This window comes from Mobula hypostoma, chromosome 11, assembly GCF_963921235.1.
Source record: "Mobula hypostoma chromosome 11, sMobHyp1.1, whole genome shotgun sequence".
Classification (NCBI taxonomy): Eukaryota; Metazoa; Chordata; class Chondrichthyes; order Myliobatiformes; family Myliobatidae; genus Mobula; species Mobula hypostoma.
Genome location: NC_086107.1, coordinates 46,238,611 through 46,299,558, shown reverse-complemented (window position 1 = coordinate 46,299,558; position 60,948 = coordinate 46,238,611). Strand labels below are relative to the sequence as shown.

The 60,948-nt window shown below is 42.6% G+C and overlaps 1 protein-coding gene across 1 annotated transcript; it reads right to left on the bottom strand.

Moving 5' to 3' along the window:
• Positions 1-1,494: 1,494 nt before the first annotated feature.
• LOC134353697 (natural cytotoxicity triggering receptor 3 ligand 1-like) lies at positions 1,495-25,855 on the bottom strand. The gene is made up of 5 exons (XM_063061960.1): positions 25,679-25,855; positions 22,196-22,534; positions 12,853-13,173; positions 5,997-6,089; positions 1,495-1,915 (listed from the first exon to the last, which is right to left on the bottom strand). The coding sequence occupies exons 1-5, from the start codon at positions 25,725-25,727 to the stop codon at positions 1,896-1,898; spliced, it is 822 nt and encodes a 273-aa protein (XP_062918030.1). The 5' UTR covers positions 25,728-25,855; the 3' UTR covers positions 1,495-1,895.
• Between the last annotated feature and the right edge of the window lie 35,093 nt (positions 25,856-60,948).

The following is a 60,948-nucleotide window of genomic DNA, read 5'->3' as shown; positions in this document are numbered from 1 at the left end:
ATACCACTCAAGACTGATTTGCTCATTTGGCTACAGAATTTGTGGGGCTGATACCATTAAATTTATCTTGAAATCCAGAACATTGCTGACAGAGATGCCATTTCTGTATAAATAAAGGACCGTTAGAACTTTTGCTTGATCCTTGTTTTGATGCAACTTAGAACATTCCTAAGAAAAAAAATCCTGGATGTAAATCCTGAACTGCAAAAAGATTGTCAATAGTTTAGGTAGAAGACATTTTGAAGTGAGTGCACATGTTTGAAAAACATGCTCTTATAATTCCCAAAGTTTAGAACTCTGCTGTCTACTGTGTGAATAAATTGATTTTATTTCTATTTTTTGTTATCTTTAGGCAAGATAAAATAAACATATAAAGAGAAAGATATGGGACTGAAGATAGTATGTGTTCAAATAAAATTTATTATCAAGTTACATATATGTCGCTATTATAGAATCAATGAAAGACCATTCCCAACAGGATGGACAACCATGTGCAAAAGACAACAAACTGTGCAAATTCAAAAGAAAAAAGTAATAATAATAATAATATATAAATACTGTGAGCAATAAATATCGATGACATGATGTGAAGAGTTTCATAGCTACAGTTGATGGGGCAAGTGAAGTTGAGTGAAGTTATCCTCTCTGGTTCAAGAGCCTGATGATGAGGGGTAATAACTGTTCCTCAGCCTTGGTAGTGAGTCCTAAGGCTCCTGCACCTTCTTCCTGATGGCAGCATTAGACAAAGAAATGATAGCAACTGTGCTGCCATGTACTGTGCTAATGCAGACTGGGGTAGGTAGAGCTGAAATGAACAGAGGTATGTGTTTTAAGTGAGCAATGAAAATAAGAATTGGGTGAAAATGACAACTTCCAGCATAAGCTACGGAGAAGGGGCTGAGGTATGTCTGTGGAACAAGATGGCAGAGGAGGTGTTGGAAGCAGATACAATCACGTTGTCTAAAAAGAATTTGGAAGATACACGGATAAGAAAGGAACAGCAAAAATATGGGCCCAATGCTGGAAAAAGGTATTAATGTAAATAGGCCTCTACGTTGGTCTGGGCACATCGTTCTGTGCTGCAAACTTTGTAACTCTAAGAGCCTTCAGTTCCCTCCCTATAGGTACAACTGGCGTGGGTTAAAGGGCCGGTTTCTGTGTTGTTTGACTCTAATGTTGCTATGTCTCTATGCCAGTGGTCTCCAACCTCCGGGCCACGGACTGATACATCGCCGCGAAGAATGCAGCGGTGCAGCGGTAGTCAGAACGCACCCAGCACATCTTTAAGAAAAAAGCCCAAATAAGCAAGCTAATTAATTAGTTGCCAACCGGCACGTAAATGTCGGCCGAGAGTAGAGGCGATTGCCGATTGTGTTGCCTCTGATCTGGGCCAACATTTACTTGCCGGGTGGCACCTAATTAATTAGCTTGTTTATTTTGGCTTTTTTCTTAAAGATGTGCTGGGTGCGTTCCGACTACCACTATACTACTGCATTCTTCACAGCAATGTATTGGTCCACGGCCCGGAAGTTGGGGACCATTGCTCTATGCTGGGAAAGGGGATAAATAGTCCCTGTGTTATATCAAATCAGAGATATAAAGTTTCAAAATATTTTATTATCATATTTAGCAAGAGGGAGTGCCAAAATATGCCAATCAATCCTTGATCTCCTTCAGGAAATAAAGAAAATCCCAAAAATTTGTACTAGCGACATCTTCTCTTGCTCTTCTTAAACTTAAGATAGTTTTCTTGATTAATGTGATAAATACGATTCATTCCCAATCAAGAAGACTCTAAAGTTATATATCATTTCAAAAGCAATGACTAATTGTTTGGATAAGGATTTGTCTTTGAATTAGAACTGAGGCATTCTCCTTCAAAGCAGAAGTTAATTTTACTTGACTGATGAATCACCTAGGATGTAGAAGAGAAAGGAAAATTAAGATGCATTGTTAACCTGGATTGCCTTCTCATGCAGTTTGCTTAGGAAATAATTCTACTTTACTGACAGACAATGTATTAGCCAAAAATGTTTGGCTTTCCACGTCATTACATGAAGAGACTGTAAATGACAAAAATGAAATATTATATATTTTATAATGTAATGAATTATGTTTAATATATCTTACATAACCTATAGAAAATTAAACTTAGTATATCCTGTCATCATTCTATTCAAAATATTATTTGTATCGATAGTATCTAATAAGATGTCAGTGTTAACTATAACACATTAATATTTTCAGAATACATTCCATTTAACATGACAACCTGTAAAATTAAGAAACTAAGACATGTTTTCCACCTGTATGCAGGCAAGGTTTGTTTCTTTGTGCTGGGATTCACAAGAGGTAAACTGAGTGCAAATTGTTGCCAGTATTAAAGTCATTGGTGCTGACGGTAAAACAGGCTTTGTTTTAAAAGGGACCTGTTACAGGGAATCCTTGGTGCTCATTTCATACGGATGAAAAACCCTCGGTAATTAGTTCAATAATACAAAACTGCAGTCTGGGATAATAGTAAATCATGTCCATGGAAGGTGGAAAAGCAAAAGCAAAAGCTGAAGGGAAATCTTAAGCTAATTTCGCGGACCCCTATGAATGAAGACTCCAGGGTGAGTTAATTTAACCTGATTCACTGCTGCACTGAGTAATGTCTCTGTGAAGCTCGGAGCCTTTCCTCTCACCACAACTACCATTACCTAACATTGTGTCATTGGGAAGCTTCATCAGGAGATCTGTTGGGAATCACAGAGCACTGCTGATGAAGTTAGCTGTGATCCACAAAATGATAGTTTATTTTCCTGTCAATTTGTAAACAAATGCATGAAGTGCATCCTTGGCTGTATTTTTGCCCTGCTTACCTGCTTATCTCTGGCTGCCCCTCTCCAATTGCTTCCTTTCTCTTGATATTTCATCATTTCTATCATTGCACTGACAATCAAAATGTGGCACACCTCAAGATTGCGTGCTTAGCCCACTTCTCTACTCTCTCTGCACCCACGACTGTGGTCAGGCACAGCTCAAACACCAGCTATAAATTTGCCAATGACAACTACTGTTGGCAGAATCTCAGAGGGTGATGAGGAGATGTACAGGAGTGAGGTAGATCAGCAGTTTGAGGGGTGTCACAACCACAACCTTGCATTCAACGTCAGTAATTTGTGGATATATTTCATTAGGAGTTTGAGAAGATTTGCTATGTCACCAAAGACTAGCAATTTTCTAAGATATACTGTGGAGAGCATTCTAACAAGTTATATCACCATCAGGTACGGACAAGCATCTGCACAAGTTCAGAAAAAGCCACAGAAAATTGCAAACTCAGACAGCTCCATCATGGGCACTGGCCTCTCCAGCACTGAGAACGTCTTCAAAAGGCGATGCCTCAAAATGCTACATCCATCATGAAGGACCCCCATCACCGAGCACATGCAAGTATTACTTGATCCTCATTGCTACTGTCAAGGCAGGGGGGAGGGTACAGGAGCCTGAAGATGCAAACAATGTTTTAGGAACAGCTTCTACCCTTTTGCCATCAGATTTCTGAATGAACAATGAACCCAATTATACTACCGCACTATTTTTTTCACTCTTTTTTTTACACTACTTATTTACAGTGCCTATAAAAAGTATTCACCAACCACCACACCCCCGGAAGTTTTCATATTTATTGTTTTACAACTTTGAATCACAGTGGACTTAATCTGGCTTTTCTGACACAGAAAAAGACCCTTTTGTGTCAAAGTGAATGTTTATGCATTCAATTATTTTGTGTTTTAGGTGAAAACAAAGTGATCTAAATTAATTATAAGTATAAAACACAAAATAATTGATTGCATAAATATTCACCCCATTTGATATGACACACGTAATCATCACTGGTGCAGCCAATTTGTTTAAGAAGCCGCATTATTAGTTAAATGGAGATTACCGTGTGTAGTCAAGGTGTTTCAATTGATTGTAGTAAAAATACACCAATATCTGGAAGGTCCAACTACTGGTGAGTCAGCATCCTGGCAAAAAAATGCCCCAAGAAAAGAAAAGAACATCTCAAGCAACACCATGGAAAGGTTATTGAAAAGCACAAGTCAGGAGATGGTTACAAGAAAATTTCTCATCAAGAAATGGTAAGAATTTGGCACAGCTATAAATCAGCCTAGAGCAGGCTGTCCTCAAAACTGAATGACCATGCAAGAAGGGCTTGAGTGAGGAACGCCATCAAGAGACCTATGACAACTTTGAAGGAGTTACAAGCTTCAGTGGCTGAGATGGGAGAGACTGTGCATACAACAACTGTTACCCGGGTGCTTCACCAGTCGCAGCTTTATGGAAGAGAGCCAAAGAAAAAGCCACTGTTGAAAAAAACACATGAAATCTCAGCTAGACTTTGCCAGAAGGCACGTGGGAGACTCTGAAGTCAGCTGGAAGAAGGTTCTATGGTCTGATGAAAACAAAATTGAGCTTTCTGGCCATTAGACTAAATGCTACATTTGGCATAAGCCAAACACTGCACTTCATTAAAAACACACCATCCCTACCACGAAGCATGGTGGTGGCTGCCTCATGCTGTGGGGATGCTTCACAACTGGAAGGCTTGTGGAGGTAGAGGGTAAAATGAACGCAACAAAATACAGGGAAATCCTGGAGGAAAACCAGATGAGGTCTGGAAGAATTTGGGAGAAGATTTGTTTTCCAGCAAGACAACAGTCTCAAGCATAAAGCCAAAGCTACATAGGAATTGCTTAAAAACAACAAAGTTAATGTCCTGGACTGGCAAGTCAGAGTCCAGACCTCAATCCAATTGAGAATTTGTGTCTCGACTTGAAAAGGGCTGTTCACTCACAATCCCCTTGCACTCTGACAGAGCTTGAGCAGTTTTGTAAAGAAGAATGGGGAAAATTGCAGTGTCCAGATGTGCAAATCTGATAGAGACCTATCCACACAGACTCAAGGCTGCAATTGCTGCCAAAGGTGCATCTACTAAATACTGACTTGAAGGGGCTGAATACTTATACAATTAATTATTTTATGTTTTATATTTGTAATTAATTTAGATCATGTTGTAGAGATCTTTTTCATACAGTATTGACAAGTAAGAGTGCTTTTCTGTTGATCAGTGTCAAAAAAAGCCGAACTAAATCCACTATGATTCAATGTTGTAAAACAATAAAGCATGAAAATTTCCAGGGTGGGGGTGAATATTTCTTAAAGGCACTGTAATTTAATTTTTATATCTATTTTCCTATTGCAATTTATAGTTTTTTTTAAAAATTATGTGTTGCAATGTACTGCTGCTGGAAAACAACAGATTTCATGACATATGCCAGTGATATTAAACCTGATTCTGACAATTGTCTCCTCCACTATACCCTTACCCATCAACATCCAAGGATCCTGAACCATCCATTCACTCTCTGTGCTCATATTTTTCATCCAGGTGGCACAGCCCGCAGGTACTCGTGTTCTTCTTGTCTGTCTCACTCACTATTCTAACTTACCTGCTTGGAATTGCCAGGATATTAGCCAATTTATGGAGAGATCAGAGACTCAGTATTCTTCTGCAAGTAGCTTATTCCTATTACCAGAATCTTCTCCATCACTTAAAAGGCTGAGTTAAGACTGTTGTGAATAACAACACTCAACAAATTAAACACAATCTTAATACAAAGCAGGCTACTGTAATTACAGTAAGTGTTATCAAAAATTGTATTGGTACTTGCTATTTCAGTGCCACCTTGTAATCACACAAACTCTAACTCGGCTCCACTCTGCTCAACTGTCCCACATTTAAAATAGCTCTTCCATCATCATTGGGTAAAAGTCCTAAAGCACCTTATCAACAGCATTGTCATCATCACAAGAAAAGTGGCCTCTCAGAGACACAAAGTGATGGACAATGTACGTTTGACTTCATGCCAATACCCATATTCCTAGAAGGAATAAAGAAGATAGTAGCAGATATGCTCATGTACTGTGAGAAAAAAAGACCTTACCTCTTAATTTAACTACGTATCTTATAAATGATGCCGATACTACTGCCAAAATACAAATAATACTTGCAACAATAACGTAATGATTCCTGGGTTCTGTAAATATTAAGAATAGAAAAAGCATTAACTAATATTTGATCATTTGAAGCAATGCATTGGCTTAACTTGTCAGGATGATCCTTTGTATTTAACACAGTACTTATACAGATTTGATACTATTAAGAACAATGGAACTACCATGAAATCTGGAGAAGAAACAAAGAGACTCAAAGCTAAAAATGAGCATGAAATATAAACAGATAAAATATTATTTCAGACTTTAACATTGAAAGAACTGAGTGTGGTGTCTTTCCTAAACAAAGATTTTTAAATTCTATAGGCATAGATGGGATGGAATTCTTAGAAATGAAAAAGTAATGATGTCTCACCATCAGCCAAGAGCTGAAAATAACATAACGTGAAGAAAATAATTAATGTGTTGATCATCTCCTTTCACACACACATAATTCACCCACAGATTGGAAGGCAAGAGCAAGCCTCCATGAATAAATGGAAAGCAATGGTCACCAAAATTAATCTTAATCCAGTTATGGCCACAAAGGAGACATCTTATCTCACTTCACCAAGCAAGAAGTGGGGACAAATGTAAAATTCTCACCAGGCCTAAAAAAAATACTAAGAAAAGAAAAGGTTATCCTTCTTCCCTGTCCCAGCTGTGAGAGTTTTCACTGCCATACTTCTTCAGCCCACCCGATTTCTCCCTCAATTCTCCATCTTATCCATTTGTTTTTCCATCCTTGATTTCCCTTTGATAGACCTTGTTACGAGAATACACATAAAATTAAGATGTTTGCTGGCCTGGGTTAGCATCAGTGACATCAGCAAGTTGGTCTGCCACCTGCCCTCAGGGGAAGGAGAGATAAGGAACAATGGAGCAGCGTCTGGAGATGTGTAATGAAGGGATGTGGGAGAGAGAGCTGTCTGGAGCGGCTCCCCCCTTTGAACCCTGAACTGTTTGAAGTGATGGACAGGCGATACCCCAGCAGGGGGATAAAAAGGGACAGGTTCGCTAAGGCAGGACACACACGCCACCCGAGGTAACGAGACCCTGGAAGCGGTGCGCCTCTCACGAGTGGGTGAGAAGTATCAGACAACGACCAGGGTGGAAAGGTACGATCAGCGGGAACCCGGTGTGTGTCCGCCCTTGCCTGGGTGCCGGGTTCACTGCAGAGGATCGACCACATCTGGAGGAGGGGTCACAGTCGGTGACCTCAGGTGACATCACCAAGGACCCGCCCAAAAGTTGCTTGTGAGCAATCTCGCTGGTCTGTGAGTGAAGCAGTGTTCTGAATGATCAGTTGTTCTTGTTCTATCTCTCTCTTCCCCCACGTTGTCCATCGCCATGGCAATGATTACTGCGAACTGAACTGGACTGAACTTTGAGTCATTTTGAAATTTGGTCATTTACCCCTAGACAACGATAGAGCTTGATTGATGCTGTTATCTTAATTCTGTGCACATGTGTGTTTATCATCGCTGAACTGTTGCATTTATTATCCTTTCGATTACTGTGTTGCTTGTTTCTTTAATAAAACTTTCTTAGTTCTAGTACTCCAGACTCCAACTGAGTGATCCATTTCTGCTGGTTTGGCAACCCAGTTACGGGGTACGTAACATAAGTGGGGTTCTCGTCCGCGATTTTGAATGCTAAATTTGGGACGGAATAAATTGATTGGGTTAAAATTCCCGAAAGAAAGAAAAGACAAACAGCAGAAATGGAGGCTGAGGAATTTATAAAGGCGCCGACCTTGGAGGCATTAGAGGATGCCAGGAAATCGGAATTGTTAGCTGTGGCCAAACGGTTGAATCTTGCTAAGGTGAAGTCGACAATGAGGAGAGAGGAGATACACAGAGCTATTGTAGAGCACTATGTATCTAAAGGTGTGTTTCCCCAAAGTGAGCTGGGGGTGGTGTCTATTGAAAAACCTGCTGGAGACGCGGTACAGGTACAGCTTGAAAAACTGAGACTCGAGCACGAGTTCCGGGTACGGCAGTTAGAACACGAAGAGAAGCAGTTAGAAAGGCAGGAGAGAGAGAAAGAGGTGGAAAGGCAAGAGAGAGAGAGACAGTTGGAGAGAGAAGAGAAAGAGAGAGAGAGACAGTTAGAGAGAGAGGAGAAAGAGAGGCAATGGGAGCGAGAAGAGAGAGAGAAACAGAGGGAAAGGGAATTTGAGCTGGAAAAGTTAAGGATAAGGGCCGAGCAGGGGCTCGTGCCGAACCAAGGTGGAGGGTTCCGGGCGACCCAGGAGGTTAGGCTGGTTCCCCCATTTGACGATACCGACGTGGATCGGTACTTTCTCCACTTCGAAAAAGTGGCTATAAATCAGGACTGGCCGAGGGATAAGTGGGTTGTTTTACTTCAGAGTGTACTGAAAGGGAAGGCCCAAGAAGCTTACTCAGCTTTGTCCGCGGAAGATGCCCAGAGGTATGAGGTGGTGAAAGAGGCCATCCTCAGGATTTATGAGTTGGTCCCGGAGGCATACCGGCAGAGGTTCCGGAATGCGAGGAAGCAGTGGGACCGCACGTATTTGGAGTTTGCTCGTGAGATGCAAACATATTGTGAGCGTTGGTGCGCCTCGAAGGGGGTAGAGTGGGATTATGACAGACTGCTACAACTGATCCTGATTGAGCAGTTTAAAGGTTGTGTCCCTGAGGGTATGAGACCCTACCTCGATGAGAAAGAGGCAGCCACGTTAGCCGCAACTGCTAAGTTAGCGGATGAGTATGCGTTGACGCATAAAATGAAGTTTGCCCCGAGTAAAGGCTACCAGAAGGGTAGTCAGGACAGCGGGGAGAGTCCGCCGGAAAAGTCAGAAAGTAAGTCGGGGACTAGTGAAAAGGATAAGGTAGACCGGGAGCAGTCTGGTAGGAAGTCTCCTGGGGTCGTCTGTTATAATTGTGGGAAAGTCGGACACTTTGCGTCCAGGTGCTTTGCCCCAAGGAAGGAGACGGGGAAAGGAAAAGCGGAAATTTTGAATGGCTGTATCGAGCTGTTAAGCGAACCGCTAGGGAAGGACAGGTCTGAAAAAGTCCAGGAAGGGCGCGAGAGGTTTATCTCGGCCGGACTGGTGTCAGTGAAGGAGAGGTTAAAACCAGTTCCAGTGCGGATCTGGAGAGACACGGGAGCGTGTCAGTCACTAATACTGAAGAGTGTATTAGAGTTTAGCTCAGAGACCCAGACTGGGGAGGTAGAGGTCAAAGGTGTTGGGGAAGGGACAGAGTCAGTCCCTTTGCACCAGATACACTTACAGAGCAACCTGGTCTCTGGACTAGTCACGGTCGGGGTGAGGTCCGAATTACCGATGAAAGACGTGGAATTCTTGCTCGGTAATGACATCGCCGGAGGAATCGTGTTCCCAGTCGTGAGATTGACAGGTCAGCCTGCCAGCATTGAGGCCCCGCCCATGGACTCACAGGTTCATCATGGGGCTGCAGTGGTGGATTTAGCTGTGGTGGTAAATTTAGCTGAAATATTTCTACCAACCTTGTATGAGACAGGGTGTAGTGAGATAAGAGGTAGTGAGGGAGCTGGGACGGACGTAGCAGTAGCCAGGAAAGAATTTGTGCAGACGCAGGAGCGAGACGAGGGGCTGATGGTTTTTGCAGAGACAGCTCTCTCTGACACAGCTTTAACAAGGGAACTAGTAGGCTATTGTGCGGATGAGGAAGTGCTAAGGAAGAAAGGGAAATCAAGTACAGTATCCGCAGATGAGGAGTGGGGGGTGGTGCAAAAGAGTTATGGGGAGGAGGTTTTTAACATGGCCCACGAGGTACCCCCCGGTGGACATTTTGCGGTGCTGGAGGAAACAGTTGGTGGAATCATGAAAGAGATTTACCGACTGCCCAGGGGGAAAAATGTTATTGATCATGACCGACGCGAACTGAGACGGTCACCGGCTTTTGATATGCTAACAAACCTAGTCGGTGTTAGCGTGGAAATCAATGAAGCTAGGGGCCCCCTGATAAGAGGAAAAAACCATTTTGAAAAGATTAGGATGGGATCGGTCAGATGGGAGAAGGCTATTGTTTTGGCCAGGTCTACTGATAAGGTCTCTCCCTTAATCCCCGAACAAAGCGAATCTTTAGAAGGAGTAATTAAACGACTCGCACCCATGTGTTTGATTGTCCCGAGGAAATGCAAAGAACTGGGACGTTGGGTGATTGTGGTTACAATAGGGCAGCCAAGTAAACAACACCCATATTTTTTGAGTAATTCAGTGACTAAAGGGCTGATGAACACAGAGGTGTGTATTGGCAATTTAATACGGCTGTCTGAAGCCAGTTTGATAGTGAACCTTGAAAAAAATGAATTCGGCCACACGAGGGTCACTTACCTGGGAATTGTGGTGACACAGGGGCAGCTGGCAGCGATGCGAGCTACAGTGCAGACTATCGCTGACCTCCCAACCCCGACAGACAAGAGGGCCCTCAGAAGGCTTTTGGAGATGGTGGGGTACTGCAGGAAGTTTTGCAATAACTCTGCGGTCAATACCCGTCCCCCTCCTACTAAGCCCTTGCGAGAGAAAACTGAGTCGGAATGGGACGACCCTTGTTATTGTGGTCCGGGACAAAACCAAATGAGAGGTTACATTGGTCGCAATTCATCAGTGTTTTTGGCCATTATGAAGTTTGCTGAGTTGGAGCCTGGTCTAAGGGATTATTAATAACACGTGTAAAAGGAACAGAAAATGTGATGACTGTCTGTCAAGGTGTTGACAGCTTCAAATTCTCTGTATTAGCCAAATAACTGATAAAGATGCATATTTGTGTGTGTATCCAATAATGTAGTCATGTTTGTAATTTTTACCTCCCGGTAAAAATCCTTAAAAGGGGGGAAGTGTTACAAGAATACACATAAAATTAAGATGTTTGCTGGCCTGGGTTAGCATCAGTGACATCAGCAAATTGGTCTGCCACCTGCCCTCAGGGGAAGGAGAGATAAGGAACAATGGCGCAGCGTCTGGAGATGTGTAATGAAGGAACGGGGGAGAGAGAGAGCTGTCTGGAGCGGCTCCCCCCTTTGAACCCTGAACTGTTTGAAGTGATGGACAGGCGATACCCCAGCAGGGGGATAAAAAGGGACAGGTTCGCTAAGGCGACACACACGCCACCCGAGGTAACGAGACCCTGGAAGCGGTGCGCCTCTCACGAGTGGGTGAGAAGTACCAGACAACGACCAGGGTGGAAAGGTACGATCAGCGGGAACCCGGTGTGTGTCCGCCCTTGCCTGGGTGCCGGGTTCACTGCAGAGGATCGACCGCATCTGGAGGAGGGGTCACAGTCGGTGACCTCAGGTGACATCACCAAGGACCCGCCCAAAAGTTGCTTGTGAGCAATCTCGCTGGTCTGTGAGTGAAGCAGTGTTCTGAATGATCAGTTGTTCCTGTTCTATCTCTCTCTTCCCCCACGTTGTCCATCGCCATGGCAACGATTACTGCAAACTGAACTGGACTGAACTTTGAGTCATTTTGAAATTTGGTCATTTACCCCTAGACAACAATAGAGCTTGATTGATGCTGTTATCTTAATTCTGTGCACATGTGTGTTTATCATCGCTGAACTGTTGCATTTATTATCCTTTCGATTACTGTGTTGCTTGTTTCTTTAATAAAACTTTCTTAGTTCTAGTACTCCAGACTCCAACTGAGTGATCCATTTCTGCTGGTTTGGCAACCCAGTTACGGGGTACGTAACAACCTGCAGATGGTATTTTTTTTTAATGGAGTAGAATGGAATATAGTAAATCTGGTCCACAAAAAAAGAAGTCAAATGTGGTTTGTTGATTGTGGTAAAGCTGGAGTTCCAAGCCTTTTTTATGCCATGGATCCCTACCATTAACCAAGGGGTCTGTGGACCCCAGGTTGGAAACTCCTGTGTTAAAGGATCATCTGATTTTTATCCTTGCTCACAATCTCAGCAAAAATGCATGAAACAAAAGCTACTGAGATAACAGTAACAAGAAAAGAGAAGATATGATTGTAAGTTTGGTTGTCTGTAAGATTCATAAACAGCCTAGGTTAAACACAGGAGAAAATTGACATAGCTTACCACATAATTTACAGAGGGACAAAAGTCCTTAATCAAACTTGGAATTCTCGCATTGGACTGAGCATTGAGTCCATCAGTGGAACACATATTTCCTAAGCTGAGGGTTCTATTGCACATCAGATCTAACCCCTCAGCTTTCTTCATGTCTGCTGGTTGCACGCATTTGAAAGAGCTGACAGTTTTGGTTACTTTTTACATGTTTAATATTTAACTCTGTTTAATGATATTCTTTATTTTGTTAGTTTTTATTTTGATGCAATAAATAAATGAAGCAATTATTTAGCCCCAGTTTAGAGGAGCACTTCACAGCTAGGGAATGAAGCAATGTAGACTGTGTGCGAGCAGATGGGATCAATTTAAATTGACATCTCGGGGCACAGGGCCTGTTCCTGTGTTGTACTGTCTCTGTTCAGTATTCTATATCTAAGTTTACTAAAGGTTAAAAGGCTCTTAGGACAATTCAGGACACTCTGATTGACTTCCTGATGGCTTGCAGCCAATGGCAGGGCTGCAGAAGGGAACTGCGACTCTGCTGAAAGGAACAGAAAGAGGGGCTTAGCGTGGCTGTTGGACTGGATCAGTGTCTAGCTTTTCCAAGCAACTTTTAAAAGAACAAAGTAAATGGATATATCATATATCTATAAACTTGTCCTGCCAACTCACCCCCATATTTCACTTTTCAGATGCCCTTACTTCTCTGCTCCCTTCTAACTCCTTTTCTCATTTACGTTCTTCTATCGATCGAACTCACCTGGCACAGTAAGAGTTGATTCTATTGTAAAATAATCCGGAAATGTTAGATGTCTCACTACACATCTGTACTTGTCACCATTATTGTTGAATGTTGGTTGAATCTTCAGTTGACTGTGAACACTAAAAGTGTTATCACTATTAGCGACAACCTGATTTGTATAACAGTCTGATGAAACAACTTCACTTCCCAGTTTTGTCATTTTCACCCAGCTGATTTCCAGCTGCTGAGGGTAAAATCCATTAACGTTACATGTCAGAGAGCCTTCCGAACCATTCAGAATTGTTATTGAGTGTGAAGATATGCTAATGTTTGGTCGAGCTGTGTAAAAAAAACCAAAAGTACAGTTAAATAACTGCAGGTGTTGGAAGTGGAAAACAGAGATAGACTATAGCAGAAACACTAAGGAAATCAAAAAGCATCCGCAGGGTCATTTTTTCAGGTGAAGAACTCTCCATCAGAACTGGAAAAGTTAGAATCACATGTGTCTCAAGTTCTAGAAAGAGGAGAAAGGAATTCAACAGAGGGAAAATCAGCAACAGGGTGTTACAATAGTTATGGGAGATTTCAGTATGCAAGTAGATTGGAAACATTTGGTTGGTGTTGGATCCCAGGAGAAGGACTTTGTAGAGTGCCTATATGTTCCTTTTAGAGCATCCTGTGCCGAACCCAGCCAGAGAAAAAGTAGTTCTGGATTTGGTGTTGTGTTATGAACCAGATTTGATTAGGGAGGCTTAAAGTAAAGGAACACTTAGGAGGCAGTGATAATAGTATGATAGAATTCACCATGCAGTTTGAGAGGGAGTCAATAAAATCAGATGCATCGACATCACAGTTGAGTAGAAGTAACTGCAGAGGTATGAGAGAGAAGCTGGCCATAGTTGATTGGAAGGGGAAACTAAGTCAGGATGTTAATAGAGCAGCCATGGCAGGAGTTTCTGAGAGTAATTCAGAAGATGCAGGATCAGTTCATCCCAAAGGGAAGATCAGGCAACCACGACTAACAAGGGAAGTCAAGGACCACACAGAAGCAGAAGAGAGGGCATATAATATAGCAGAAAATGAGTGGGAAGCTCGAGCATATGGAAGCTTTTCAAAAACAACAGAAGGTAACTGAAAAAGGAAGACGAAGAAATTGGTTGTTGACTTCAGAAGGAGCAGCGGACCGCACGATCCAATTTACATCGGTGGTGCACAAGTAGAACAGGTCAAAAGCTTTAAGTTCCTTGGGATCAGTATCACAAATGACCTGACTTGGTCCAACCAAGCAGAGTCCACTGCCAAGAAGGCCCACCAGCGCCTTTACTTCCTGAGAAAGCTAAAGAAATTTGGCCTGTCCCCTAAAACCTTCACTAATTTTTATAGATGCACCGTAAAAACCATTCTTCTAGGGTGCATCACAACGTGTTATGGAAGTTGTCCTGTCCAAGACCGGAAGAAGCTGCAGAAGATTGTGAACACAGTCCAGCACATCACACAAACTAATCTTCCGTTCTCGGACTCACTTTACACCGCACGCTGTCGGAACAATGCTGCCAGGATAATCAAGGACACAACCCACCCAGCCAACACACTTTTTGTCCCTCTTCCCTTGGGGAGAAGGCTCAGGAGCTTGAAGACTCGTATGGCCAGATTTGGGAACAGCTTCTTTCCAACTGTGATAAGACTGCTGAACGGACCCTGACCCGGATCCGGGCCAAACCCTCCAAATATCCGGACCTGCCTCTCGGTTTTTTTTTGCACTACCTTACTTTCCCTTTTCTATTTTCTATTTATGACTGACAATTTAAATTTTTAATATTTACTATTGATTTCTAATCCAGGGAGCGCGAAGCACAGAATCAAATATCGCTGCGATGATTGTACACTCTAGTATCAATTGTTTGGCGACAATAAAGTAAAGTAAAGTAAAAGCAAGGAGAAAAGGAAAGATGAAATATGAAGGTAAGCTTGCCAATAATATAAAAGAGGATAGCAAAAGTTTTTCAGATATATAAAGAGTAAAAGAAAGGCAAGAGTGGAAATTGGACCATGGGAATATGATGCTGAAGAGATAGTAAGAGGAAAAACTGAAAATGTGGTGAACCTAATCAGTATTTTACATCAGTCTTCACTGTGGAAGACACCATCAATATGGCACAAATTCAAGAGTGTCAGGGGGCAGAAGTAACTGTAATTACTATTACTAACAAGAATTTGCTTGGGAAGCTGAAAGGTCTGAAGGCAGAGAAGTCAACTGGAGCAGATGGTGTACACCTCAAGGTTCTGAAAGAAGTGGCTGAAAAGATTGTGGAGGCATTCATAATGATCTTTCAAGAATCACTAGATTCTGGAATGGTTCCAGAAGAATGGAAAGTTACAAATGTCACTCTACTCTTCAAGAAGGGAAGGAGGCAGAAGAAAGGAATCTATAGGCCATTTAGTCTGACCTTAATGATTGGGAAGATATTGGAGTCGATTATCAAGGATGAGATCTCAGGGTACTTGGAGGCACATGATTAAATATGTCATAGTCAGTATGGATTCCTCAAGGGAAAATCTTGCCAGAGAAATCTGTTGGAATTCTTTGCAGAAATAACAAGCAGGATAGACAAAGTGTACTTGGATTTTCTGAAGGTCTTTGACAAGGTACCACACATGAAGCTGCTTTACGAGCTACGAGTCCATGATATTACAGGAAAGATTCTAGTATGGATAAAGCAATGTTTGGTTGGCAGGAGTCAATAAAGGGAGCCTTTTCTGACTGGCTGCCAGTGACTAGTGGTGTTTCACAGGGGTCTGTGTTGGGACCAATTCTTTTTACATCATATGTCAATAATTTGGATGATGGAATTGATGGCTTTGTTGCAAAGTTCGCACTCAATATGAAGATAGGTGGAGGGTCTGGTAGTTTGCGGAAGTAGAGAGGCTACAGAAGGACTTAGACAGATTTGGAGAATGGGCAATAAATGGCAGATGAAATACAGCATCAAGAAGTGCATGGACATGCACTTTGGTAGAAGAAATGAAAGGGTTAAGTATTCTCTCAAAGGAGAGAAAATACAAAAAAAACTGAGGTGCAAAGGTACTTAAGAGTCCTTGTGCAGGGTTCCCTAAAGGTTAATTTGCAGGTTAAATCTATGGCAAGGAAGGCAAATGCATCAGTAGTGATCTTTCAAGAATCGCTAGATTCTGAAATGGTTCAGGATGACTGGAGAATTGCAATGTTACTCCATTCTTTAACAAGGGAAAGGCAAAAACAAGAATTTATAGGCCAACTAGCCGGACTTCAGTGAATGGGAAGTTGTTAGAGTTTATAATTGTGAAGTTTTAGAGTACTTGGAAGCAAATGATAAAAAAGACCAAAGTCAGCATGGTTTACTCAAGGAAAACTCTTGCCTGACAAATCTGTTGGAATACCTTGAAAAAGTTACAGGCACGACAAACTAAGGAGAATGGATGGATGTTGTTTATTTGGATTTTCAAAAGGCCTATGACAAGGCACCGCACAAAAGGCTGCAAACAATTTGGGAGCCCAGGGTGTTACAGGAAACATACTAGCATGAACAGTAGATTGGCTGACTGGCAGGAGGCAAAGAATGGGAAAAAAGGGAGCATTGTCTGGTTTGCTGCTGGCAGCTAGTGGAGGCAACAAACCATATGGGTATCCTTCTCATGTCCACAAAATCTCCTGTCTGCTCCCCTGACTATAGAGTCTCCAATGACGACTGTTCTCCTCTTCTCTGTCCCACCCTTCTGCACCACCAGGTCAGACTCAGTGCCGGAGGCCCTGCCACCATGGCTCACACCTGGTCAGTTGTCCCCGCCAACAGTATCCAGGACGGTAAACTTATTATTCAGGGGAATGTCTACAGGGGTGCTCTGCACTACCTGTCTGCTCACCTTCGCTTTCCCCCCTCTGACTGTCACCCAACGACCTGCTTCCAACAGTCTAGGTGTGACTACCTCCCTGTAGCTCTCATCTAAGGCTGCCTCATTCTCCCTTATGAGTCGAAGGTCATGCAGCTCCTGCTCCAGATTCCTTGCACCGTCTTCCAGATCGCCCAGCCGTATGCATTTCTGGCAGATGTGACTCTGCGGGAGAGGGGAGTTCCCCCAAGACTGCCGCATCTCACATGAGAGGCACGTCACCGTCTCAGGAGACATTGTAAAAACTAACTGCGAGCAAGCTTGTCCTCCGCCTCTTCTCGTAGAAGCCTCTCAAGTCAAAGCCTCAAAGCTCCACTCCTTCACTGGCCCGCTCATTCACTGGCCGCTTTCCACAGGCTGCTTCGCTTGAGCTATCCCTCTATTTATCTGTTTGAGCTTTTCAAAATGTTTGGTCACCTGACCTCGACTGCCCAATCAGCTTCTTTCTGCTGAGTCTGAGCTACTCAAATCTTGATTGTTTAATCAACGTCTTTCTGCTGATCTATTCAAATCTTGATTGACTTGATTGCACAGACCAACTGCCAAAACTGCCAGAATCTCTCAAGTCAAAGCCTCAAAGCTTGAAGTATTCAGTGAACCTGCAGAGAGAAACCTATGAATTACCACACTTCAGTGTCACTTGTTTCATTCCCTATAGCTATGAGGAAAAGTGCCAAGAGAAGCGGAATGGTTGGAGGTGATTAAGGAGGACACCAGGGATCACAGAGGGAGCAATCCCTTAGGAAAGCTGACAGGTCTGCCTTGTGATGAAATCAATTCAAGGTGGTAAAATTCATGGATTTTTACCCAGTAAATTTGAATGTTGGCGGGTTGCAAGGAGGGCACCATGGGAACTCTTTCCTTCTTGCTGTCAGGAACAGCAGCGTGTTTTTCATCTGAGCATGTGACTGCTCTCAGCAGACAGTATTGAATTTAACCATTTCACATAATTACCCTTTCATTTCTCTCGCTTTTAATTTGTCTATTTTGGTCTTTTCTGTTTAATTTAATTTCTTTTTTTGATTTCTTTTGATTTGTTTTCCCTCTCGACCCCATTCTCCTGACTTCTGCCCATAACCTTTGACACACTTACCGTACTAATCAAAAACCTATCAACATGCTTTGGCCTCCATTGGCATCTGTGGCAATGGATTCCACAGATTCACAAACCTTTGGCTAAAGAAAATTCTCTCCATCTCTATTCTAAACAGATATCCATTGATTCTGAGGCTGTGCCCTCTGGTCTAAGACTCTCACTTTTCAAAACATCTCCTTCATATCCACTCTCTCCAGGTTTTTCAATATTCAGTAGATTTCAATAGATCCTCTCTCGTTCTTTTAAACTCCAGTGAGTACAGTTCTAGAGCCATCATACGCTCCTCATACAAAAATCCTTTCATTCCCAAGATCATTCACGTAAATCTCCTGTGAACCCGCTCCAATGTCAGCATATCTTTGCTTAAATAAGAGGCCTAAAACTACTCACAATACTCCAAATGTTATCTGACCAATGCATTATAAATTCTGGTCCTCTTGAAATGAATGCTAACATTGCATTTGCTTTCCTTACTACCAACTCAACATGCAAGTTAACCTTTAGGGAACCATGTGCTAGGTCTCCCAAGTCCCCTTTCCCCTCTGATTTCTAAATTTGCTCCCAGTTTTCAAAATTGGCTATACCTTTATTGCAAAGTCTATGTACTTCCCTGTTGTCTATTCCATTTAAACTAGATTTGCAGGGGGAGGGGAACCAGAGTGTTAGAGCAGATAGTGAGGTGGAGGAGGATAAAGATTGTGCGAGAACTGCAAGTATAGTACACGGAGTAAAGCCAGATCTAACATATAAAGAGGCTTTGAGGAAAGCGAAACAGAATAAAGGGTGTAAAGGTAGTAAGGTAGAAGAGCTAAAGTGCGTGTACTTCAATGCAAGAAGCATCAGGAACAAAGGTGATGAACTGAGAGCTTGGATACATACGTGGAATTATGATATAGTGGCCATTACAGAGACTTGGCTGGCACCAGGACAGGAATGGATTCTCAATATTCCTGGATTTCAGTGTTTAAAAGGGATAGAGAGGGCGGAAAAAGGGGAGGAGGGGTGGCATTACTGGTCAGGGATACTATTACAGCTACAGAAAGGGTGGGTCATGTAGCAGGATCCTCTTTTGAGTCAGTATGGGTGGAAGTCAGGAACAGGAAGGGAGCAGTTACTCTATTGGGGGTATTCTATAGGCCCCCTGGTAGCAGCAGGGATACAGAGGAGCAGATTGGGAGGCAGATTTTGGAAAGGTGCAAAAATAACAGGGTTGTTATCATGGGTGACTTTAACTTCCCTAATATTAGTTCCACTTGATTAGTTCCAAGGGTTTAGATGGGGCGGAGTTTGTTAAGTGTGTCCAGGACGGATTCCTGTCACAGTACGTGCACAGGCCGACTAGAGGGAATGCCATACTAGATCTAGTACAAGGTAATGAACCGGGTCAGGTCACAGATCTCTCAGTGGGTGAACATCTGGGGGACAGTGACCACCGCTCCCTGGCCTTTAGCATTATCACGGAAAAGGATAGAATCAGAAAGGACAGGAAAATCTTTAATTGGGGAAGTGCAAATTATGAGGCTGTAAGGCTAGAACTTGCGGGTGTGAATTGGGATGATGTTTTTGCAGGGAAATGTACTATGGACATGTGGTCGATGTTTAGAGATCTCTTGCAGGATGTTAGGGATAAATTTGTCCCGGTGAGGAAGATAAAGAATGGTAGGGCGAAGGAACCATGGGTGACAAGTGAGGTGGAGAATCTAGTCAGGTGGAAGAAGGCAGCAGACATGAGGTTTAGGAAGCAAGGATCAGATGGGTCTATTGAGGAATATAGAGAAGCAAGAAAGGAGCTTAAGAAGGGGCTGAGAAGAGCAAGAAGGGGGCATGAGAAGGCCTTGGCGAGTAGGGTAAAGGAAAACCCCAAGGCATTCTTCAATTATGTGAAGAAAAAAAAGATGACAGGAGTGAAGTTAGGACCGATTAGAGATAAAGGTGGGAAGACGTGCCTGGAGGCTGTGGAAGTGAGCAAGGTCCTCAATGAATACTTCTCTTTGGTATTTACCAATGACAGGGAACTTGCTGATGGTGAGGACAATATGAGTGAGGTTGATGTTCTGGAGCATGTTGATATTAAGGGAGAGGAGGCGTTGGAGTTGTTAAAATACATTAGGACGGATAAGTCCCCGGGGCCTGACGGAATATTCCCCAGGCTGCTCCACGAGGCGAGGGAAGAGATTGCTGAGCCTCTGGCTAGGATCTTTCTGTCCTCGTTGTCCACGGGAATGGTACCGGAGGATTGGAGGGAGGCGAATGTTGTACCCTTGTTCAAAAAAGGTAGTGGGAATAGTCCGGGTAATTATAGACCAGTGAGCCTTACGTCTCTGGCAGGAAAGCTGTTGGAAAAGATTCTTAGAGATAGGATCTCTGGGCATTTAGAGAATCATGGTCTGATCAGGGACAGTCAGCATGGCTTTGTGAAGGGCAGATCGTGTCTAACAAGCCTGATAGAGTTCTTTGAGGAGGTGACCAGGCATATAGATGAGGGTAGTGCAGTGGATGTGATCTACATGGATTTTAGTGAGGCATTTGACAAGGTTCCACATGGTAGGCTTGTTCAGAAAGTCAGAAGGCATGGGATCCAGGGAAGTTTAGCCAGGTGGGTTCAGAATTGGCTTGCCTGCAGAAGGCAGAGGGTGGCGGTGGAGGGAGTACATTCAGATTGGAGGATTGTGACTAGTGGTGTCCCACAAGGATCTGTTCTGGGACCTCTACTTCTTGTGATTTTTATTAACGACCTGGATGTGGGGGTAGAAGGGTGGGTTGGCAAGTTTGCAGACGACACAAAGGTTGGTGGTGTTGTAGAGAGTGTAGAGGATTGTCAAAGATTGCAGAGAGACATTGATAGGTTGCAGAAGTGGGCTGAGAAGTGGCAGATGGAGTTCAACCCGGAGAAGTGTGAGGTGGTACACTTTGGAAGGACACACTCCAAGGCAGAGTACAAAGTAAACGGCAGGATACTTGGTAGTGTGGAGGAGCAGAGGGATCTGGGGGTACGTGTCCACAGATCCCTGAAATTTGCCTCACAGGTAGATAGGGTAGTTAAGAAAGCTTATGGGGTGTTAGCTTTCATAAGTCAAGGGATAGAGTTTAAGAGTCGCGATGTAATGATGCAGCTCTATAAAACTCTGGTTAGGCCACACTTGGAATACTGTGTCCATTTCTGGTCGCCTCACTATAGGAAGGATGTGGAAGCATTGGAAAGGGTGCAGAGGAGATTTACCAGGATGCTGCCTGGTTGAGAGAGTATGCATTATGATCAGATATTAAGGGAGCTAGGGCTTTACTCTTTGGAGAGGAGGAGGATGAGAGGAGACATGATAGAGGTGTACAAGATAATAAGAGGAATAGATAGAGTGGATAGCCAGCACCTCTTCCCCAGGACACCACTGTTCAATACAAGAGGACATGGCTTTAAAGTAAGGGGTGGGAAGTTCAAGGGGGATATTAGAGGAAGGGTTTTTTACTCAGAGAGTGGTTGGTGTGTGGAATGCACTGCCTGAGTCAGTGGTGGAGGTAGATACACTAGTGAAGTTTAAGAGACTACTAGACAGGTATATGGAGGAATTTAAGGTGGGGGCTTATATGGAAGGCAGGGCTTGAGGGTCGGCACAACATTGTGGGCCGAAGGGCCTGTACTGTGCTGTACTATTCTATGTTCTATGTTCAATTATGATGATTCTACATTGCTGTACCTCAATGTACAATGTAATGATCTGATCTGTATCAATGACAATCTTTTCACTGCATCTCAGTGCATGTGACAATAATAAACCAATTCCAATTCCAATGTCTTTTTCCTTTGCCCGTTCCATTGTCCAACAACCCAAGCTGTTCTTCCAAATAAAGCAATGATTCACTTGAAGTTCTTCCAATTTTACACACAGCATTCAGTGCTCACAGTGTGGTCTCATTTAAATTGAAATAAAATAAAATACAGATTAGGTGATTGTTTTGCAAAGCACCTCAATTCAGTCAACAAGAAAGAGCCTCAGCATCCAATTATCTGCCTTTGAAATTCTCCTTCGCATATTCAGTGTGACTCCTTTGTTCCCAGCTTCATCAATTACTCCAATAATTCGTGTACGAATGAAGAATAGCACCTTACTTTCCATCCTACACTTTGCTGCCCCTGGGACTCAACATGGAACTTTAATAATAGATTACTGGCAAATTTTCTTCACTCTACAGATGCTCTGTATTTTTTTTGTTTCACTTTGTCTTTTTTTCTCTCTACAGTATTTCAAATTTTCTGATGCTGTTGGTTTTCAGACACAGAATATTCATTTTTGCTTCAAACTTTCAAAATATTTTCAAGATAATATTTTGTTTTACTCTTACCCAACACTTTCATGATTGAAGTCTGTTCTGCACTTTCAGGAACGATGAACACAGTGCAAGTGTACCTTCCTTCATCAGCAATCTGTACTTTTGGAAGACGAAGAGAAGCATTTCCCCTCTTTAAATCGGGCTCAGAAATGTACGCACCAGGTCGATTTTGAACTTGATTTCCTGTCTCGTAAGAAAATACAGCTGTTTCTTTGTTACGAGTCCATTTGACTCCTAGCTTGTCTAAGTCAATCTCTGCACCTGCAAAGTCAGTAACTTTGCATTTCAGACTAACATCTTCATTTACAAATACTGTCAGTGGGCTTGGAAATATCTCCAGATTAAAAGCACCTATAAAAGAAGCATAAATATTGTGAAGTTATAAGATAACATAAAAGTTATAAAATCCCATTTAGATGTAACGCCGCTGCAACATTGCAAGATTGTCAATTCAAAGCATATTTACAGTTTCAAAACAATACCTGCACAAATTCTGTTAGTGCATCCTATCTTTGTATGACCTCTAGAAGCACTTGCTGCCAGGATGGGCCCACCTGGAAGCTCAGTGAAGATGTTTTCAGGTCTGGCCGTGATGTCAGCTATCAGTGTACACTTTCATGGCATTATTTTTCACTCATCGATCTGAACACATTGTCCTAATATTTATTACAGATCACTTTGTGATTTTTATATGCATTAATGAGTATTTCAATGACAATATGCAAGTGGATAATGAGTGAACAGAAAGACTGGACAATTAAAATGTGTAAGTTTCTTTGTGAGGAAGTACACATATTAATTGTCAAGCCTTTCCATTCATTATTTATCCACTTGCATATTGTCATTGAAATACTTACTACTACACAGAGAACTGTTCAACCCACTGAGTCAATGCCAACCCCAGGCAAAGGAATTCTATCAATTATCTTCCTTCTCTTACTTTCCCTGCAATCTATTCACCCTCACATGTAGGTATCGGACTACTGGAAAATGATGCTAGAGAGGTAGCAATGGGGGACAAGGAAATGGTAGACAAACTGAATAGGTATTTTGCATCAGTCTTCACTGTGGAAGACACTAACAGTATGCTGGAAATTCAAGCGTGTCAGGGGGCAGAAATGTGTGAAGCTGTTAGTCTAGGGATCTGTAGTGGGTTCAATGTTGTTTGTAATATATATTAATGATGTAGATGATGGGGTGGTAAATTGGATTAGTAAGTATGCAGATGATACTAGGATAGGTGGTGTTGTAGATGATGAGGTAGGTTTTCAAAACTTGCAGAGAGATTTAGGACAGTTAGAAGAGTGGGCTGAAAGATGGCAGATGGAGTTTAATGCTGAAAAATGTGAGGTGCTACATTTTGGTAGAACTAATCAAAATAGGACATACATGGTAAATGGTAGGGCATTAAAGAATGCTTTAGAACAGAGGCATCTAGGAATAATGGTGTATAGTTCCCTGAGGATGGAATCTCATGTGGATAGGGTGGTGAAGAAAGCTTTTGGTTTGCTGGCCTTTATTAATCAGAGCATTGAGTATAGGAGTTGGGATGTAATGTTGAATTTGTATAAGGCATTGGTAAGGCCAAATCTGGAGTATTGTGCACAGTTCTCGTCACTGAATTATAGGAAGAATGTCAATAAAATTGAGAGAGTACAGAGGAGGTTTACTAAAATGTTGCCTGGGTTTCATCTCCTAAGTTACAGAGAAAGGTTCAACAAGTTAGGTCTTTATTCTTTGGAGCGTAGAAGGTTAAGGGGAGACTAGATAGAGGTGTTTAAAATTATGAGGGAGATCGATAGAGTTGACGTGGTTAGACTTTTTCCATTGAGAGTGGGGGAGATTCAAACAAGAGGGCATGGTTTGAGAATTAGAGGACAAAAGTTTAGGGATAACATGAGGGGGAACTTCTTTACTCAGAGAGTGGTGGCTGTGTGGAATGAGTTTCCAGCAGAAGTGGTTGAGGCAGCTTCTAGGTTGTCACTTAAAGTTAAATTGGATAGATATATGGACAGGAAAGGAATGGAGGGTTATGGGCTGAGTGGAGGTCGGTGGGAATAGGATAGGGTAAGGGTTCGGCATGGACTAGAAGGGCCGAGATGGCCTGTTTCCATGCTGTGATTGTTATATGGTTACATGGTTATATAGGGAGAAGGTTCCTGGGAAACTGAAAGGTCTGAAGGTAGATGAGTCTCCTGGACCAGATGGTGTACACCCCAGGGTTCTGAAAGAGGTAGATGAAGAGAATATGGAGGCGTTGGTAATGACCTTTCAAGAATCAATTTATTCTGGCATGGTTCCAGAGGAATAGAAAATTGGAAATGTCATGCCACTCTTGAAGAAGGAAGAGAGGCAGAAGAAAGGATAGGCCAGTTTTGGCCTGAAACATTGATTGTACTTTTTTCCATAGATGCTTTCTGGCCTGCTGAGTTCCTCCAGCATTTTGTATGTTGGAGTCCTTGTACAGGATTCCCTAAAGGTTAATGTGTAGGTTGAGTCAATGGTGAGGAAGGCAAATGCGATGTTAGCATTCATTTCAAGAATTACTAGAACATAAAAACAAGGATGTAATGTTGAGGCTTTAAAAGCACTGGTGAGGCCTCACTTGGAGCATTGTGAGCAGTTTTGGGCCCTTATCTAATAAAGGATGTGCTGACATTGGAGAAGGTTCAAAGGAAGTTCACGAAAATGATTCTGGGATTGAAAAGCTTGTCATATAAGAACATTTGATGTCTCAGGCCTGTACTCACTGGAATTCAGAAGAATGAGGGGTGACCTCATTGAAACCTATCGAATGTCGGAAGGCCTCAATAGTGTGAATGCGGAAAGGATGTCCCCTATGGTGGGGGAGTCTAAGACCAGAGGACACAGCCTCAGAATAGAGGGGTGTCCTTTTAGAATGGAGATGAGGAGGAATTTCTTTAGCCAGAGAGTGGTGAATCTGTAGAGGCAAAGTCATTTGGTATACTTAAGGCAGAGGTTGATAGGTCTTTGATTAGTCTGGGCATAAAGGGATGCAGGGAGAAGGCAGGAGATTGGGACTGAGAGGGAAAATGGATCAGCCCTGAAGAAATAGCCGAACAGACTCTATGAGCCAAATGGCCTAATTCTGCCCCTGTATTTTATGTCCACCAACTCCCTCCCAATTCTCTTGCCACCAGCCAACACTGCAAGGTAATTTTCAGTTGGCAATGAGGCCACCCACACGGTCACAAAGAGAACAAATTCCTCACAGACAGCACTTGAAGTCAGGATCAAATCTAGGATCTCTGTTGCAGCACTGATGCAGTCCTTAACTGAACATACTGTACCCAGAACATAAAACATGGAAAAATACAATACAACAGGCCCATTGGCCTTTGATGTCTGTGCTGCCTGTGAGGTAAATTTAAGTTTCATATCTGCCCGCACAAGGACTATATCCCTCCATTCCCTGTACGTTCATGCATCTGTCTAAGTGCGTCTTAAAAGTAAACCTAGATCATAATACTTTACCTGATGCTGAAATAAGTGAGACAATACCACAAAGGGTCAGAATTTTCATCCTTGCATCAACCTTTCAAAGCATTTTCTGCCGACTATATCCATGAATAGTTTAGTTAAAGTAGAAAAACTATTTTACTTCTATTACTGCACGAACTTTTGTACGCTTAATTACTAAGTGAAACTAAATGAGGCATTCACCTTCATTTGATATGAAGGGTACAAAGGTTATATGATTAGGGAAGTAAATAGTTTAAGCATAATTTAACAACATTCCAAAAGGGGCAAGATTTCAAATTAATAGACTCTAGAAATGAGCATTTATTTAAATACATAGTGCGTCAAAAATAAGAGTGAAAGAGAGGGATAGAGGAAGGGAATGAGAGGGAATGAGAGAAAATGAAGTTAAAAAAGAAAGAGACAGACAGTGTGAGTAGGAGAAGAAAGAGAGAGTGAGACCACGTTAAATGTTGATCTGAGATTAAGTGCCGTGGAGTGCTGAAGAACGAGTAATTTCTACAGGGAAGAATAATAAATGGACATGGTAATCATTAGTGTTTTATATTGGCAAAGTCAGCTGTGCCAATGAGGACTGTAGAGAAGTCACAGATACTGGTGCAGGGAATTATGTATTTGACAATGAAGAATTTATGTCGGAGTAAGGATCTAAAAATGTGGTGGCAAAAAGCATCCAGCTGGCTGATAGTGAAATGGAAATAATCAAATCAAAATCAACCACCAGCATGATGGAGGCACGAATGGATGTCAAAATAGATAAGGTCAATATAAAGTCATATGATTTTGATATAACCAGAAAAGAAAAACCTGGTGGAGGCTCCACATCCTGCAGATCAAAGTACTTGGTTATATGAAAATGAAGGGGAGTAGCAGGGTGACAGCAGCATTGGAATATCTGGTTCGTGTCAATGTGAGAACACGGCTGCAGTACCTGAAACAACTTTACAGTATGTGTCTTTTGCCTCTCTATCCTCGAAACTGAGATTGTGATTAGAGTCCTTGGCAAGGATGCTTTTCACTCAAATGCTAGATTCGAGACATGGAATAAAACTGGATCGAGAACTGAGCACAAAACAGAATGCTAGATGTTATCTCTGGTTGGGCTTACAACTGAGCTCCATTCAGTTGTTCTTTAAATGCTCAATTCTTGGCACCCAAAATATGATTGCCCATTACAGGGACCATCTTGAATCTTTCAAGGGTATCCAAATTCTGGAGAGTTAGAGGTCTAAACCCCGGAAGCTGGTGTGGTCGGGTGTGTGTTGTGACAGGACCCCCTCCCCTACGGCTGACTTCTGACGGCCCTGGAAGGTAGTCGTGGATGAGAGCTGGATTCAAAATGTCCCTCTCAGTAACCCAGCACCATTCCTTGGGTCCGAATCCTTCCCAGTCCATGAGGAACTGCTGAACACCCCGAACAGTTTGTGAATCCAAAGTACTTCTCATGGTGAAGACCTGTTCCCCATCAACAAACCTGGATGGTGGTGGGGCTAAAGGGCTGATGTTTATGAGTTTTAATTTGGAAATATGGAAAGTGGGATTGATCTAGAGGGTCTTGAGGAACTACAAGGTCTAAGCCACCAGGTTTACATTCCTGAGAATCTTAAAGGATCTAGTGAACTTGGGTGCCAATTTCCTAGGCTCCACTCAGAGAGGTAATTCCTGAGTCGACAACCAGACCCATTGCCCAGGCTGAAAAACTGGTCCCTGTCTTATTTGCTGTTCACCTTTATTTCAGCCTTACAAGTAGAAGCTAGCAAAATGTCCCTTGCCCTAATCCATTTCTCCTTGCAACTTGGACAAGCTCTTCGGCTGCAAGAACCCCAGCCTTGGCCTCCTGCTCAGGGAGAGTGAGAGAGTGATGGAAAATACCCAAAATGGCATTCAAAAGGGGACATCCTGTGTGCCGAGTGCCATAAAGTGTTGTTGGCAACCTCTGCCCACATTAAGTGGTCACACAACTCATCCAATCTTTCAGAGGCCAGGCATCTGAGAGGGTTCGTTCCAAGTCTTGGTTCATCTGGTCATTGGACTGTGGGTGAAACCCAGAGGAAAGACTCGTTGTTACCCCAAACAGCTTGCAGAACGCCCTCCAAAAACATGACATGAATTGTGGACCGTGATATGACACAATGTTCACTGGAAAACCTTGGATCCTGAAGACCTGATGTGGGACGATTTTGGCCGATTCTGCTGCAGATGGTAGTCAGTCTAAGGCGATGAATTTGCAGGCCCTCGAGAAACAATGTACAATTACCATGACGACAGTCTTCCCTTTGGAAGGAGGAAACCCATGACAAATTTCATGGAGCTGTGCGCCCATGATCTGTCCAGAACAGGTAGAGGGTGGAGGTGCCCTTGAGGTTGAGTACAGGGTTCCTTGTTCCGGGCGCATACCTTGCATGCCTGCACGTATTGAATCACCTCCCTCACCATTCCAAGCCACCAATATCTTCTGGTAATGAACTCGAAGGTCCTGGCAATCCCTGGGTGAGTGGTCATTCTCAATGCATGTCCCCATTGAAGAACCAAAGATCGGATGGAACTAGGAATGAACAGCCAACCTGGAGGGCCGTTCTGAGGAATCTCCCCTAGAGCCTGAGCCTTGTGAACTAGTGTGTCGATTCCCCAAACTGGGGAAAAATTTCAGTAGGCTGCTCCTCTTTTGGGTTCGTTGAACTGACAGAACAAGGCATCCAGTTTCTGGTTCTATGACCCTGGTTGATAGATCAGGATGGAATTAAAGCAGTTAAAGAAAAGACATCACCTGGCCTGCCTGCAATTCACTCTCAGCCCCCTCAAGCTAATGACGCCATTCCTCCAGAGCTAACTTGACCACAAGCAGTTTCGATTTCCATTGTCGTAGTTCACCTCTGTTGGAGACAGCCATCTGGAAAAGAACACACACGGGTGCAGTTTATTGTCCGAAGGTGCCCGTTGAGATAATGCTGCATCCACTTTGTTGTCTGAGCCATCCACCTCCATGATGAAGGGAAGATCCGGGTTAGATCCAACCAAAATGGGTGTTGTCATGAACTGTTGTTTGAGTTCTGGGAAAGCAGCCCAGCCTTTGAGAAAATTAGGATGTCATTCAAGTAGACAAAGGCATAGTTATGGAGAGCATCCCAGAGCGCATCGCTTCTAAAGGCCTGGAAGGTATGACCTTATGCAAACCAGATTGTACACACTCCACAAGTCTAGCTTTGAGAATACACTTGCCCCTTGGGGATTCTCAAAGGCAGTGATTATGAGAGGAAGAAGGTAATGATTCTTGACCAGTATGTGATTCATCCCTCTATAATCAATACATGGCTGCAGGCTGCCATCCTTTTATGTATGAAGAAGAAGCCAGCACCAGCTGGAGAGGTGGAGGGCCAAATGAATCCCAGGGCAAGAGCCTCCTTTATATACCTCTCCATAGCCATTCTCTCCAGTCTTGAGAGTACATGTAATCAACCTTGCGGAGGACAAGTACCAGGCAGTAGATCTATAGCACAGTGGTGCGGTGGAAGAGTCGAGGCCTTTCCCTAGCTGAAGACCTCTTCCAAATTCTTGTAGATGGAAGGGATTTCTACTGGCTTGAGTGCTGCTATTACCCCTGAACCTTGCTCTGAGGATGACTTCTGAGGCTCCTTAGGTAGCAGGGGTGATTCAGCAGACCCCACAGGTTCACAAGAGTCTTTAATGAAAACAGAGGCTAAGTCACAGTCCTACTCCTCGTCCATCTCCTCAGACATCGGCAACAAGGTGCGACAGATGGTCGTTGTGCTTCTGGAACTAGGCTGTTTTGGAGCCTTCACTTAGATGGGAGCTGGCAACTGGCTTAGCGGCTGGAGTTCCAGACTGCTTGGGCACCTCCTGGGTTTGCTCCTGAACTGGAGATCTAGTTCCAACGCACCCCTGACTGGACAGGGTTGGGACTCACATGGGCCTTTAGACTGGAGCTGGCTGGTCTGCTCTTGAAGGCAGGTCTAGGTTCCCTGAAGGCTTCAGGTTACCCTGAACAGAAGTCTGCCCCCTCATCGGCTGCTGGTCTCAGGAGAGTCCTGGGGTCGGAACACCATGTCAAAAACATACCTTCTTGCAGCGACTGGACCATGCAATGATCCTCTCTTCCTTCCAGTTCACAGGAGGGTTATTGTGGGACAGCCAAGCGTGCCCGAGGATCAGGGGTATATGAGGAGACTCAATGATTATAGAAACTAATGTTCTCTGCATGATCGTCTGTCCTCATCCACAAGACCATTGTCTGCCTGGAACCAAGTGGACAGCCGTCCAAGACAGTTGCAGGCATGGGCTGACTCAACTCCTGCAGTGGTATGTTGAGCCGACATGCAGTCCCCAAGTCCAGGAAATTTCCAGCTCCCCCCGAGAGCCCAAAAAAGCATTCACCTCTCGTCGGTTTTTACCCCAGGAGATCTCCGCCCTCAGCGTGACACCAAAATCTGTGAGGTTGTGGGTAGTGGCTGCTATCATCACAGTCCTCCCAACACCAGACGGTCCTGACAGTTCTCTCAACAGCTGCAGCTTTGGATCTTCAACCTGCAGATGACCTGCTTTCCCACAGTAATAGCAGCAACCCTGGCTTCAACTCCAGAACCTCTCATTGGCGGAGATTCTTATGTGGCCAATTTGCAAGGGCTCGACAGAATCCTGAGCAGGAGGTCACGGTCTGAGACTGGGGGTGGAACTGTGATGCACTGAGGCCGGCCTTGTGCTAGCCCTCTTTGACCTCTTGATGAATGGATTGGTCAATCAAACCTCTAGGTCCTCTGCTGGTTATCCCAAGGTGAGGGCATCCGTCAGTTCATCTCAGAGTCCGTGGTGGTGTAGAGTGGTCAAGGCCTCCCCGTTCCAGCCACTGTCTTGGGCCAAGGTCTGAAACTTGATAGCATAGTTGGCCGCTGACCGTCTGCCCTGTCAAATCATCGTCAGACTGTCCAAGGCTCAGCTGGCTCTGGCAGGGTGATGGAACACCTTCCTCACCTTCGAATCCGATCAAACCTTCAACCTTCGTTCCCAATGTGCAGTGGCCCGGGCCAGGAGAGAGGTAATGAAGGCCACCTTTCCGCACTCCAAAGGGAACCGGGATGGCTGGAGTTGGAAAACTAATGAGCATTAAATGAGGAAGCTGCGGCAAGAGCCTGGGTCACCGTTGAATCTCTCTGGGGTTGGAAGATGCTCTGCAGAGCGACTGACAGACTCCCCTAAGTGTCTTTGACTTCCTCCGTGAAAATGTTGACAAAAGGCTTCCTGGAGGTTGTGCATCTCCAGGCTCTGTCTGCGAAGCTTCTTGCTGTGGCTGGTCACGGTGGATGAAAGACTCTGAGGCCCTGCTGGGTCCAAACTCGTATGGTGACGAGAGTCCTTGACAAGGATGGTTTGGCCACAAATGCTGGAATATCCGAGGCTACGATTAAGACACAGAATAAAACTGGATCAAGAACTGTGCACAAAACAAAACACTAGACGACATCTCTGATTGGGCTCATGATTGAGCAATGAGCATTGGGCTTCGTCCAGGTGCTCCTTAAATTATCAATTCTTGGCACCCAAAACATGGCTGCCAATTAGCGGGACAGTCCTGAATTTTTTAAGGGTGCTGCGCCAGCTATCTATATTCCGGAAGTTAGAGCATCTAAACCCCAGAAGATGCATGGCTGGGTGCATGTTATAACAGAGATACACAGACAATTTTGAAATACTTTGTACCAGGGACAATATTGAACAAGTTAAACTCTGATAATTGAGGACCAGGTGGCTAGAATGATTACGAGAACCAGCATGAATTTGAAAGTATCAAACAAGTACTTCTAGGAAAAAGGAGTTGAATTATAGATATATAATTGGCTATAAAATAAATTGCCCTTCATCCCTTAATTAACCACTGGGTAAAGAAGAGGCAAGTTGAGGGCAGCATGGTAGTGTAGCAGTTCATGTAACGCTATTACAGCACAAGCAACCTGCGTTCAATTCCGCTGCTGTTTGTATGCTCTCCCCGTGACCATATGGGCTTCCCTGTGTCCACATGCTCTGGTTCTTCCCACATTCCAAAGACGTACAGATGGATGTAATTGTGTGGTGCAAGATTGGTGGGCCAGAAGGACCTGTTACCAATATTCCCTCTAAGGTGTGCATGCATACATCTTTTGCTACTAGCACACAAAAGAATGTAAATCCTAAGAACTTTTTACAGGGGCACAATTGGGAGCATCCTGACCGGCTGCATCACTGCCTGGTATGGGAACTGTACCTCCCTTAATCGCAGGACTCTGTGGACAGCCCAGTGCATCTGTAGTTGTGAACTTCCCATGATTCAGGACATTTACAAAGTCAGGTGTAAGAAAAGGGCCCGAAGGATCATTGGGGACCTGAGTCACCCCAACCACAAACTGTTCCAGCTGCTGCCGTCCAGGAAATAGTACCACAGCATAAAAGTCCAACAGGCTCTGGGACAGCTCCTTCCACCAGGCAATCAGACTGATTAACTCATGCTGATTTTACATTGACAGTTCTATTTATTATAAAATACTATAATTGCATATTGCACATTTAGATGGAGACGTAACATAAAGATATTTACTCCTCATGTATGTGAAGGATGTAAGAAATAAAGATTTGGGAACAGCTTCTTTCCAACTGTGATAAGACTGCTGAATGGATCCTGACTCGGATCTGGGCCGTACCCTCCAAATATCCAGACCTGCCTCTCGGTTTTTTTGCACTACCTTACTTTCCCTGTTCTATTTTCTATTTATAATTTATAATTTAAATTTTTAACATTTACTATTGATTTCTAATCCAGGGAGCGCGAAGCACAGAATCAAATATCGCTGTGATGATTGTATGCTCCAGTATCAATTGTTTGGCGACAATAAAGTAAAGTAAAGTGAAGTCAAGTCAATTCAATTCAAAACTCTGTACGAAAGGTTATCACCCTCTACCTCATTGGCATGTTAAGTATATTTCACAGTCGTACACAAACACATTTCCTTTTCCAGACTCTGTTGACAATGTGGAGTTTGTGATGATTTGTCTGTAGATTTTAGAACTGGCTTATGTATACTGTTTTTATTGAAGAAATTATTGATTCACTGTGTCGAATTCCAAGGAAGCAAAGGGCATGAAGTGCAAAAGAACTGCTCGTTCCTTTAAAGTGGAATGGCTTAATGACCATTTCAAACAACTTTAATAATGTGAGAAGGGTGATATTGTTACATGCAAACACGAGGAATTCTGCAGATGCTGGAAATTCAAGCAACACACATCAAAGTTGCTGGTGAACGCAGCAGGCCAGGCAGCATCTCTAGGAAGAGGTACAGTCGACGTTTCAGGCTGAGACCCTTCGTCAGGACTAACTGAAAGAAGAGCTAGTAAGAGATTTGAAAGTGGGAGGGGGAGGGGGAGATCCAAAATGATAGGAGAAGGCAGGAGGGGGAGGGATGGAGCCAAGAGCTGGATAATTGATTGGCAAAAGGGATATGAGAGGATCATGGGACAGGAGGCCTAGGGAGAAAGAAAAGGGGGGGGGAAGAAGCCCAGAGGATGGGCAAGGGGTATAGTGAGAGGGACAGAGGGAGAAAAAGGAGATAGAGAAAAAGAATGTGTGTATACAAATAAATAACGGATGGGGTACGAGGGGAAGGTGGGGCATTAGCGGAAGTTTGAGAAGTCAATGTTAGCCCTTACACTTCCTCCCTTACCACCATTCAGGACCCCAGACAGTCCTTCCAGGTGAGGTGACACTTCACCTATGAGTTGGCTGCGGTGATATACTGCGTCTGGTGCTCCTAATGTGGCCTTCTATATATTGGTGAGACCCGACGCAGACTGGGAGATCGTTTCACTGAACATCTATGCTCTGTCTGCCAGAGAAAGCAGGATCTCCCAGTGGCCACACATTTTAATTCCACATCCAATTCCCATTCTGATATGTCTATCCACGGCCTCCTCTACTGTAAAGATGAAGCCACACTCAGGTTGGAGGAACAACACCTTATATTCCGTCTGGGTAGCCTCCAACCTGATGGCATGAACATTGACTTCTCAAACTTCCGCTAATGCCCCACTTCCCCCTCGTACCCCATCCGTTATTTATTTATATACACACATTCTTTTTCTCTCTCTCCTTTTTCTCCCTCTGTCCCTCTCACTATACCCCTTGCCCATCCTCTGGGTTTCCCTCCCTCCCCCTTTTCTTTCTCCCTGGGCTTCCTGTTCCATGATCCTCTCATATCCCTTTTGCCAATCAACTGTCCAGCTCTTGGCTCCATCCCTCCACCCCCCCGTCTTCTTCTATCATTTTGGATCTCCCCCTCCCCCTCCCACTCTCAAATCTCTTACCAGCTCTTCTTTCAGTTAGTCCTGACGAAGGGTCTCGGCCCGAAACGTCGACTGTACCTCTTCCTAGAGATGCTGCCTGGCCTGCTGCGTTCACCAGCAACTTTGATGTGTATTGTTACATGTTGTCGTTTAGTATATGAGAAGTAAGACTCACTGTTGTGCATTATTTTATTTCTTTTAAACAACAAACTGGACTTGGCAGTTTACTATCCTTAAGATAGCTTCAGGTTTACTTCCAATCAAAAATTCAGTGCATAAATGTTGTCACTGGGCAAAAATTGCACAGCATAAGATTTTTGCATACACTGATCATTACAAGTTAGAGGGAACATTGCCTGTTACCATGCCGTAGCTGCCTGTCTCTTTTTCATCTCACCTCCGGTTTCCAATAAGACCTGCCACAAAATGTAACTTGTTGGTCTTCTACATCTGTTGTCACCTCTTTCTATGGATTTGATTTCATTTCTTTTACCAACACAGCCACCCCAACCCCTCTGCCTGTCCTTTCAATACAATGTGTATCCATGGATGATAAGCTCCCAACTATGACCTTCTTTCAGCCATGTCTCAGTAATGCCCAGAACGTCATACCTGCCCATCTCTAACTGTGCTACAAGATCATCCGCCTGATTCCATATTCTGCTTGCATTTGAATATAGCTTCGATCCTGTATTCATCACTGATCTTGCTCCAATGTTACATTTCAACTTAACCCACTGACTGCAGCTTTGCTCTATCATCTGCCCATCCTTCCTCACAATCTCACTATACGCTGCATTGACTTGTCTACCAACTGCTCCATCCTCAGCCCTATTACTCTGGTTCCCATACCCCTTCCAAATTAGTTTAAACCCTCCCCAACAGCTTCAGCAACATTGCTCGCAAGGATATTGGACCCCTTTGGTTCAGGTGCAAGCCATCCTTTTTTTACAGGCCATACCTTTCCCAGAAAAGATCCCAATGATCTAGAAATCTGAAACCATGCCCCCTGCACCAATTCCTTAGCCACACATTTATCTACGTTATTACATTATCACATTCATCCTATTCTTACCCTCATTGGTGTATGGCATGGGCAACAATCCAGAGATTACTACCCTAGAGGTCCTGCTTTTCAGCTTTCTACCTAATTCCCTGTATTCTCTCCTCAAGACCTCTTCCCTTTTCCTACCTATGTCATTGGTAACGAAGTGTACCACAGTGTCTATTTGCTCACCCTCCCCCCTTATAATGGTGTGGACCCAAACTGAGACATCCCTGACCTTGGCACCTGGGAGCCATGTTCCCTCTAATTTGAAGTGACTGGTGTGTACAAAAATCTTGTGCTATGCAATTTTTTGCCCAGTGACAGCATCATGTGTATACTGAATAATTTCTTCAATAAAGCAGTATAAACATGCCAGTTCTAAAATCTGCAGACAAATCATTGCAAACTCCTTGTGTCAACGCTGTTGGCATCACAATCCAGAAAAGGAAATGTGATTGTGTATTATCATGAAATATACTTAACATGCCAACGAGGTAGAGGGTGACAACCTTTTGTGCGCAGTTTAAATTCTTTTGTGTGCTAGTAGCAAAAGATATGTGCATGCACACACGCGCAGACCTTAGAGAGAACATTGCCTGGGAGGCTACAAACCATCCGGGTGTCTCTATCACATTCACAGAATCTCGTCTCTATTCCTATCACTACTCCAGTCCTTCTCACTTCTCTTCTCTTCTGAGCCACAGCACCAGACTCAGTTACAGAGATCTGGTCACTGCAGCTCCCCCCGATAGGTCAACCCCTCAATGGTGTCTGAAGAGCTATACTTATTAATGAGGGGAATGGACACAGAGGTGTTCCACACTGGCTGCCTATTTCCTATCCCTCTTCTATCAATCTCCCCGCCAGCTGCCTCCTGCAACCTAGGGATGACTACCTCCCTGAGTCTCCCCTCTATCACCTCCTCATTCTCCAGTTTGAGCCGAAGGTCAATGAGCTGCCCCAGTTTCTAAGGAGCTGCAGCTCAGTGCACTTCATGCAGGGAGACTGGAGGTATCCCAGAATTCCCACATGTCGCACAGATAACATACCATTAACCTAGACCTATTCTCACCCCACTAACAGACAAAATATAGAGAAAAAATGCTAGAATCCTACTTAGAGCTTCTGCATCTTCTTGCCTGTTGAGCTGAGTCTGAGGAGAGAGAGACAGTCAGACAGACAGAGAGGGAGAAAGAGAGAGACAGACAGACAGACAGAGAAGGAGAAAGAAAGAGAGAGAGAGACACACACAGACAGAGAGGGAGAAAGAGAGACAGAGAGAGAGAGGGAGAAAGAGAGAGAGGGGGAGAAAGAGACAGAGGGAGAGAAGAGAGAGAGGAGATGGGGGAGAGAGAGAAAGAGAGACAGAGACAGAGAGGGAGAAAGAGACAGAGAGACAGAGAGAGAGAGAGAGAGAAGAGAGAGAGAGACAGGGAGGGAGAAAGAGAGAGAGTCACAGAGAGAGGGGGGGAGAGAGAGAGACAGAGAGGGAGAGAGAGGGGGAGAAAGAGAAAGAGAGAGAGAGGGAGAGAAAAAGAGAGAGAGACAGAGAGAGATAAGAGACAGAGAAAGAGAGAGAGGGAGAAAGAGAGAGAGTCACAGAGAGAGAGGGGGGAGAGAGAGAGACAGAGAGGGAGGGGGGCAGAAAGAGAGAGAGAGGGTGAGAAGGGGAGAAAGAGAGAGAGAGAGAAAGGGGGAAGAGAGAGAGAGAGACAGAGAGGGGGAGAGAGAGATAGAGAGAGAGAGAGAGAGAGAGAGAGAGAGATGCAGTATGGAATCAGGCCCTTCAGCCTTCTGACTCCATACTCATCATAATTTGTTCTTTCCACTTTCTCTTCTCACCCTCCATACTGTAGCAACCACCTACATGGTAGGAACAGGATGCCGTGGCCAATTAGCTTACCAGTTTACATGTGATTAGGATGTGGGAGGTAATAGAGCACTTGGGACACCTACACTGCCACTGGGAGTGTGCAGACAGCACTGGAGGGTGGAATTGATCCCCGAATTCTGGTGAGGCAGCAGCTCCTGTGCTGCTATACTGTGAGTGCTGGTCTAAACTGGTTACTGCCTAGACCAGCATATAACTGGCAGATTGTGAGTTCTCCCCACTTCTCTTAGGAAGTGTGGTGTATGGCATGGTAGAGTTATGCAAACCCTGAATTAATTGCAGCTCAAGTCCCATTTACAGATTGCCACACCTTAGAAAGAAAGCTTTCTAAATTCAATCTGATTCACTGTATGCTGTCACAGAGAGAGAGGGGGGAGAGAGAGAGACAGAGAGGGAGGGGGCAGAAAGAGAGAGAGAGGGTGAGAAGGGGAGAAAGAGAGAGAGAGAGAGAAAGGGGGGAAGAGAGAGAGAGAGACAGAGAGGGGGAGAGAGAGATAGAGAGAGAGATTCAATCAGAGTTCAATCTGATTCACTGTATGCTGTCAAGAGTGAAAGTATATTCAGTGGCCACTTTATTAGGTACACCTGTACACCTGCTTATTAATCAGTCACTCATATGGCAGCAACTCAATGCATAAAAGCTTGCAGACATGGCCAAGAGAATCAATTGTTGTTCAGATCAAACATCAGAATGGGGAAGGAATGTGATCTAAGTGACTTCCGCTGTGGAATGATTGTCGGTGCAGATGGAGTGGTTTGAGCATCTCAGAAACTGCTGACCTCCTGCACAACAGTCTTTAGAGTTTACAGAGAATGGTGTGAATGGCAGTTCTGTGGGTGGAAACTCCTTGTTAGTGAGAGAGGTTATAGGAGAATGGCCATACTGGTTCAAGGTGACAGGAAAGTGGCAATAGTGCAAATAATCACGCATTACAACAGTGGTGTGGAGAAGAGCTTCACTGACCGAGCAACAGGTTGAACCTGTGCACATGCGCCGGTCGTGCATGCAGCCGGTTACAGTTGCTCCACAGTTTCTTACTTTTAAACTTTTTAACTTAGTAATTTGTTGTATTTTTTTTCTCACGGTAACACGTTGAAGCTGCACCCTCTCTAACATGCTGGTGGAGAGAGTTTTACTTGTTTTTTTAGCGCTGGAATTAGTTACATTCGGACACGTCTCGTTAGTGTGGCAGCAGGATGGCCGCATTGTGTATTCCAGGGACCAATTGATTGCGCTCATGCCCGCTGGTTTATCGAACAGAGCAGCGGACATACCAGCTGAAATCTGGAGGAAAACACACAGAGGATGCAGAGGAGGATCAAAAAGGCGAGGGAAGAGGACCAGGTCGAGACAACAGAGGCTTTTGGAGAAGGGAAGTTATAAGCCGTGTCTCCCCTCTCTTATCATGGGAAATGTGAGATCGCTGGGGAATAAAATGGACGAACTGACTGCACTTGTCAGGAGTCAGAGAACAGTTCGGGAGAGCAGTGTCATGTGCTTCACTGCGATGTGGCTGCATGAGGACATACCCGATCAAAACGTTTCCATAGAGGGCTTCCAGACCGTTCGAGCTGACCGGAATTGCACTGAGACCGGTAAGCATAAAGGAGGGGGACTGGCGGTTCTGGTAAATAACAGATGGTGCAATCCTGGGCATGTTAGGATGTCTGTAGCCCGGATATTGAACTTTTGTTGTTGGACTCCGGCCATATTATTTGCCAAGGGAAATCTCGCGTGCAATTATGGTTGTTGTGTACATCCCTCCCTCTGCCAACCCGACATCGGCGTGTAACATCATTTACACCGTCATAGCCAGATTACAAACCCAGCACCGGAGTGCCCTCATTACCATCTCGGGTGACTTCAACCAGGTTACCATGGCTAGAACACTGCCCAACTTCACGCAGTATGTGAGCTGTACAACCAGAGGGGAGAGGACTCTGGATTTGATGTACGCTAACGTTAAGGATGCATACAGCTCCTCTCCTCTCCCCCCTCCCCCCACTGGGAAGGTCAGATCACAACCTGGTGCAACTAAAACCCTGCTACGTGCCTCTGGCGAAGAGTAAACCTGCAAACTCGAAGACAGTGAGAAAATGGTCGGAGGAGGCTTATGAGGTGCTCCAAGGTTGTTTTGAGGTGACAGACTGGCAGGCACTCTGTGAGCCACATGGAGAGGATATTGATGGGCTCACAGAGTGCATCACTGGTTACATCAACTTCTGTGTGGACTGCAATGTTCCGACAAGAACTGTCCTTTGTTATTCAAATAACAAGCCATGGGTGACAAAGGACATTAAGGACATCCTGAACACTAAAAAGAGGGCGCTTAGAGATGGAAATAGGGAGGAGCTGAGGGCAATACAGAGTGACCTGAAAACCAGGATCAGGGAGACAGGTACAGGAGGAAGCTTGAGTGGAAACTCCAGCAGAACAACATGAGAGAGGTCTGGAGGGGAATGAGGACCATCACTGGGTTCTGGCAAACTAGCAACAGAGGAGGGGAAGGCAGTGTGTACAGGGCCAATGAACTTAACCTGTTCTTTAACAGATTTGACAGTGTGACCCCTGCCCATCCCACACATGAGCCAACCAACATATATTCCACTCTCCCCTCCTACCCCTCCTCACAGTCTGCCACCCTGCCCTCATGACTGTACCACTTCCCCACACGAAACCACCACGGTGGGCTTCACAGCTCTACAGGAGAGAAGACAGCTGAAACGTCTCAACCCAAGCAAGGCTGCAGGACCGGATGGTGTCAGTACCAGGGTGCTCAAAGCCGGTGCCCCTCAGCTATGTGGAGTACTTGGCCATGTATTCAACCTGAGCCTGAGGCTCCAGAGGGTTCCTGTATTGTGGAAGACATCCTGCCTCGTCCCTGTGCCAAAGACGCCGCACCCCAGTGGCCTCAATGACTACAGACCGGTGGCATTGACCTCCCACATCATGAAGACCCTGGAGAGACTTGTTCTGGAGCTGCTCCGGCCTATGGTCAGGCCACACTTAGATCCCCTCCAGTTCACCTACCAGCCCCGACTAAGAGTTGAGGATGCCATTGTCTTCCTGCTGAACCGTGTCTATACCCACCTGGACAAGCCAGCGAGCACTGTGAGGGTCATGTTTTTTGACTTCTCCAGTGCGTTCAACACCATCCGCCCTGCTCTGCTGGGGGAGAAGCTGACAGCGATGCAGGTGGATGCTTCCCTGGTATCATGGATTCTTGATTACCTGACTGGCAGACCACAGTACATGTGCTTGCAACACTGTGTGTCCGACAGAGTGATCAGCAGCACTGGGGCTCCACAGGGGACTGTCTTGTCTAACTTTCTCTTCACCATTTATACCTCGGACTTCAACTACCGCACAGAGTCTTGTCATCTTCGAAAGTTTTCTGATGACTCTGCCATAGTTGGATGCATCAGCAAGGGAGATGAGGCTGAGTACAGGGCTACAGTAGGAAACTTTGTCACATGGTGTGAGCAGAATTATCTGCAGCTTAATGTGAAAAAGACTAAGGAGCTGGTGGTAGACCTGAGGAGAGCTAAGGTACCGGTGACCCCTGTTTCCATCCAGGGGGTCAGTGTGGACATGGTGGAGGATTACAAGTACCTGGGGATGCGAATTGACAATAAACTGGACTGGTCAAAGAACACTGAGGCTGTCTACAAGAAGGGTCAGCGCTGTCTTTATTTCCTGAGGAGACCGAGGTCCTTTAACATCTGTCGGATGATGCTGAGGATGTTCTACGAGTCTGTGGTGGCCAGTGCGATCATGTTTGCTGTTGTGTGCTGGGGCAGCAGGCTGAGGGTGGCAGACACCAACAGAATCAACAAACTCATTCATAAGCCAGTGATGTTGTGGGGATGGAACTGGACTCTCTCACGGTGTTGTCTGAAAAGAGGATGCTGTCTAAGTTGCATGCCATCTTGGACAATGTCTCCCATCCACTACATAATGTACTGGGTAGGCACAGGAGTACATTCAGCCAGTGACTCATTCCACCGAGATGCAACACTGAGCGTCACAGGAAGTCATTCCTGCCTGTGGCCATTAAACTTTACAACTTCTCCCTTGGAGGGTGAGACATCCTGAGCCAATAGGCTGGTCCTGGACTTATTTCATAATTTACTGGCATAATTTACATATTACTATTTAACTATTTATTGTTCTATTACTAGTTATTATTTATCGTGCAACTGTAACGAAAACCAATTTCCCTCGGGATTAATAAAGTATGACTATGACTATGACTATAGCAGCAGAAGCCCAGAAACATGCACTCGTTGGTCACACTGTTAGGTACAGGACATACCCAATAAAGTGGCCTCTGAGGGTATAAGGGAAGATTTCAAAAAGAAGCTTGTAAGGAGTTGGGAGAAACTTCTGAAAGGCAGAGGAAGTGTTGCTCTCTGAATACCTGAAAATCTGAAAAGAAAGACAAGTAGACAGCCAAGTGGGTTAGAGAGGAAAATTGGTTTTGACAGCTGAAAGCACAATAATTCCGTGAAAGCCTGGAACTCGGTGGTGTGCTACTTCAATTCAGGCATGAACAAGCAGCTAGACTTATGGAGCATAAATATCCTGAGGGTGTGGTGGGGAAGAGGAACCCACAGGACAAAGCAAAACAATGGAAGCATTGATTTAAAAAAAGTAGTAAGAATTTCAAAATTGAGGTATTGTGTAATTAACATTCACTGGTAGTGAACAGGAAATGTTGAGATCACTCAGGTCAAATAACATCTAGGAAAGAGGAAACAGAATTAACATTTCAGATCAATAATTCTTTGGCAGAACTGGGAAAGAGCTTCTGATTTTATTTCAAATTTCCAGCAACTTTTTTCATACAAGTGTTCAAGGTAGAATTTATGGGTAACATGACAGCTTAAGGGAATCAAATTTCTGTCTACATTTTGTTTAAATAAATCAGTGTTGGGGGAAATTGCATAAATATTATCTAAATCTTTAATTTGTTTTGAAATTCTATTTAATTCTGCTTTAGTTTGTTTTTTAAGTTTAGCTGAATAAGAAATAATCTGACCGCGTAAAAATGCTTTAAATGTATCCCATATAACTAATTTAGACATACCCCCTATATCATTAAAAAGAAAAAATTCTTTTATCTGGGTTTCAATGAAAGTAACAAAGTCAGAGTTTTGCAATAATGTCTGAGACATGGGCCAAGGTGGGCGGGCAAGAGTGACATCATCAAATTCAAAAGACAAACTCAGAGGTGCATGATCAGATATAGCAATAGCGTCGTATTCGCAGGTTTTAACACCAGGCAAGAAGCGGGGATCGATTATAATATAATCGATCCTCGAAAATTTTTTATAAACGTGTGAGAAGAAAGGATATTCTCTATTGTCGGGATGAAGATACCTCCACAAATCAATCAACCCAAAATCAATCAAAAAGGAATTAATAAATGACGCGGATCGATTTGGAAGTTGCTGATTGGTTGAGCTCTTATCAATCATAGGATTTAAACAACAATTAAAATCCCCACCCATTCTGAACATATATTCATTTAAGTCAAGCAGTAAAGCAAATACCTTTTTAAAAAAAGAAGGAACATCTAAGTTAGGACTATACAAATTAACCAAAACAACTTTTCTATTATAGATTGTTCCTTTAGCAATTAAAAATCTACCATTAGAATCTGATTCAATATCCTCTTGAATAAATATATTAGGTTTAATGAAAATAGACACGCCTTTTGTTTTACTCTGAGAAGTAGAGTGGAATTGCAAACCATTCCACCATCTAAAAAATCTATTTTGATCTCTCACCCTGATATGTGTCTCTTGAGCAAAAATTATATCAGGTTGGAATCGGTTAATAATTTTAAAAGTCTTCTTTCGTTTAATAGGATGATTCCAACCACATACATTGCAACTTATTATATTAATCCGTTTGAACAGCATACTATAATTTCATTCTACTTTATACATGCACAAAGCACATACCAATGCAGGATGATCAAAGATGGCGGTGATGAAGAATACAACCAAATAAAAAACACGCATGCTCCGGAACCAACCAATGGGAAAAAACTAACTCTAAACCCACCCACCCACACCCGGAAACCCGAAAAAGGCAGGCGATCTATGATAGAATTCAAAGCTGCTGACTGCTCTGTCTGTGTTTTCTTTCCCTCCCCCCATTTAGTAAAAAAGTAGAGTGACCTTGTGAAAAAGACAATAAAGTCTCAGGAAAAAAAGGTATTTACATTCCATCAACTGATAAACAAGAAAGAACCAAAATAATGTTATCTCTTAGAGAGAAAAACCAGCGCCATATTTAAGTTTAATATTAATTCCCTAAAAAAGCTTTAAATTCAATTATAAAATGTTATAATAGAACAGAAAAATATATAAAAAGCCCTATTAGTAGGAAAAACTACCAATTAGCTACGAAGTATTAAATTAAAGGAACAAATCGCCTTATCTTCTTCCCTCAGTCATAAAATGTCCAGAGATCATTTGAGCAGAGATACTTAATCCATAAATCTTTCCAAAGGAAAACCAATAATATGCAATAAAGAACAACTCCCCGTGTTCTTTAATTAGTCTCTCGATGAAATATACAAGTGACTTCATAAATCTTCTTTCCAAAATGCGAATAATATACAAGTAGCCAAACAGCCTTTCAGGTGGATCATTCAACAGCGGTGTCAGTAACAGTGGCAGGCAAAGCCTGAACAAATCTAGTACAGCTTTTGGATGAAAAAAAGTACGACAAGGAGAATTAGGAGGGAAAATTTTAAGTCTTGTTGGATACCTCAGAGACAGGAAAAGATTCTTATCATATGCTTGTTTCATTATCAGGGCAAATTTTGATCTTTGTTCCATTATCTCTCTTGGATAATCTCCATAGAAGCGGAGATCAGATTCCATAAATCTAAAAACTCTCTGTTTTCTTGCCTGTCGTATTATTTGATCTTTAATTTTAAAGTGATCAAAGCAAACCAGAGTCCTTCGATTTTGAGATAAACGTCCTGTGTGCCCTTTGTATAGCAGGCGGCTGGCTTTGATAGAATGGTAGGAAATAAAGTGTGGAAAAGCTTACCAAAATAAGCTGTTAGATCTCCATCTTCAGCTCCTTCCTGCAGCCCAACAATTCTTATAATCCTTTGTCGAGACCTAGTTTCCAGGTCTATAATCTTATTTTGATATCTTTCCAAACGAGTTGTAGCTTCAGACAGCTTTTGCTTAGTTATCTTCAATTCCTCTTCGTGTGAAATAACTTGAGTTTCCAGGTCTTTAAGTTTTCCCAGAAATGACTTCATTTCATTACTATTCTTTTCCAGTTGGTCTTTAATTGATCCATTCTGATCCTTAATTGAATTCAGTGTCCGAACGATATCTTCAGCCCACGATGGCATTTCGTCAGATCTTTCCTTTTGCACCTTTCCTTTCCCATTACCTTTATCACTAGGTTCAGATAAATTCTTCCCACTTCTTGTAGACATAGACATATTGATCACCCTCAAGAATCAACAAGTAAAAATTTTAAATTCAAAGCTTAAACTAGGGGGAAAGAAAGAAAACTAAGAGCAGCAGAAAAGTACTGCTACCCCATTGGCAGACAGTCGCGGTCCCCGTGTTTGTTCTTAGTGTCCAGTTTCCTCCCTCATTCTAAACACATACAGTTTAGTCTGTTAGCAGTCACCTGGGTGTCTTTGGGTGACGTGGGTTATGGGTTGGAAGGGCCTGATACTGTGCTATATCTCTAAATAAACAAAGACAACTAATGTCTATTAATCCAGTGAAACCTGAGTGTTGCTACGCCAATTATACAGCACATTTAATTTCAAATAATTGCTCCTCAGGTGTTTGGTGCAGAAAGTGCTTTCTATTTCCTAAGGACATGAAACAACTATATACACATTCAAAGGACTCTGTTGTTCCAAACCATGGGTGGACGGATTTTGAAAATGAGAGGTAGGACTCTCCCAAAACTCACGTCCTGCAAAACAATGATTAGAATATACTCTGTTGCTGAAAGGAAATTTTACTGTACAGATGACAGGAAGATTAATCTTGTGAACGTGTATGCAGTACTGTTTGATATCACAGGGGAGTCTAGGACCAGAGAGCACAGCCTCAGAATAGAGGGATGTCCCTTTAGAACAGAAATGAGGATGAAATTCTTTGGCCAGAGGATGGTGAATCGGTGGAATTCATTGCTACATATAGATGTGGAGGCCAAGTTATTGGTATACTTAAAGTGAAGGTTTACAGGTTCTTGATTAGCAAGGGTGTCAATGGTTATGGGGAGAAGGCAGGAGAATGCAGTTCAGAGGGATAATAAATCTGCTAGATGGAATGGCAGAGCAGACTGAATGGGCTGAATTCCTACATCTTATGGTCAAATTTTGTTCAGTAATAAATTTTTAGCTCACTTTAGGATCTCTTCTTTCAAAGTTTGTGTGTTGTCTTTAGGTAAGATAAAACAACCATGTAAAGAGAAAAGTATGGGACTGAAGACGGTGTTTATGTTCAAAGTTCAAAGTAAATTTATTATCAAAGAATCAGAATCAGAATTGGGTTTATTATCACCAGCATGTGACATGAAATTTGTTAACTTAGTTGCAGCAGTTCAATGTAATACATAATATAGAAGAAAATAAAATAATAATAATAATAATAAATAAGTAAATCTTATTCAGTGTACTTTATACAGTACACATATATTGAATAGATTAAAAATCGTGCAAAAACTAGAAATACTATATATTTTTTAAAAAGTGATGTAGTGTCCAAGGGTTCAATGTCCATTTAGGAATCGGATGGCAGAGGGGAAGAAGCTGTTCCTGAATCACTGAGTATGTGCCTTCAGGCTTCTGTACCTCCTACCTGATGGTAACAGTGAGAAAAGGGCATGCCCTGGGTGCTGGAGTTCCTTAATAATGGACGCTTCTTTTCTGAGACACCACTCCCTGAAGATGTCCTGGGTACTTTGTAGGCTAGTACCCAAGATGGACCTGACTAGATTTACAACCCTCTTCAGCTTCTTTTGGTCCTGTGCAGTAGCCCCTCCCCCCATACCAGACAGCGATGCAGCCTGTCAGAATGCTCTCCACGGTACATCTATAGAAGTTGTTGAGTGTATTTGTTGAAATACCAAATCTCTTCAAGCTCCTAATAAAGTATAGCCACTGTCTTGCCATCTTTGTAACTGCATCAGTCTATTGGGACCAGGTTAGATCCTCAGAGATCTTGACACCCAGGAACTTGAAACTGCTCACTTTCTCCACTTCTGATCCCTCTATGAGGATTGGTATGTGTTCCTTTGTCTTACCCATTCTGGAAGTCCACAGTCAGCTCTTTCGTCTTACTGACGTTGAGTGCCAGGTTGTTGCTGCGGCACAACTCCACTAGTTGGCATATCTCACTCCAGTATGCCCTCTCGTCTCCACCTGAGATTCTACCAACAATGGTTGTATCGTCAGTAAACTTATAGGTGATACTTGAGCTGTGCCTAGCCACACAGTCATGGGTATATAGAGAGTAGAGCAGTGGGCTAAGCACACACCCCTGAGGTGCACCAGTGCTGGTCGTCAGCAAGCAGGAGATGTTATCACCAATCCGCATATATTGTGGTTTTCCGATTAGGAAGTCGAGAATCCAATTGCAGAGAGAGGTACAGAGGCCCAGGTTCTGCAACTTCTCAATCAGGTTTGCGGGAAAGATGATATTAAATGCTGATCTATAGTCGATGAACAGCATCCCGACATAGGTGTTTGTATTGTCCAGGTGGTCTAAAGCCATGAGTAGAGCCATTGCGATTGTACGTGCCGTTGACCTATTGTGGCGATAGGCAAATTGCAATGGGTCCAGGTCCTTGCTGAGGCAGGAGTTCAGTCTAGTCATGCCCAACCTCTCAAAGCATTTCATTACTGTAGATGTGAGTGCTACCGGGTGATAGTCATTAAAGCAACTCACGTTATTCTTCTTAGGCACTGGTATAATTGTTGCCTTTTTGAAGCAAGTGGGAACTTCCGCCCAGAGTAGTGAGAGGTTGAAAATGTCCTTGAATACTCCCACCAGTTGGTTGGCACAGGTTTTAAGAGCCTTACCAGGTACTCCATCAGGACCTTCCACCTTACGAGGGTTCACTCTCTTTAAAGACAGCCTAACATCAGCCTCTGAGAGATCACAGGGTCACCAGATGCAGCAGGGATCTTCACAGCTGTAGTTGTATTCTCCCTCTCAAAACGGGCATAGAAGGTGTTGAGTTGATCTGGTAGTGAGGCATCACTGCCATGCATGCTATTGGGTTTCGCTTTGTAGGAAGTAATGTCTTGCAGACCCTGCCAGAGTTGCCATGCATCCGATGTCGTTTCCAACCTCATTTGAAATTGTCTCTCCCCCCTTAAAATAGCCCTCCGCAGATCATACCTGGTTTTCTGGTACAGGCCTGGGTCGCCAGACTTGAATGCCATAGATCTAGCTTTCAGCAGACAACGTACCTCCTGGTTCATCCACGGCTTTTGGTTTGGGAATGTGCAGTAAGTCTTTGTAGGCACAAGCTCATCCATACAGGTTTTAATGAAGTACATATATGTCACCATAAGCAACATTTTCTTGCAGGCATACTCAATAAATCCAATAACAATAATAGGATCAATGAAAGACCACACCAATAGGGTGGACAACCAGTGTGCAAAAGACACCCAAATGTGCAATTACAAAATGAAGAAAAAAATAGAAATAATAATAATAGTAAATTGAAACTTTAAGAGCATAAATAGTCGACCTAATGGAGTATAAAATGGATAATCCAAGTAAGACAGTTAAGAGAAAAGCTAAGAAAATTCTAATTGAAATATCAGGTCAATACAAGATATGATCAGCCTAATGAAAGCATTGTTGCATTTATAGACACACGAAAATAAATGCTTGGTGCATACAAAGCAAGACAAATGTGATACATGAAATGTGTCAGACGGAGAAAACAGAAAACAGTTCAGGAACAATGAAAAAGGTTGATACAACATAGTGAACCTAAATTTGATGGACCAAAATGTCACCAACCATAGCATAGAATTACCAACAAACATAGAAACTTTTGTTCTAATATCTGGTCAGATAAAGTGACACACAATCAACAGGCAAACTGGATTGTGGAGGGAAAAGAACACACACATAAATGAAGGCATGCAAATACCTGAAGTTACAATGGATATGCGAAAAGCAGTTATAAAAGTTACCCACAACTGGAAAAGTATCAGCAGTGACAATATTCATAATTATTGGTATAAAAAATTTAATTATCTTCATTTGTATCTAGTAATACATATAAACAATTTCCTTAAAAATCCTGAAAACATGTCTGATCTTTTGACACAAGGTAAAATATGTCTTTTACCTAAAGGAGAGATCACTAATGAGCCATCAAAATATCATCCTGTTACTTGTTTACAAACTGTATATAAAATTGTAACATCATGTATCTCGCAACTACTCACCACTCACTTACCACTCATTACAATATACTTACCGAAGTGCAGAAAGGATGCCATAAGGGTATGAAAGGATGTAAAGAGCAACTGATAATAGATTCTGTTATTCTAAATCAAGCCCAGCGGAACAGCAGAAATCTTTCAGGTTGTTATATTGCCTATGAAAAAGCATTTGATTCTGTCCCACACGCATGGTTAATACGAGTTCCTAATATATACGTTATAAACTACACGCAGTACTTGTGAAATTCTTTCAACATCTGTTGAAGCTTTGGTGTACTATAATCACCCTATCTATTAATAACCAAAAAAGAACTACCACTATTATCAAAATAAACTGAGACATTTTCCAGGGCAACTTTCTGAGCCCGCTGTGGTTTGGTCTAGCTTTAAACCAACTTGCTAATTTACAGAGTTGGATAAAAATTGAGTATCAAATCAGAAACAATCAAATGAATTATACCTTGATACACCTATATATGGATGATTTGAAATGTTATGCTCCAACAGTAAAGCTGAAACAATTAATTCAAATAGTTGAACTATCTTCAAAAGCTATAAACATGAACTTTGGACTAGATAAGTGTAGAACATTAAACATAAAGAAAGGTGCACTAGAGCTAATAAAATATAAAACAGATCAGCAGGTTACAATACAGCCGAAGGATCAATATGAAACACATCAGTATATGGAAGATGAGAAAGCAAAGAAAATAGATTATAGTGTGATAAAGGGAAAATTTTCCACAGAACTTACTTTAAGGCTTAAGAAAATCTGCCAAACAGAGCTCAGTAGTAAAAACATAGAAACATAGAAAACCTACAGCACAATACAGGTCCTTCAGCCCACAAAGTTGTGCTGAACATGAGCCTACCTTAGAAATTACTAGGGTTACTCATATATTTTTCTAAGCTGCGTGTACCTATCCAAAAGACCCTATCATATTTGCCTCCACCACCGTTGCCAGCAGCCCATTCCATGCACTCACCACTCTCTGTGTAAAAAAAACTTACCCCTGACATCTCCTCTGTACCTACTCCCAAGCTCCTTAAACCTGTGCTCTCCTGTGGCAGCCATTTCAGCCCTGGGAAAAAGCCTCTGACTATCCACACAAACAATGCCTCTCATCATCTTATATAACTCTATCAGGTCACGTCTCATCCTCCGTCACTCCAAGAAGAAAAGGCCGAGTTCACACAACTTGCCTTCGTAAGGCATGCTCTCCAATCCAGGCAACATCCTTGTAAATCTCCTCTGCACCCTTTCTATGGTTTCCACGTCCTTCTTGTAGTGAGGCGACCAGAACTGAGTACAGTATTCCAAGTGGGGTCTGACCAGGGTCCTATATAGCTGCAACATTACCTGTCGGCTTCTAAATTCAATTCCACGATTGATGAAGGCCAGTACACCATATGCCTTCTTGACCACAGAGTCAACCTGCACAGCTGCTTTGAGCGTCCTATGGACTCAGACCCCAAGATCTCTCTGATCCTCCAAACTGCCAAGAGTCTTACCATTAATACTATATTCTGCCATCATATTTGACCTATCGGAATGAACCACCTCACACTTATCTGGGTTGAACTCTATCTGCCACTTCTCAGCCCAGTTTTGCATCCTATCAATGTCCCGCTGCAACCTCTGACAGCCCTCCACACTATCCACAACACCCATAACCTTTGTGTCATCAGTGTAATATTGATGTGACTCGGACACCGGTGTAGATTGAACAACCAACCTTTATTCACCGGACTTCCATTTTTTAAAACCCTTTTCCACGTCCTGACGTCATACGCACTCTGATACTATGAATACTCACACAGTACATTACATCCCCCTTCTCAAGATTTTTTTTTACAACACTGTGAATTACCAACACAATGCCTCTATGTACGCCCTTCTTACAGTGCAACAACCATGACATAAACTAAAAAAATCTTACCTTCTTGTACTGCATTCTGCATTGTATTTTACAATACTAACAGCAGTGTATTTTCTTTTACTAACATAGACTAATAAACCTTTTATTTCACACCTTGGAACTTATAACATGTGTGACTTTGCCTCAAACTGTGTGAGACTGTATGTATGTCTAGTCTCTGTATCTAGCTGGAAGTTTGACTTGTCTCCCAGACCGTGTGTGATACAACTGCGAATGTGCTTGACCTTCATCCGTGTCAGTCTCTCGAGTCACCTCTGTGTCTTTGCGGTCTGCATCATTCTTGGTGTCGTTTGTTTCCATGTCTGTATCTGTGGAAATGTCCTGTGCATCTGTACGTGGAAACTCACTCTGGCCTGTCTTCAGCAGATGCTTCCTGTTCCTCCTGTAGACTCTTCCATCCGGTGTACGAACTATGAAGGATCTTGGTTGCTGATGTCTGTTCACAACCACAGCTGGTTGCCAAGTGTCTCCTCTCTGTATTCTGACATTTTCACCTGTATGCAGATCTGGCAACTGTATTGTATGTCTGTCATAGTAGCTGTTTTGCTTTATTTGCTTGTCCTGTACTTGAGCATTACCTTCAGGAGTCAGTAGAGTTGTGGATGTTGGCAGTTTGGACTTCAGACGACGTCCCATCAACAGCTGCGCAGGAGAGAACCCCACACCCTCAATCGGTGTGTTGCGGTATTCAAGCAGAGCAATGTAAGGGTCACCGTTGCTGCTTTGTGCCTTCATGAGCATGCTCTTGACAGTTTGTACAGTTCTCTCTGCTTGTCCATTAGACTGAGTGTGCCCTGGACTGGAAGTAACATGTTGAAATTCCCAGCTTTCTGAGAACCCTCCGAACTCACCACTGCCATATTGTGGACCATTGTCACTAACGACAATATCTGGAATACCATGTCTTGCGAATGTCAATTTCATTGTGGTAACGACACCTCGACTGGACCTGTCACTTAACTTGGTGATCTCCGGATATTTTGAATAGTAGTCCACACAAAGCAGATATTCTGTACCATTGTAGTGAAAGAGATCTTTGCCAATCTTCTCCCATGGTCTTCCTGGTAGTGGGTGGGGAAGCAGAGGCTCTCTTGGATTGCTGTTTTTGTTTTCATTACAGACAGCACACTGAGACACAATGTCTTCTATCTGAGCTGACATGCCTGGCCAATAGAGATGTCTCTTGCTCTTTCTTTACATTTCACTACCCCAGGTGTGACTCATGAATTCTGTTGAGCATTTCCTGTCTCATTTGGTTTGGTACGATGAGTTTGGCCATTTTGAACATTAGTCCTGATCCTTCCTTTGGAACATCTTTTCTTTCTGTTGGCCATCCATTCACTGTAATGTCTCTTAGCATTTGCATTTCAGGATCATCTGCAGTCGCTTTCCTGAACATGTTCAACTTCTCCTCAGAGATGGGTAGCTGGGGTGTAACCCAGTTGACCTCCAGCTCTCTTCCTAGCAACTCTTCCTTTTGCTCTTTGAGGTAAGCACGGCTCAAAGCATCAGCAATGTACAGTTCTTTTCCTGGCTTATGGGTGACTGTGAGAGTGTACCTCTGTAGCCTGAGAAGCATCCTTTGCAGCCTCATAGGAGCTTGGTGGAGTGGCCTTTTGAAGATGCTCTCAAGTGGTTTGTGATCACTCTCAACCTGAATTTCTTTGCCATATACATATTGGTGGAACTTCTCACACCCATAAACTATGGCGAGTAATTCCTTCTCGATTTGAGCATATCGGCGTTGGCAATCCATAAGTGCTCGTGATCCAAACGCCACAGGCCTCCCATCCTGCAGTATAACAGCTCCTATTCCCTCCGAACTGGCATCCACAGACATCGTCACTGGTTTATTGACATCATAGAACTTGAGTACTGGTGCATTGGTAACCAACTGCTTCAATGTGTCAAAACTTTTCTTTTGTTTGTCTTCCCAATGCCATTCAGTGTTGCTCTCTAGTAGCTTTCGGAGTGGAGCGCTGACCTCTGATAAGTTGGGAATGAATTTGGCAAGATACTGTACCATGCCCATGAACGTCAATAGTTCTTGCTTGCCTTTGGGTGGTGGTAGCTGTATCACAGCTCTGACCTTTTCATCATCTGGTTTTAGCCCATCAGCGCTGAATACATGACCTATGTATTTGATCTCTGTAGTTCTGATCTTACATTTACTTTTGTTCAGTTTTAGGTTGTACTCACGTGCTCTCTCCAGGAGCTTCCTCAGTCTCTGATCATGTTCCTCAATTGTGTCACCCCATATCAGCAAATCATCAATGATGCTGACCACCCCATCCAGGTCTTCAATCATTTGTGCCACGGATCTCTGGAATACCTCTGATGCAGAAGAAATGCCAAAGGGTAGACGCAGGAAACGATATCTCCCTATGAGTGTGTTGAAAGTGCATAATTTGGAACTTTCTTCATCCAGCTTGATCTGCCAGAAGCCTTGATTTGCATCTAATACTGAAAAGTATTTTGCATTAGGCATGCGAGAGACAACCTCTTCAACCGTGAGCAGCGGATAGTGCTCTCTTTTAATGCCTTGGTTGAGATCTTGTGGATCCATGCAAATCCTCGTCTTTTTTTCTGTGACCACTGTCACCATACTATTCACCCAGTTGGTCGGTTCTACTTGTCTTGTTATGACTCCCATCTGTTCCATTCTTTGTAGCTCCTCCACTACTCGATCCCTGAGAGCTACTGAAATCTTTCTCGGGGCATGCACGACTGGTGCAATGGTTGGATCAATCTTGATATGGTGTTTCCCTGGTAAACATCCTAATCCAGAAAACAAGTCATCAAAGTCTTTGAGAATGTCATTTTCTTTTTCAACACCATAGATTCGCTTCACCTGGCCTAGCTTTGTGCATGTTGCTTTGCCCAGTATTGCTGGAACATATTGCTGTACTATTTCAAACTTGACCTTGTATTGTTAACCTTTGTACACACAGGTGAATGCTTTTTTGCCCAGTGGTATCATCTTGTGGCCGAAATATGCAACAAGCTTGCAGGTGGATTTTTCCAGTCTTCCTCTGATGTCCAGTGAGTTGAATGTTTCTGCCGACATTGTATTGTACCTTGCCCCAGTGTCAAGCTTAAATGTCACTTTCCTCCTGTTTATTATCAAATCTTGCATCCAATCATCTTCATCCTCCATCTCTGCATTGTCAATAGTCTTGATGCATACCTCCTGTTCCACTTCAACTGTGCCAATGAACATGTCACTGTTGCCCTCATTCTGTTCCACAGCATGCATTTTCCTTGCGTGCTCCTTCAATTTGCACATCTTTGCAAAGTGATTTCTTTTCTGGCATAACTTGCATGTCTGACCAAAGGCTGGACATTTTCTGTATCCATGTTTATAACCACACCTGTTGCAATTAACTTCCTTTTGATCATCCTGTGGAGCTGGCTTTGTCCTACTCTTGTTAGTTTTCAGTTTTTATTTTGTGCACTTCAATCTCTTCATTGAGCACTTTAACCTGACTTGACGTGATCTCGCTGGCACGGCAAACATCAGTTGCCTTTTCTAATGTAAGATCCGCCTCCCTCAATAGCCTGCTTCTCACTTGATCATCCCGTGTGCTGCATACAATCCTGTCACGGATTAAAGAATCATGCAGTTGTCCGAACTCACAGTCTTTTGCCTTGCTCTTTAAATCTGTTACATAGGCGTCTATGGTCTCTGTTGGTCCTTGAGCCCTCGTGAAAAACCGGTGTCGGATGAACGGTAAGTTTTTTCTCGGTTTGCAGTAATCTTGAAACGTTTTTTTCCAACACTTCAATTTTTTCTTGATCATCGTCTTGGAAGACAAACGTGTTGCAAACCTTTATTGCCTCTTCTGCTACGTGCAGAAACATAGCACATTGCACTTTCTCCGTCTTTTCAGCTAGGCCGCTAGCGGTGCAAAACAGCTCAAACTTCTGGATCCATATTTTCCAGTTTTCAGCAAGATTACCTTGTAGGCTTAAACTTGATGGTGGTTGTAACTGTGACATCTTTTACCTGTCTTCTCTTCCTTTTTATTTTTCACATTTTCTTCTGACACCATGTAATATTGATGTGACTCGGACACCGCTGTAGATTGAACAACCAACCTTTATTCACCAGACTTCCATTTTTTTTAAACCCTTTTCCACGTCCTGACATCATATGCACTCTGATACTACAAATACTCACAAAATACATTACAATCAGCAAACTTACTAACCCATCCCTCCACTTCTTTATCCAGGTCATTTATGAAAATCACGAAGAGTAAGGGTCCCAGAACAGATCCCTGAAGCACACCACTGGTCACCGACCTCCATGCAGAATATAACACACCTTACCACTCTTTGCCTTCTGTGGGAAAGCCATTTCTAGATCCACAAAGCAATGTCCCCTTGGATCCCATGCCTCCTTACTTTCTCAATAAGCCTTGCATGGGACACCTTATCAAATGCCTTGCTGAAATCCATATACACTACATCTACTGCTTTTGTTTCATCAACGTGTTTAGTTACATCCTCAAAAAATTCAATCAGGCTCGTAAGGCACGACCTGCCCTTGACAAAGCTATGCTGACTATTCCTAATCATATTATACCTATCCAAATGTTCATAAATCCTGCTTCTCAGGATCTTCTCCATCAACTTACCAACCACTGAAGTAAGACTCACTGGTCCATAATTTCCTGGGCTATCTCTATTCCCTTTCTTGAATAAGAGAACAACATCCACAACCCTCCAGTCCTCCGGAACCTCTCCCGTCCCCATTGATGATGCAAAGATCATCGCCAGAGGCTCAGCAATCTCTTCCCTCACCTCCTACAGTAGGCTGGGGTACATCTCGTCCAGTCCCGCCGACTTATCCAACTTCATATAAAAATATAACAAAGGGGCAATAAACACTTCAGCTATACCCATATTAACATATTCTTTTGTCACAATATCTTGGTCCAAAACACATCTGGAAAATTTACAAAGAAAACTAAGAACAAAAATCATGAACGGGCTGCCAGCAATGGTGGTGGTGGCAGATATGATAGGGTCTTTTAAGAGACTCCTGGACAGGTATATGGAGCTCAGAAAAATAGAGGGCTATGAGTAAGCCTAGGTGATTTCTCAGGTAAGGACATGTTCCGCACAGCTTTGTGGGCCAAAGTGCCTGTATTGTGCTGTAGATTTTTTATGTTTCTTTGTCCCTAAAATGACAAATTTTAGAAAGCACTATGTACACTCGGACACACTTCTGTCCAATACCTAGGACAGAAGGAGGAAGAGGAATAACAGACATAAAACATTTACACAACAATCAGATAGAACTTCTAAGAATGTATTTTATCAATGAAAACAGAATTCCGCACTCCGTGTGAACATATACAATTCTAATAAGAAGTACACAGTACTAAACTTAAATGAAAACGCAATGCAGAAAAATGAAGGAATTGTCACTATAGAAGAGAAAGTTAACCAATGGAAGAGCATGACCTTCCTGGAAAAAGTCCACACAATCTGAACTGACTAGATGTTGACAATGAAGTGTCAAACAACTGGCTCAGAGTTGGAAACTTCTTCCCAGAATCAGAAGGGTTCCTTGTGGCAATACGGGACCAGGTGGCTAACACAAAAAAAATCAAAAATATATAATAAAAGACCAATAAATTCAAGATGATAAATGCAGAAGGTGCCAAACTATAAATAGTCCAACACATTACAGGATTCTGTAGCAGTTTAACTCAATCTGATTTCTCACACAAACACAATCAAGTGGCATATATTATTCACCAAAAGTTTGCTTCAAAATACAAACTCATACAAAAAAATACCTTGCTATAAATACAAGGCTGAACCAGTTTTAGAGCCAGAGTCTGGCAAATTATATTACGACCAAGCTATTGTTACAGATAGGACAATTCATAATAACCATTTGGAAATAATATTACTGGATAAACAAGCAAGAACAATTTACTTACTAGATATATCCACTCCAAACACACAACATACAGAAATTAATAAGTGAGAAAGACCAGAAATATACTGAATTAAAAGAGGAAATTAGAAGTATATGGAACACGAACAGGGTATACATTGTCTCAATAGTAATATCTACAACTGGTATCATCCTAAAGTCACTACACGATAGTGTTAATTAGGCCTACGCCAAAATATTCATGTAAACTTCCAGAAAGCCAAAATACTAAACAGCACTAGAATTGTCCAAAAATTCCTAGCAGTTGAGAAATGAGTGTGCTTGGCTAGGTCCATATCTCAAGTTTTACCAACTTGAGTTGAAAGAAAAAAATACAATAATAATAATAATAATAAATAGTTATTCAATAAATATTGAGAACATAAGAGTCTTTGAAAATGTGGCTGTAAGTCGTGGGAACAATTCAGTGATGAGGCAAGTGAAGTTATCCCCTCTGGTTCATGATCCAGGTGGGTGAGTAGTAATAACTTTTCCTGAACCTGGTGGTGTGAGTCCTGAGGCTCCTGTACCTTCCTCCTGATGGCAGCAGTGAGAAGACAGCATGACATGGGTGTGGGTGTTGTGTATTTAATATTTCAGTAATATTCAGCAAATATTGTAAGTATAGTGTTTGATTAAGCATGCTTTGTTGTCTTACATAATGCATTGCTGGCTATTCATAAAAGTACGTAAATGGCACATGTCATCACGTCACCACATCATACATCCATGCCTTAATTGAAGTAAAAATGAAACTAGATATGTTATTCACAGCTCTGTGTTCTTGTTTTTAATTGGTTTATATTTTGGAGTTACAAAATATAACAGTGGGGGTTCCTGATGATGGATGCTGCTTTCCTGTGACAATGTTCTATGTAGCTATGCTCAATGGTGGGGAGGGCTTTACTTGTGATGGGCTGGGTATTAAATACCATATTTCAAACAATCATCTTTGAAACATAAACACAGAAAAACCTGAGAAAGAGAAAACAATTAGATCCTTTGAGCCTGCTCCAATGTGCAAAGGCCCACACTTCTTTCTACACCAACCACTCTCACACAGCACTTTCCCATGCATGCTGCTGATGACCTCACCTGTTTTTATAGATGGATCCTATCTGATTGTTATGGCAATCACTCTACCCAGGACCACAAGAACTTGCAGAGATTTCTAAACACCGCCTAGCTTATCGTGAAGAGCAGCCTTCCATCCATTGAGTCCATGTATGCTTCCCATTGCCTTGGGAAAACAGCCAACATATTCAAAGAGCCTTTCCATTCCAAGTATTCTCTTTTTTACCCTCTTTCATTGGGCAGAAGATACAAAACCTTATAAACATGCACCACCAAGATCAATGGCAACTTCCATACTCTCTTATAAGATTCATGAACAGATCTCTTATACAATTAGGATGAGTTCTTGTTTTGACAATCTATGTTATCATGACTCTTGCACCTATTTGGACTGGTACTGTAGTTTTTCTGGACAGTAACCCTATATCCTGTATACTGTTAATGATTTTCCTTTTTTACTGCATCAAAGTATTTATGTTCAGAATCATCTTTTTAGATAGCATGCGAAGCATAGCATTTTACTGTATCTCAGTAAATAATAAACTAATTATCAATTTAAATTAGCCCAGTATTCATGTTCAGTGGCAAAGTACCAGGTCTTGATGTTGATCTGGGAAATGTTCTCCACAACAACTTTCTAAATATTCAAGTTTAAAATTAAAGGCAAGTTTATTGTCACACACACAAGTGCCTGTATGTATCAATGCAATGAAAAACTTTCTTGTGGTGGCATCGCAGCCACATAGCATCACAAAAGTAGCATTTGTAGGAAAAATACAAATTAAAATTAAGTTAGACACAATTTTCTTTTGTCTACTTCTGGATAAAAATAAGAATGATTTCGAGAGTCATATCATATTTTGTTGTTTATTGGAAGTGGCCTGTCAAAGATATTCCAGAATTTACAAATTGGCTGGAATCACGCTTCAAAATCTGCGAAGAGCCAAATATCCAAGTTTTGAAAGTAATTGAACTGAGCCTCATTGTTGAGAGTGGTTTCTTTGCCAACCAGCACCAGAAGATAAGCAGTAAATAGCCATTTCAATGTAATAAAATTTGATAAATTCCTTCATGATCGAATAGCCTCCCTTTTCTCACATACTGTATGCGTACAGACTATTTGCTCAAGATATCCATAAGTCACAGATATTTGTAGAGCAAGGCCCCATGAGGAATAAACGGCTTCAGGGAAACATGAGATAGGGAAGAAATATGAAATGACAGAAAAATAGTAAAGATGATAACATGATTATCCAATTGGAAAACATAAAAATCAACAAAAAATAAACAGCTGAACTTCTCATACGTTTTGCAAGTTTTCTAAAAAACGTTAATTTGCATAAAATTTATTACTAATTACTATTATATAATCTCTTAAAGATAATGAAAATCTTTCAACTCTTAGAGCTGCATACTACACACCATTCTGGACATACTCTCCGAAGGAAAATCAGACATGATGTGGAGAAAATTCTGAATTTGGAATATTCACTTTCCTTTTCCAGGTTAAGAATGGGGGATTGGAGGCAATTGTGATTCTCCATTCAGTTTCCATTTTCTCTGTATTTATAACAAATGGCAGAATTAAATATGGCATCTTCCAAAAATCTCCTCAAAAGTAGAGGAAATGAGCCATTTCACAGGCTGCAAACATATCAGTAGTAGTTTGTATATTTTTGTAACCATTATGGCTTGCACTATATTGCTTTACAGGACAAGTAGCAAAGTCTTTGTCTCAACAGTACAATACCAATGAACAGGTAGGTTGCCCAGATGAATCTGGAAAGACCAGTTAAACTCGTCATTGATGGTGAGCCATCAAGTGTTTCAAATGGTTTAAATGATTACATTCACTATCAGAGAATGTATGCAATACACAACCTGAAAGTCTTGTTCTTCCCCGATTTCCATGGAAACAGAAGAGTACCCCAAAGAATAAATGGCAGTAAAACATTAGAACTCCAAAGCCCCCTTCTCCCCATTCCCACACAAAAGGAGTAGCATCCCCCTCCCCCACTTATTTCAGCAAAAAGCATCAGCACCCACCACCCACCAACCAAGCAATAGCAAAGCCCCCAAAGACAGACACTTTCCCCCACCATCGAGATAGAGAGAGATAGTGAGATAGAGAGAGTGGGGGGTGGGGAAGAGAGAGAGAGAGAGAGAGAGAGAGAGAGACAGAGACAGAGACGGAGACGGAGACAGAGAGAAAGATCCATATTCAGAGGCCTCTGACAGCCGGATAAGGAACATTGCTTCTGAACCATTTTCTGAGCTGCCCAGTGAAGCTATGTAACCAATAGATCAAATGAGAAAATGCATGAGATTCTGCAGATGCTGAAAATCCAGGGCAACACATGCAAAACACTGGAGTAACTCAGCAGGTTAGGTAGCATATATGGAAATAAATAAACAGTCGATATTGTGGTCTGAGACCCCTCATTGAATCTGTCAATGAAAAGATGCATTTATGTTACATCCTGACAGTGGTGGGACTGACCTCTTCGCCCAGGTCAGGGTCAAAATTAGCAGCAAAGCAGATTACCGGCATTTCTTTGACCTAGTGAAATTTTAAACGGGGCTGTGAAATCTATTAGATTTACCATAGGAAAGAGTTCAGAATCTGTATATAGTGTGTAAACCAGATGGATACCTGGGCTACATCTGTAGTGCTCGAGGAACCTCCCCACCCCCATGTCTATTCAATTCAAGTTGCATCTCACTGATACTACTTTCTGCATTTGAATCTACTCCGGTGTCAACCAACAGGTTGCAACCCCGATCCTCCTCGCAGATGAACATAGACTCTACTAATGGCAATTCCAGTCAATACTAACAATGAAATCAAAAAGAAATGGCAGGCTTCCTTAATGCTAAAATAATTAAATATTCACAGTGAAACTATCAGTTTAATAAAGAAGTGAAAGCTTAAAGAAATTAAATAAAATTATTATTGGATCTGTTATTCCCTATATCAGTAATATTGGTGTCTTACAGTGTGTGATGTGTAAACATGCATACTTCCTTTGCAATAGATTTCATTATCTTTTCCAAATATAAAATTTGTTTACACCTTGAAAGGAACTTGTTAAAATGAGACACAAATTTATGTGTTAAAATCCTAGAGTTGTGATATTAGATTAACTTTGGTGGGAAAAAGGGATTCTGTGTCTTTTCATTTTAAAGTTTCAAAGTAAATAATCATTGGGTTGGTACTGGCAAACCACTGAATCGAGTATTTTATCAGTTATTTACATTTATACAGAAGCAAATGTTTGATGCTAATTGTAAATTTATCAAGTTAGAGGAAGTGTAAAAACTAAAATTGCTAAGATCATGTGTTAGTTTAAAAGGAGTAGTCGTCCCATGTAACCATGAATCATTATAGACCAGTAACGTTTCAGCTCAAGCCGCTGAGTCAGTCAAGCAGAGGAGTTAGTCACTAAATTACTGGGTCACAATTGGGGAATTTGTCAAATACAGGTACAATCATCTCCTTTGGAAATTTTGGATATCAGTCAAGCAAAAAATTGAGGTTAGCTGAATTCTCTACATAATAAAA

Bases quoted from the DNA above. Each gene is read 5' to 3' on its own strand.
- LOC134353697 (XM_063061960.1), bottom strand. From the start codon at position 25,727: ATGAAAATTCTGACCCTTTGTGGTATTGTCTCACTTATTTCAGCATCA. The intron at 6,090-12,852 runs GTGAGTTCGATC...TAATATTTACAG, and splicing joins ATCAACTCTTACTGTGCCAG to AACCCAGGAATCATTACGTT. The intron at 1,916-5,996 runs GTAAGGTCTTTT...TCTACATCCTAG, and splicing joins ATACGTAGTTAAATTAAGAG to GTGATTCATCAGTCAAGTAA.